The 72,089-nt window shown below is 41.7% G+C and overlaps 1 protein-coding gene across 1 annotated transcript; it reads left to right on the top strand.

Moving 5' to 3' along the window:
• The first annotated feature begins 36,554 nt into the window (after window positions 1-36,554).
• Window positions 36,555-67,380, top strand: LOC139327493 (acyl-CoA (8-3)-desaturase-like). Its single transcript, XM_070957331.1, has 12 exons — window positions 36,555-36,797; window positions 47,087-47,197; window positions 48,930-49,127; window positions 49,814-49,915; window positions 53,820-53,948; window positions 55,237-55,297; window positions 57,660-57,733; window positions 61,845-61,942; window positions 64,940-65,036; window positions 65,942-66,021; window positions 66,146-66,271; window positions 67,174-67,380. Exons 1-12 carry the CDS (start codon window positions 36,555-36,557, stop codon window positions 67,283-67,285), a joined length of 1,431 nt encoding a protein of 476 aa, XP_070813432.1. The 3' UTR covers window positions 67,286-67,380.
• Window positions 67,381-72,089: the final 4,709 nt, after the last annotated feature.

The raw sequence follows: 72,089 nt of genomic DNA, 5'->3' as shown, positions 1-72,089 counted from the left end.
TTTTTACTTTCTGCCAAATTTAAGCCAAATGTTATCAAAATTCCAATAAGATGAAAAAAGAAATTCTTCCAAACCTTTCAGACCACCATACTACATAGAGGCTTTATGGGTGCTGCAGTTCCATTTCTGGTCTTTATACCATACTGAATATTAATTACTGAACAGCAATTGTGGGAGATATTCACCTATTTTTCACATTTGTTGCAATTTGCTAAATCTGCCTAGTACAGCTGCTCCTCTTTTTAAAAATAAGTTTCAAGTGATATTGAGTTTGTCCTCCTATGCAATGTCAGGTGGGCCAGCACTAACCATTCGAAGGTTTTCATAACTACAGATGTCAGAGCAACTGGAGATGTCAGCTCCAGTTCATAACTACAGATGTCAGAGCAAGGAGATGTCAGCTCCTTGATGGAGGGTTTCTTAGGTACTGGATAATAGTAGAGTGTTTTAAACAAAAAACATAACACATCTCTAGTGATGTATTAAAGATGCAGGTGAAGATGGGGGCCAGTTGGTCAGCACAGACTTTCAAGCAAGGAGTTACCCTGTCTGGGCCTGGTGTTTTTCCAGGCTTTTGTCTGTGAAATAGACCTTGCACATCTTTTTCTGTGATCACCAGAGGTGGGGGGCCCAGAGGGATGGAGTCAGTTGTAAGAGATATGGCTGTTGTTGGTGTATCTGAAATGGAGAGGATAGTGATAGTTGACAGTGGTTTCCTCTCAAACCTACAGTAAAACACATTTAATTTAATTTTAATTTAATTAATTCAATTTTTATGCTGCCCCTTTCCGAAGACTCAGGGCGGCTCACAATACATTCTAAAAAATCATTATAAAAAACATTTAAAAATTAAAAACATTAAAAACATTAAAAACTCATTCATGCCATTCATGGCCAGAACTTGCCAGATTAGAAGAGCGAGATCAATGGCCCCAGGCCTGCCGGAAAAGCCAGGTCTTCACCACTTTTCGGAAGTCCAATAGGGTGGGGATGGTCCGGACCTCAGGAGGTAACTGGTTCCAGAAAGCTGGGGCAGCCACAGAGAAGGCCCTCCCCCGTGGACCCGCCAGCCGGCATTGTTTAGCTGATGGGACCTGGAGGAGACCAACTCTGTGGGATCTTACCGGTCGCTGGGAGCTATGCGGCAGAAGGCAGTCTCAAAGATAACCTGGCCCTAAGCCATGTAGGGCTTTAAAGGTAATAACCAAAACCTTAAATTGTGACCAGAGACCAATAGGGAGCCAGTGCAGCTTGCGGAAAATTGGTGTAATGTGGGTGTACCTAGGTGCACCCACGACATCTCGCACAGCTGCGTTCTGGACCAACTGTAATATCCGAACCCTTTTCAAGGGTAGCCCCATGTAGAGTGTGTTGCAATAATCTAACCATGAGGTGACAAGGGCATGAGTGACTGTGAGGAGAGCCTCCTGATCCAAGTAGGGTCAAATTGGTGCACCAGGCAAACCTGTGCAAAGGTCCCCCTAGCCACAAATGTCAGATGTTGCTCTAATCTTAGCTGTGAGTCTAGGAGGACACCCAATTTGCGAGCCTGTTCTGAGGGGGACAATTTCTCCCCCCCCCAGAATCAAGGATGGACAATCAACATAGTCTTTAGGAGGCAATACCCACAGCCACTCGGTCTTGTCTGGGTTAAGTCTGAGCTTGTTGACTCCCATCCAGACCCTCACAGCCTCCAGGCACTGGCACATCACATCCACCGCATCACTGAATTGACGCGGGGTATCATCCGCATATTGCTGATATCTCAGCAAGCCGGGAAACCTGAAGCTGCCCTCACCGACGATAGCTGCTGAGGCGGTAATGACTACCTCTTCGAGAGGCCTTAGCTAAGGCCAGTGACAGCTTACAACGTCATCAGAGGGAATCTAAAAACTATTAACCCCTGGAGTGCCTTGAGTGCCCTGAATCACGCAAGGTGTTTAGACCCTTGCTGGAATTGAGAGACATCATTATAATCTAAAGTCTGGAGCCTGGCAATATATGCAGAGGACTATTCAATATACCGAGAGTAGGAGAGGCCAGAGGTTGACAAAAGACTATCTACCTGGTCACCTTGGAGGCCTCCCCCATCTTTCTCAATTCTCTGCCTCAGCCAGTCCCTAACCCAGCCGCCTCCAGTTTATACATTACCACCTTGATTTGACACTGACCTAGCTGCCTCCAGACTATACTTTCACCATCTAGTCTACCTTCCCTCTTTATATACATCTACCCCGCCCCCCCATGGAGTTATTATCATTCTACCTTCACTGTTTGGCTTTATTTCCAACTGAGCCACCCTCTTGTCATACGTTGTCTGGGCAGCTATTAATGTGGATGCTGAGGGAGTTTCGAATTACTGACATCATTTGACCAGACAGAACAACAAATTTATTACGACCATCTCATTCAAAACGAGCCGCCGTGAGAGGATGACTAGACTTTTATCCTCTGTCCATCCTGAGATAGCACTAAACTCGTTCCCCCTGCCATGAGAGGGCAAGGGAGACCAGTTTCTTACCCACACTGAATTTATTACTCGTCTGCCTCAAGACTCTTACATCAGACTGTTGGACCAGGCCCAAATGCTATACTCATCTGACTTACTAGATGTATTTGGCGACCGAACTCTTGGCATTGCGAGATTCCCCCCTCTTGCAAATTTGGCCCTCCACATTATCGAGGGCCTACCTTGATGATGGATTTTGGAATCCCGAGAGATGGCATGGTGCTAAAAGGGGATTAAGGGCTTTCTTATCTAATTTTCTAACCAAAATTTTAATGGCTTCTGAAAGGGGAGTGGGTATAAACAGGGTGGATCATGTGGATTTGGGGGGCAGTCCACAGAGGGAGGGATTAGCAAATAATTTTCCGAAAGTGAAGCCAAAGTCAACACAAAATTACATCATAGGAAACTCGGAACTGGGAATAGGCAGACTTAATACTGGCATGGAAATGGGCTGTTCCATCAAGGTTATGGTTGGGAGGGGCAGATATGGTGGGAGCGGGAGGCCACATCATGTCAGGGGGGTACACACCCAGTATCTTCAAGCAGTGGCATGCTCCGACCTCCAAAGCTCTTCTTGTTCCCTGGGTTGCTCAAGGTCTCAGAGCCCAAGTCTTAGGCTGATGTTATGCAACGCCAGGTCTGCAACTAACAAAGCCCCCCTCATTTGTGACCTAATTCAGGAGGGGAAAGCGGACCTGGCAGGTATTACGGAGACCTGGTTGGCCAATGAAGGGGGGGTCCCCCTCGTAGAAATGTGCCCACCAGGTTTCCGCGCATTCCATCAGCCAAAGACTCGGGGCAGGGGTGAAGGTGTGGCGGTCATTATAAAGGAAGGTCTTGACCCTAGGGAAGTCACTGTCCCACAGACAACTGGATGTGAGTCCCTCCTCGTGAAGTGGGGTTATGGGTTACAGATGGGCCTGTTGATTGTGTACCTGGCTCCCTGCCACGTATCAGCAGCCCTGCCTGAGCTCCTCAACATAATAGCTGAGGTGGCAGTTGAGACTCCTAAGCTACTGGTTATGGGAGATTTCAATCTGCCATCCATTGGTGAAACGTCTGAAGGGGCTCAGGAGTTTATGGCTTCCATGACAGCCATGGACCTGACCCAATTAGTTCATGGCCCTACTCACATGGGGGGACACACTCTGGATTTGATCTTTATCTCTGACCAGTGGCTGAATGGTCTAGATATAGGGGATATAGTCATCGAACCCTTGTCATGGTCAGACCATTTTCTCCTTAAGCTTGACCTTCTGACCACTACAACCCACCGCAGGGAGGCAGAATCAATTAAATGGTTCCGCCCCAGGCACCTGATGGATCCTGATAGGTTCCGGATGGAGCTTGGGCCATTTCCTGAGACCTTGGCTCATGACTCAGCTGAAGACCTAGTGGCGTTCTGGGATAGGATGGCCGCTGGTGCTTTAGAATGGGTCGTGCCTTTGCGGCCTCTGACCCGGCATCGAACCTACCCAGCTCCTTGGTTCTCTGATGAGCTGAGGGGGATGAAACATCAGAAAAGACGCCTAGAGAGCAGTTGGAGGACCAGCCATTCCAAATCCGACCGAACACTAGTGAGATCTTATATTACGACCTACTTAGTGGCGATAAAAGCGGCAAAATGTAACAATTTTTCCACTCTTATTACATCGGCAGATAATCGCCCAGCCACCTTGTTTAGGGTTACTCGTTCTCTACTCCAGCTGAGAGCCCGGGAAGACCCTCTGCAAGGACGAGCTGAGGATTTTACACAATATCTGCATGATAAAATCACTCAGATTCGGGAAGGCTTGGACTCTAACTGGGTTAATTCAGATGAAATGACGAGGGCAGATCTTGAGGACATTATCTGGGATGAGTTTGATACTGTGACTCCTGAGGACGTGGACAGGTTACTGGGGAGGCTGAATGCGACCACATGTTTATTGGACCTGTGCCCTTCCTAGCTAGTGCTGGCTACCCGGGAGGTTATACGTAGCTGGCTCCAGAGAATTATTAATGCTTCTCTGAGCGAGGGATTCTTACCTCCCGCCTTGAAAGAGGTGGTGGTGAGACCCCTCCTTAAGAAGCCCTCTCTGGATCTGGCTGTTTTAGCAAACTACCGTCCAGTCTCCAACCTTCGCTTTTTAGCGAAGGTTGTCGAAAGTGTGGTGGCACAACAGCTCCCACAGTACCTGGATGAAGCTGTCTATCTAGACTTGTTCCAGTCCGGCTTCAGGCCTGGATACAGCACAGAAACAGCATTGGTCGCGTTGGTTGATGATCTCTGGAGGGCTCAGGATAAGGGATGTTCCTCTATCCTGGTCCTATTAGATCTCTCAGCGGCTTTTGATACCATTGATCATGGTATCATGCTGCACCGGTTGGAGGGGCTGGGAGTGGGAGGCACCATATTATGGTGGTTCTTGTCCTACCTCTCTGACAGGTTGCATTCAGTGTTGACAAGTGGACAGAGATCGACCTCGAGGCCCCTTACTTGCGGGGTGCCACAGGGGTTGGTCTTTTCGCCTCTCCTGTTCAACATTTATGTGAAGCCGTTGGGGGAGATCATCCGTGGTTTTGGGGTGCGATGTCATCTGTAAGCTGATGACACTCAGCTTTACATCTCCACCACAAACTACGCCAATGATGCCCTTGAAGTGATGTCCCGGTGCCTTGAGGCCATTCGGGTCTGGATGGGGAGAAACAGGCTTCGACTCAACCCTTCCAAGACTGAGTGTCTGTGGCTGCCAGCGTCCCGGTAAAGCCAGTTAGTCCCATCACTAACTATTGGGGATGAGTCATTGACCCCTGCAGAGAAAGCTTGCAATTTAGGCATCCTCCTGGATGCACGACTGTCTTTAGAAGATCATATAACAGCCATGGCCAGAGGAGCTTTCTATCGGGTTCACCTGATTCGCCAATTGCATCCCTTTCTAGACCGGGACTCATTACGCACAGTTATTCAAGCCCTCGTCATTTCCCGACTTGACTACTGCAATGCTCTCTACATGGGGCTCCCCTTGAAGTGCACCTGGAAGCTACAACTGGTCCAGAATGTGGCCGTGCGAGTAATTATGGGAGCAACATGGCGCTCACATGTAACACCTCTTCTACGCGAGCTGCACTGGCTTCCGGTGGCCTTCCGAGTGCGCTTCAAGGTGTTGGTTCTTACCTTTAAAGTGCTCCATAGCTTAGGACCTGAGTACTTACGAGACCATGTGCTGCAAGCGATAACCTCCCACCAACCAATACGCTCTCACAGAATAGGCCTATTCATAGTACCATCATTAAAACAATGTCGTCTAGTAGTTCCAAGGGAGAGAGCCTTCTCTGTGGGGGCACCTACTCTTTGGAACAAAATACCCCCTGGAATACGAATAATCCCAGATCTTCGCACTTTCCGATGTGCCCTGAAGACCTTTCTGTTTCAACAAGCAGGGCTAGCATAAACATTTAAATTCTATGCCAAGGACTTAGCAGATACACTAAGTTGACTCAATTTATTATTTACTGTTTATTAAAAAAAAATTATATGTATATGAAATCTTATTCTGTTCACCCCCCTGAGTCCTTCGGGAGAAGGGCGGTATAGAAATTCAATCAATCAATCAATCAATCAATCAATAAATAAATAAGAGGGGAGAGAGGACCAAGCCTTGAGGCACCCCACAAACGAGGGGCCTAGGGGTCGACCTCTGTCCTCCTACCAACACCGACTGTGACTGACCAGAAAGATAGGAGGAGAACCACCGTAACACGGTGCCTCCCACTCCCAGCTCCCTTAGTCGTCCCAGAAGGATGCCATGGTCAATGGTATCAAAAGCTGCTGAGACGTCAAGTAGCACCAAGATGAAGGAATGACCCCCATCTCAGGCTCTCCAGAGATCATCCATCAGCATGACCAAAACAGTTTCCATGCTATAGCCAGGCCTGAAGCCAGACTGAAAAGGGTCTAGATAATCCATTTCCTCCAATGACCGCAGGAGCTGAAGTGCCACCACTTTCTCTACAACCTTTCCCACAAAGGGTAGGTTGGAGACTGGACGAAAGTTCTTTAATTCTGCTGGATCCAGGGAAGGCTTCTTGAGGAGGGGCCTTACAACCACTTCCTTTAATGGTTGCGGGAAGGCCCCTTCCCTCAAGGATGCATTAACTAAAGCCTGGAGCCAGCCTCGTGTCACCTCCCTGCTGGCCAAAACCAAGGGGCATGGGTCCAACAAACAAGTGGAGGAATTCATCGCTCCTACAACCTTGTCCACTTCCTCAGGAGTCACCGGCTCAAACTCATCCCACACAATAGGACTAAGACCTGCCCCCATCATCTTGGACGGAATTGCCCAATCAGAGTCCAGGTCCATCCGAATCTGAGAGACTTTATCTGACAGAAACTGTACAAACTCCTCAGCTCTACCCTGCAAGGGCTCCTCCACTCCCCCTACATTAAGGAGGGAGCGAGTCACCCTAAATAGGGTGGCTGGGCGTGAATCAGTGGATGCAATAATTGTGGAAAAATGTGAACATTCCCCCCCCCCGTATTGCCATTCAGGTCATCTGCCAGTTGTTGATTCCCTTCAACATGGGAAGGAGGCTAGCTGTAACCAGCGATATTTTTAAGGGTTTTCCACACATTTGCTGGTTCATTTGTTGAGAGGTGATTCCTCAGCTTTTGAGTGACAACACATTGACACTCTAGAGCATTGGTTCCCAACATGAGGCCACTGCCCCACTGGGGGGCAATTTGATTTTTAATGGGGGCAATTAAAAAATGAGGTAGTAACTGAATTTTTGAAAGCCCGCTAATTGTTCTTATATATCTGTGGTGAAACAGCTGTGTTTCATTTACCTATTGTTGTCTTTGTTAAAGTGCATTTCCTAGGGTCTGGTCTGAAAAGGATATCCCAGCTGGGGGGAGAAGGGAGCAACTACCAGCCAATCAGATATGTTCCCACTAAGGATCATGGGACTGGCAGAGTCTCTCTCTCCCTCTCTTTCCTGTGGGCTTTGCTGCTGGGAAAGCCGCTCTGTGGGGAGACAGAGTGGATGGCTGCTGGGGGAAGCTCAGCAGTGAGGATACAGAAGCAGGACCCAAGTTTAAGTAAGAAATTGTTAGATTTACAGTTATTTTTAGTCTGTGTTTTCCCAGGCCGTGTTTTAAAAGACTTTTCGTCTCAGAGCAATCTGGGGCTGGGACACGCAAGCGTAGGCTTTGCCAGACCTGTGTGATTCACCTCCACCTACTGAACTACCAAAGCATTTCCCCACTAAACTGTGGCTCTCAAAGGGAAATTGTTTGAAAAGATTCATGGAACTATTTGATGTTCTTAGTGACTTTTTAAGTGAGAAGCCTGAAATGAAGCACCTGCTAACCATTGATGGTAAAGCATTTGTGAGTTATTTAGCAGATATCTTTGAAAAACTGAATATGTTGAATAAACAACTTCAAGGAAGAAATAAAACTCTTGTTGATGCAAAGGCAAAGATATTTGGCTTCATTACATTTATAGAGTTATGTCAAAAACATATTTCTGACAAAAAATTTGACATGTTTCATTGACTAAAACAATGTGAGGTGACTGATGCTGCTGTACTTGTCATTGTGGATCATCTGAAAATATTGGCCTCTGATTTGAAAGAAAATTTTCTGATTTAAAACAAATTGATTTTCCAATGTGGGTAGTGCAGCCAGTGCTAGTGTTGTGGCTCCATTACCGGAGCCTGTGTCATCGTCAGGAGAGGATTCTGAGAATGAAGGGGAGGAGTTGGCAAGGCCTCCCTCTCCAGGACCCTCCTCTCTGGCAATGCTTTCGGTGTCCGCTGAAGGGCAAGAGATAGGGCCAGGGCCAAGCACGTCCACGCAGCCACAGATGGACAGTGATGAGGGTAATGAGTCTTGGCTGGACCCACGCCAGCGTCGCAGAGATAAGCACGTGCAACAGAAGAAAGGGCATGCCCAAGATTAGGCTGAGTCACTGGACCACACCCCACAGGATATAAAAGGGAGTGTGGTGGCCAGTGAAACCTTGTGGCGAACAAAGCTGAAAGCTTCCACGCCATTCTGCATTGCCGGACTTTTGCTTTAGGACTTTGCTGGAATATCTCTGGACTTGGTTTAATTCCGTAATTATTGAGCTGCTTTCCTTTGATGTATCAGAAGTGGGGAGAAGTTATCTCTCCTCTTTGTAAATAATAAACTCTTGGCAGGCAGCCACTAGGTTGTTGCCAAGTTCCGTTATCATAAGGAAAAGGATTTTGCCGGCTGGTTTGGTCTTTAACTCCTGAACGTCTGTTGGTGTGTGTGCGTGGGGTTGGGGACAGAATAGCTAGTGGATCTATCTGATGTTTCAATGCAGTACCAAGAAGAACTCTCGGAATTGCAAAATGATGAGTCACTTAAAATTGTATTCAATATAAAAGGAGCGATGGCTACGGAAGAAGAGATATCCCAAGAGCAAATTACTAGGGAAGACATAGAAGAGGAGAAGAAAAAGGAGGATACTGAGGAAAGAGGGAAAAAATCAAGACCAGTGAGAGCAGTAACTTTAAAAGGTAAATAAGAACAAGAGACTAGAAACTAATTTCAGGAATGAACGATACCAAGATCATATCGGTAAATGTGAATGGATTAAACGATTACAAAAAAAGAAGGATAATATTGTCGAAATTGGTGAAACAAAATCCCGATATTATCTGCATCCAAGAGGTCCATATAAAAAAAGATGAAGCTGAATATTTAAATTACTGTAAATTTGGTAAAGTATTCTCCTCACTAGCTGAGAAAAGGAAAAGGGGGGTTGCTATCTATGTTAAGAAAGGAATAATGGCAGAATGTAAATATAAAGATGAAAAAGGGAGAATACTCATAGTTGAAATAATGAGAGGTAATTCTAGACTGCTATTAGTAGGGGTTTATGCACCGAATAAAAAACAAGGGAAATTCTATAGGAAACTGCAGGAGCAGTTGGCAAATTGGGCACATCTTGAAATATGTATGCTAGGGGATTTTAATGGAATTGTAGATCCAAAGCTTGATTATAAGTGCGATATAACCAAAAAGAATAAAAGATCCCCCTTACCAAAGGCTTTTTTTGATTTGGTGGATGAGATAAATTTAATTGACATGTGGCGTACCTTACACCCCCAGGACAGACAATATACATTTTACTCCATCCCACAGAACTCCTGGTCCAGAATTGATATGGTTTGGGTTACTAGAAAATTGGCATTAGAAATTAAGAAAGTTAACATGGGCATCAATACTTGGGCAGATCATAAGCTCCTTGAAATCAGTTGGTCCCATGGTATGAAGAAAATACAACAGAGATGGAGCTTAAGGACCAATCTCCTAAATGAAAAAGAGTTCACACTCAAATTGAATGAAGAAATCAAACGTTTCTTCTTAGAAAATGGAAATCGAGGGACAGCCAAAGAAATTGTGTGGGACACTATGAAGGCCTATGTCAGAGGAGTAGTCATCTCATATACTGCCTTTAAAAATAAGGAAAAAAGAAAGAGTAGAGAAGAACTTACTCAAAAATTATTACAAACCGAGGCTGAATTACAGCAACGACCGGGAGATGAGGTGACGAAACAACAGTGGTTGATGATGAGGCATAGATTGAATCTATTGGACCAGGAGGAGATAGCTCAAAAAATAAGAAGATCTAAGCACTATTGTTTCGAGAACGCTAACAAGTCGGGGAGATGGCTGGCATATAAATTAAAAAAAGAGAAGGAAAAAAACCAAATACTAGCTTTAGAAGATCCTCAGGGCATCCTGTTGACGAAAGAAGAAGACAAATTAGAAAGCATAAGAAAATTTTATGAATGTCTGTACAAAAATGAAGGAATTGAGATAAACAAGGTAGAACAGTATTTGTTGGAAGCCAACCTTCCCCAAATTCCGGAAGAAGAAAAGGAAATGTTAAATGAAAAGATCACCATAGGGGAGTTAAGAACCGCCTTATCCAAAATAAAGAAGAATAAAACCCCAGGCCCGGATGGTCTCCCCGGAGAATTATATCAAAAATTTGATGATGCTCTGAAACTGGAATTGCTAGAAATTCTAAATGATGCTATTGCTGGCATAACAATCCCAGACTCCTGGAGGGAAGCGTACCTGACGATCATTCTGAAAGAAGGTGCCGACCCGAAACAGATCTCCAACTATAGACCTATCTCACTGCTTAACGCAGACTACAAAATATTTATGACTATAATAGCGGAGAGATTCAAGAAAATTTTAAACTGATGGATACATAAGGATCAAAATGGTTTTCTCCCAGGGAGACAGATTAGAGACAATTTGAGAACAGTCTTAAATACCATTGAATATTATGAACAACACCCTGGAAAACAGATGGCTTTAATGTTTGTCGATGCCCAAAAGGCATTCGACAATCTGAATTGGACCTTCATGATAAACCAAATAGATCTAATGGGATTCGGGACTAACTTTAGGAGGATGATAGAGAATATTTACCAAAATCAGAGGGCAAATATATTAGTTAACGGAGGCAGAACCCAGACATTTCAGATCCAAAGAGGAGTCAGGCAGGGATGTCCCCTATCCCCCTTACTTTACATCCTAGCATTAGAGGTCTTACTCAGAAGGATTAGAACTAATGAAAGTATCAAAGGCTTGAAGATTAGGAAGGAAATATATAAAACGCAGGCTTTCGCGGACGATGTTGCCTTCATATTAGAAGACCCATTAGATACCGGCTCAAAATTAATGCAGGAAGTTCAGAACTATGGAGAAGTCGCGGGCCTTAAACTTAATAAGAACAAAACCAAAATAATTGTGAAAAATATGACAAACCTACAAACGAAAGAATTAGAAGATATATTAGGCCTCCAGGTAGTTAAGAAGATAAAATATCTGGGAATATGGATTACGGCGAGACTCTCTTCATTAAAAGATGATAACTATATCCCTTTATTGCAGAAAACTAATCAAGACCTTGATAGGTGGAGGAGGCTTAAATTGTCCCTGACCGGTAAAATTGCGGCGATCAAAATGAATATTCTACTGAAATTTTTATTTCTATTTCAAAATATACCGATATCACTAGATAAAAATTTTTTTTCGGATCTGAATAAACATATCAGGAATTTTTTGTGGGAGGGTAAGAAATCGAGGATTTCTCTCAAGACACTTCAAGGGAAAAGAAATTTGGGAGGGTTCGGGTTCCCTGACTGGGAATTATATCAAAAGGCGGCAAAAATAATTTGGATAAAGGAGTGGATCAAATTACAAGAAGGTAGACTTTTGACACTAGAAGGACACGATCTCCTTGAAGGATGGCACGCCTACCTCTGGGACATAAAGGATAGGAAGAAAACTCATTTCCATAAACATAAAATTAGAGAGACATTGATTCGTACGTGGCTGGAAATTAGACAGAAGATATATACCAAGGTTCCTAGCTGGTTGTCGATTATGGATGCTCTAGTGGCCCCAAATAGAAGAGGGAATTATAAAATGGGCACATATAAGGATATCTTGGATGAAGAAGGGAAGCTCAAACCCTTGGAAGTACTGAAGGACCAGGGGTATATTCTGGATTGGTGGAAATATCTTCAGATTAAGTCTAGATTTCAAGAAGATAGAGATAAATGTGGTATTGAAATGAAATATGGATATTTTGACAAAATTATTTGGGGACCAGATAAGAAAATGCTATCGAAAATCTATAACTTTATATTAGATGAGGATAGAGCCGAGAAGATAGCTAAAAATCAGCTAAGCATATGGGAGAAAAATTTAGGATATGGCCTTAATTTCAATGATTGGGAGATAGCTTGGAACAGAAATCTCAAAATAACGAAATCCGTAACATTCAGGGAAAATCACTACAAAATGTTGCATAGGTGGTACCTAGCCCCGGACAGGCTGGCCAAAATATTTCCAAATTCTTCTGCTTTATGTTGGAAATGTGGAAAGACGGTCGGCACCTTTTATCATCTGTGGTGGACCTGCCCTGAGACCAAAAAGTTTTGGTTAAAGATCCGACTCTGGCTCTCGGAAATAATGGGACAAGAGATAGCCCTGGCCCCGGAATACTTCCTCTTAGGTATGATTGAAGATGGTCTCGACAACAACAAAACCCAACTGGCAATTCAAATTATTACTGCGGCTAGATTAGCCTTTGCGAAACTCTGGAAATCCAACTCTACCCCCTCTGAAGAAACATTAATAAATAAAATTCTAGAGTGCGCAGAGATGGCCAAATTGACGAGCGAGCTAAAAAACGAAGAGAACTTTAAGTACTACGAAGTATGGGGAATTTGGTATAACTGGTTAAAGAATAGAATAAAAATATGATAATAGGCTACGATCTGTTAGACACCCGAAATGGACTTAATTGTATGGAAACGTAGAGAACTGTATAGAACTGTATATTGTATAGCTATGGATGAATTTCATTTAATGTTTGATCTAATGAAATGTGTAACATTGCACCTTGGATCAAGATTGTGATTGTATATTGTCTTTTTAAAAATTGGAAAATTCAATAAAGTATTTAAAAAAAAAAAAAAAAAAGGAGCGATGGCATGGCTTTGTGATGAGACAGAAACTAAATACCCAAATTCAACCTACTTTACAAGAAAACTGCTGTTCCTGTTCCCCTCTTCATATTTAGCTGAATGTGACTTTTTTTTTTTTTTTTAATTTTGATTTATATGCCGCCCTTCTCCGGAGACTCAGGGCGGCTTACAATGTGCTCAGCAATAGCCTTCATACTTTTGTATATTTTATACAAAGTCAGCTTATTGCCCCCACAAACTGGGTCCTCATTTAACCTACCTTAGAAAGGATGGAAGGCTGAGTCAACCTTGAGCCTTGGAGAGATTCGAACCAGCAGTAAATTGCAGGCAGCTGTGTTAATAACAGGGTGCTTTAAACCACTGTAGTACCAAGGCTCTACAGACTTTAGTGCTGTAAATGATTTCCTACTGAAGAAAAGAAATCGACTGGATATCACTGAACGAGAAGATGTGAGAATGAAGCTGACTAAATTGGAGCCTAATATAAAATCTCTCTGCAGCAGGCATCAAGCACTAGGATCTCACTAACTTAAGTAGACTAAAGCTGCAATCCTACAACATTTTCCTGGGAGGAAACCCCATTGAAGACAATGGTACTTACTTCTGAGTAGACATGAATAGGATTGCATTGTAAATATGATCTTGAGGTGAGCTCAAATTGTATTTTTAATTTGTTAGGTACCTTTATTTTAATATGTATAGTAATTAATATGATTAAAGTATTACAGAAAAAGCTTTCATTAAAATTATTTTATATTTATGTATTTCAGTTCTCTATTATATGTTTTGAAACTTTATTTGCTGTTTTTTCATATCCCTTCATACTATTATTTTTTAAGTTCCTCAGTACTTCTACTGTCTTTCGTTCTTTTATTTTTCTCTTTCATGGATGCCATGTTCTTTGGAACCTTGTTTAAACCAAGTTAATGGCCTTTTAGGCTTCCTCCACAGGGTAGTTCACTTTTTGATAGTAAGAATTATATGTCACGGGGGGGGGGGGGGGGCGGGCATCAGAATTTTAGAGATGCTTAGATGGGGCATGGCCAATAAAAAGTTGGGAAACACTGCTCTAGAGAATTCCTGGAAGCCTGGCATTCAGAGAAATCAGCTAACAATAGGAACACTGAGATAAACATCATCTACATACCATTCAAAAGAGATAAGCAAAAAGCAAAAAGATCCTAGAACTTCCTTGCCAGCAATCATCATGCCTATAAGCAGAGATTAACATAAATTAATACCATATCAAAAGATAATAGCATTTCCTTGCCAGCAATCAACATTCAGATAGGAACTTCCGGTTTGTCTGCCTCCGACGAAAGACGGTCCCTTCTTTGGACCGCCAGCCCCGCTGCCTGTAGAGCCGCTTCGATTTGAAGAAGCGGCTTGAAAATTCCCAAATCTTTAAGATTTGAGGAGGAGAGTGGGCAAGGAGCAGGTTGAGCCCCTGTGAGCCCCCAGAAAATCGCTACTGGGGAGGAAACAGGCACGGCTCCCTTTCAACTTGCTGAGACTCCGGACGGTGTGGGACGACTCTGCCTAGCGCAGAGCAAGTCGGCTGCAGCAACCTTTCAATTTAAATGAAATTAACTCCAATAATCATCGGAAGATAATAACTTGAACCTCTAAACCTCTAAACTGCAAGTACTGTTATTTCTGTGACTTTCTGACTTAAAGTGCAAGCGTGACTGAGCGGAAGCGGCTTGAAAAATGGCGCTCGGCTTCAGCATTACAGGCTGAAAGTGAGAGTGGATTTCTAATGTTATTTTAACCAGCTACAAAGTTGCGCTGTCTGTAACAAGGAGGAAAAAGAAAAGAGAATTTTTTTTTTAAAGTAAACCTGAGATTGCTTCAATCTAAATTCTATTTCCAACCTGATTAATCCTGGGGGATTTTTTTAGAGGACTTTGTGGTGGTGGAAAAGGAAAAAGGATATCCTTTTTCAGAAAAGCTAGTCTACATGGCAGAATGGCTTCCAAGCCTAAACAGGAAGGAAAGGCAGCGGGGGGGGGGATCCCCCACACGTAAACCTGAGCAGCAGCCTCCTCCCAGCCAGCAGAGTCAAAAAAAAGATTTTGATGTTGAAAGTTTAAAAGATTTTATTACTCAGGCTTTGGATGATAAATTTCAAAAATCACAACAGGAAATTAAGCAGGAAATTAATGAAATTAAAAAGGTGGTGCAAGAGAAATATGACAAGGTGACTAATAAATTAATGAATGTGGTCTCTGGCCTGTCAGAAGCTATTATTAGAACGGATTCTAAGTTGGAAGAATTTAAATCAGAAATGAATGTTAAAATGAAGGATACTGATTACAAAATTTCTGATGCTGATAATAAAATGCAGAGAGTTGAAAACGAAATTACGATGATGCAGTTCAGGTCCATGGAATTCGCCATAAGGCTTAGAGGTATTAAAGAGAATGATCGACAAGACCTGAGACAGATTTGTGCTGATGCTCTGGCTGTGTTGTTAAAAATTAATCCTGAAGAGATTTTTTACAAAATAGACAAAATTTACAGAGTGAATTCGTGGGTGGCCAGACAAAGACAACTGCCTAGAGACGTGGTGATATATTTTATAGACAGAAGAATGAGAAATGATATTCTGCAAAAGTCTTTTCTCTCTGCTGTGCAAGTGGAGGGAGCTCAGATTGGAGTCTATAAAGAATTACCACCCAAGATGTTAAAAGATAGAAAAGATTTTGGCTTTTTAGTGAATGAATTAAAAAAACAACAAATACCATTTCGGTGCGATACCCCAACTGGTATAATTTTGAGGTACAATGGAGAAAGACATCGATTAAACACTGTTGAGAAGGCGGAACACTTCTATTCTACTGTTCTTAAAGAGAGATCACCATCCCCACGTACATCCACTGTGTTGGAGATAAAGGAGAGTGACAAGGATAAGCAACTTCAGCAAGAGATGGAAGAGCAGCTTAAGCAGGTGGAACCAGAGGCAGCGGAAATGCAGGGTGCTACAGGAGGTTTTCTGGAGGAGCCCCTGTTAGAATCTTCTCCAATTTTGTCTACAAGAGATGTGGCTTTGGACCTAGCCCAGATGGTTGAAGCTAAAGACCAGCGTGTAACTCGAGCAATTTCTAAGCAACTTAAAGAAAAGCAACAACAGGAAAGACTTAAGGTACAACAATATAAAAAGGGAGTCAAGAGTACTACACAAGAAAGTGAAGCCATGGGGGGAGCAAAGCTGAAGACTTCGGAAGATATTCGGCAATTCTGCTCGTCGCTTCAAAAAAGTCTACATGACGCTTAAGTTTCTATCCTGGAATGTGAATGGATTGAATTCACCACAGAAAAGGAAGAAGTTATTCACATATTTGAGACAATTTAATAATGATATAATTTGCTTACAAGAAACTCATGTCAGAACACAAGATCAAAAATACTTGATAAATTCAAAACTAGGGACACATTTCATAGCTTCAAACTTGGAAAAAAAGAATGGTGTGGTCATTTATATAAATAAAAGACTGTCAGCTAAAATTATAGAAGCAGATGAAGGCGGCAGGTTCATAGCAATTGAACTGCATACAGTAAATGGCCAAATTCTAGTGATTGGAATTTACGCTCCTAACCAACAACAGGATCACTTTTACAAAACTTTGCACACCAAAATACTGCAATGGGATTATAGATCTATTTTAATCATGGGAGATTGGAATGGAGTAATTGATTCCAAACTAGATAAAAAGAGTTTGGCGAAATCAAGGATTAGACTACCACAGACTTTTTTTGACATGAAAGAAGATTTGGAATTAAAAGATATTTGGAGAATACATAATCCAAAAGAATTGGACTTTACTTTTTTCTCTGATAGACATAGATCTTTTTCTAGGATTGATTTTATTTTATTATCAGATGATTTACTTGTCAAGACAAAAAGAACAAAGATTTTTCCAAGAACTCTAACCGACCATAGCCCAGTATGGATAGAAATTGAGATTGGAAAGATTGAGAGAAGATCATGGAGATTAAATGAAAATCTGTTTAGATATGAAAAAAATATAATAGAACTTAAAAAGCAGATGAAAGAATTTTTTGAAATGAACTTGAATAAGGGTACCCCAATTGAAATTGTGTGGGATGCGAGTAAAGCGTATATGAGAGGGGTACTCATTCATATGAATTCTAAACACAAACTGAATCGACAAAAGAAAAGATCTGAAATGGAAGTAGAAATAAAGAATAAAGAACAGTTACTTATTAAAAATCCAACAGATGAAAGAATACGTGGTGCTATAAAACTTCTGAAAGATCAATTTCAAATGCTTATGGCGGAACAAGCTGCAACAAATTTACAATATGCGAAGCATAATACATTTTGTAATGCTAATAAACTGGGCAGATGGTTGGCTTATACATTAAGGAAGAAGCAGAGTATACGGACTATTGATAGCATCGATATTGGAGGGAAAGAAATCTTTCAACAAAAATTAATTAAAGAAGTCTTTGTAGATTATTACACTAAATTATATGCTAAAGATGATATGCAGAATGGACTTGTAGAAAAATATTTAGAAAATAAAAGAGTCACAAAAATTACCAACCAACAAAAAGAGAGAATGAATCATCCTATAACAGTTGAGGAGATAATTGCAGCAATTAAACAACTGAAAACAGCTAAAGCTCCTGGAACGGATGGCTTGACTGCGGTGTATTATAAAACTTTGCAAGCAGAAATGGTAGAACAACTTAGAGACTTATTTTGTAACATACAACAAGGGGGTAAAATACCCCCATCATGGAAAACAGCTTACATTTCTTTGATACCAAAAGAGCAAGCAGTCCTAGAGAATTATAGACCAATATCTCTTCTGAATAATGATTATAAAATATACGCAAAAGTACTAGCCAACAGGTTGATGCCAGTTATTCAAGAGGTGATTCACGATGATCAAGCGGGATTTATAGAGGGCAGATATATGAAGGACAATGTAAGGCAAGTTATAGATTTATTGGAATATCTTGAGAAGAATAAACAGATCCCTGCAGTGCTGGTTTTTTTGGATGCGGAGAAGGCCTTTGATAGAGTGGACTGGAATTTTCTATTAAAGACTTTAAAAAAGATGGGCTTTGGGGATCAATTTATACAGGCGGTTTCAGCAATTTACCAAGAGCAAAAGGCACAGATTATTATTAATGGAAGTTTGACAACAGACTTTAATATTGAAAAAGGAACAAGACAAGGTTGTCCGTTATCCCCATTGTTATTTATTTTAACACTAGAAGTCTTGTTGAATACAATATGGGACTCGAATATCTTGAAAGGTATAGTGATAAGGCAAGAGGACTACAGAATAAGGGCATTTGCAGATGATCTGGTTGTTTCCCTAACACAGCCGATGGAATCAATAATCCAGATGAAAGACATTATAAAAGACTATGGCATAGTATCAGGATTTAGACTGAACCAGAAAAAAACTAAGATGATAGTTAAAAATATGACACAAGATCGAAAACACGAACTTGAAAGGAGGGCAGGTTTTGAGATTGTACCAAAGGTTAAATATCTAGGAGTTCAGGTTGCAGAATCAAATATGAAATTGTTTCAAAATAATTATGAGGTGTTGTGGCGAGATATACAGAAAGATATGAAGACTTGGAAAAAACTGCAGCTGTCTCTACTTGGAAGAATAGCAGCAGTTAAGATGAACATTTTGCCAAGATTTCTTTTTTTGTTTCAAATGATTCCGGTGCTTAAAAGTGATAAACAATTGAAAGAATGGCAAAGTGGACTGAATAAGTTTATCTGGAACGAGAAAAAACCAAGAGTGAAATTGAAAATTATGCAAGATGTTCCAGAAAGGGGAGGTCTTAAACTTCCAAACCTACAGTTATATTATGAAGCAGCAGCTTTGACTCAAGCAAGCGATTGGTTTGGAAGGAAAAAGACTGGAATATTGAATATAGAAAGTTTTGATCTTGAATTTGGTTGGCATGCTTACTTATTTTATGAAAACAAAGTGGATAAAGTATTTAAAAGCTCAATGGCGAGACGATGGCGGCGGCGGCCTGGTGCTTAGCAGTGAAGAAGGGGGGGGAGATATGGCCGCTTTGTTTCTGGCCTTACCATCTATACCTGGAATAGACCATCTGACCTGGGGGCTGGAGTCTGGAGGCGGGAGATACAATCAGGGGGATTTATGAAGTTCTGGGGGTCGGAGAGGCTGGAGTGCGGCCAAAAAACTGGTCATCTGGTCGCCTCGATTGATCTCTCCCCCCCCCATGCCTTTGCCATGCCTTTGACTTGATCTTCGGCTCCCCGCCTCCAGATTGTGTCCAGCTGTATGTTATCCCTCCCTTTTGAACATCTTCTCTCCCTCGGGTTTAATATCATCATGCCTCTATGGTTTGGCTCCTTTTTCATCTTGAGCCCCAAGCTGGAGGGTGTCTGGGCAATTGTCATGCGGGAGCTGAGGGAGTTGCTGCCTTTCACCAATGGAGGAATAGACCATCTAACTTTCCTAAGCCCTTTCCATCCGGGCTAGCCACCGTGAGAGGGTGGCTTGGATTCTTACCTCCAATTTTGATGAACTGACATGGGACTCCTCCCACTGCAGTGAGAGGGCAGTGGAGTCCAGCCTACCGGCTTTGAGATCCATCTTGCTCCAATACCTTAGACTATTTATCAAACTCCTGACCAGACTTTCTACCTCTCATCTACGTATGGCTTATACCTCGGTAGACCTGCTTGCGCTGCGAGATGCCCCCCTCTCGCGGCGATGGCCTTCCACGTTATCAAAGGCCTACCTTAAGGATGGGCTTTGGAGCCCTGAGAGGTGGCATGTTTCAAAGCGGGGATTAAGGGTTTTTTTAATTAGGGTTTTTAATAATTTTTTAAGGGGAACCGGGAGGACGACCAAAGGGGATGGGGGGGGTAATCCACCAAGGTCAGAGCCGAGCCCAGCACGGGGTAACGGTTTGGAGGACATTGAACGAGGGAATGGGGAGGGGGCGGAGGGCTATCCCAATGAGGGAAATACCATCAGCACGGTGGTTGGGAGGGGCAGATATGGCGAGAGCAGGGGGCCAAATCATGTGTTGGGGACGCGCACTCGCTGTTTGAGAGCAATTGCGCACCCCGGCCCCCAAGGCTCCCCTCGGATACTAGGTGGCTTAGATACTCAGGACCTGGGCCTGCGGCTGATGTTGTGCAACGCTAGGTCCGTGGTAAATAAGGCCCCCCTCATTCATGATCTTATCCAGGAGGGGGGAGCGGACCTGGCAGGTATTACGGAGACCTGGTTGGGACCGGAGGGAGGAGTCCCTCTGGTCGAGATGTGCCCACCAGGTTTCAGAGCATACCATCAACCGAGAGCCCAGGGGAGGGGCGGGGGGGGTGGCGGTTATTATTAAAGAAGGTCTTGGTTTGAGGGAGACCACTGTGCCTCAGATTGCCGGATGTGAGTCCCTCTTCGTGAGATGGGGTCATGGGGTTCAGATGGGCTTGCTGCTTGCGTACCTGGCTCCCTGCCGCGTGGCAGCAGCACTGCCTGAGCTACTCGACGTGATAGCCACGGTGGCAGTTGATACACCCAGGCTTATGGTCATGGGTGATTTCAACTTGCCATCCGTTGGTGAAATGTCTGGGATGGCTCTGGAGTTCATGGCTTCCATGACGGCCATGGACCTGACCCAGTTAGTTCATGGCCCCACTCACGGGGGGGACACACTCTAGACTTGATTTTTGTCTCTGGCCAGTGGTTGAGTGATCTTGTTATAGGGGATATAGACATGGAACCCTTGTCATGGTCAGATCACTCACTCCTTCGTCTGGACCTTCATACCGCTACACCCTGCCGCAGGGAGGCGGACCCAATTAGATGGGTCTGCCCCAGGCGCCTGATGGATCCTGATAGGTTCCAGATGGAGCTTGGGCCAATTCCTGATGATCTGGCACACGACTCGGCCGAGGACCTGGTAGCTGCCTGGGATCGGGCGGCTGGTGGGGCCTTGGATTGAGTCGTGCCTTTGCGGCCTCTGACCCGGTGTCGATCCCTCGCGGCTCCTTGGTTCACCGAGGAGCTGAGGGAGATGAAATGCCGGAAAAGACACCTAGAGAGCGGTTGGAGGGCCAGTCGCGCTGAATCTGACCGAACACTGGTAAGGTCGCATATTAAGACCTACCTAGTGGCGATAAATACGGCAAAGTTTAATTACTTTTCCGCCTCTATTGCGTCATCAGGGAATCGTCCGGCCGCCCTGTTCAGGGTAACCCGCTCCCTGCTTCACCTGGGAGCGCGGGAGGATCCCTTGGAAGGCAGGGCGGAAGATTTCGGACAATACCTGCATGACAAAATCGCTCAGATCCGGGGGGATCTGGACTCTGACTGGGTAGATCAGGGCAGGGTGACGAGGAATAGTCTTGAGAATGTTATCTGGGAGGAGTTTGATGCTGTGACTCCCGATGATGTGGACAGGATTTTGGGGAGACTTAGTGCGGCCACATGTTTACTGGACCCGTATCCCTCCTGGTTGGTACTGGCCTCCTGGGAGGTTACACGAGGCTGGCACCAGGGTGTTATCAATGCTTCGTTGAGTGAGGGTCACTTCCCCGCGGCCTTGAAAGAGGCGGTGGTGAGGCGTCTCCTCAAGAAGCCGTCCCTGGATCCGGCAATATTGGCCAACTACCATCCTGTCTCCAACCTTCGCTTTCTGGCGAAGGTTGTTGAGAGTGTGGTCGCGCGACAGTTTCCGCAATTCCTGGAGGAAACATCCTATCTGGATCCGTTCCAGTCTGGTTTCAGGCCTGGACACAGCACGGAAACGGCATTGGTCGCATTGGTTGATAATCTCTGGAGGGCTCGGGACAGGGGTTGCTCCTCTGTTCTGGTCCTGTTAGACCTCTCAGCGGCTTTTGATACCATCGACCATGGTATCATGCTGCACCGGTTGGAAGAGTTGGGGATGGGGGGCACTACGGTGGTTCTCCTCCTTTCTCTCTGACCGGTCGCAGTTCGTGTTGGCAGGGGGGCAGAGGTCGACCTCGAGGCCTCTTATATGTGGAGTGCCTCAGGGGTCGGTCCTCTCGCCCCTCCTGTTCAACATTTATGTGAAGCCGCTGGGCGAGATCATCCGTGGCTTTGGGGTGAGATACCATCAGTACGCTGATGACACTCAGCTGTACATCTCCACCCCAGGCCACCCCAACGATGCCCTTGAAGTGATGTCCCAGTGCCTGGAGGCTCTCTACATGGGGCTCCCCTTGAAGAGCACCCGGAGGCTCCAACTGGTCCAGAACGCAGCAGCGCGGGTAGTGACGGGAGCAGTGTGGCGCTCCCATGTAACACCGCTCCTGCGTGAACTGCACTGGCTCCCGGTGGTCTTCCGGGTGCGCTTCAAGGTGTTGGTTATCACCTTTAAAGCGCTCCATGGCATAGGGCCTAGCTATCTTCGAGACCGCCTACTGCCACCGACGACCTCCCATCGACCTGTGCGCTCCCACAGAGAGGGCCTCCTCAGGGTGCCATCAACCAAACAATGTAGGCTGGTGGCCCCCAGGGGGAGGGCCTTCTCTGTGGGGGCTCCCACCCTCTGGAATCAGTTGCCACCGACGACCTCCCATCGACCTGTGCGCTCCCACAGACAATGCGCTCCCAAACAATGCAGGCTGGTGACCCCCAGGGGGAGGGCCTTCTCTGTGGGGGCACCTACCCTCTGGAATCAGTTGCCCCCAGAGATAAGGAGAATCCATGACCTCAGTGCCTTCCGCCGAGCCCTTAAAACCTTCTTTTTCCAATAAGCCGGGCTGGCCTAATTCTTTTTAAGTGTTTTTAATTGTTTTGTTTATCCTTTCAATTAATGGGGCCAAATCTATATATATTTTTAACTGTATTTTAATATTTGTATTTGATGTTTTTATTTGGCTGTTCACCGCCCTGAGTCCTCAGGGAGAAGGGCGGTATATAAATTCAAAATAAAATAAAATAAAAAATAAAAAATATACTTAGAGACTCTTTGATGAGAGTTTGGAAGAAGCACCGATCCAAATGGGATTACAAAATACGGCTATGGCTGGATCTTGGTCATATCATGTGGAATACAAATATAATGTCACTTGGGGGGTTTTTATATAAAGAAGTTCTTTTTGCAGATGCGGGCAGATGGCAACTGAAGACATTAGAAACACTGTTGGATGAAGGGATTAATCTAACTTGGTTACAGTATAATCAACTTCAATTGAGATGGAAAGAGGACCAAAAAATTGGTATAATGTTGCATGAGGAAGAATTGGTTAGACATATAAAAGAGAAAGGTCCAATGCATATTAAAAGGCTTTATAATGTTTTGTTAGAAAGGGATTCAGAAACTGAATTGGTTAAAGATTGTATGATTAAGTGGGCACAACATTTTGCAGAGCCAGTGATGTTGGAAACATGGGAAAAAATTTGGGTTCAGAATGTTAAATTTACACAGTCGCAGAATTTGAGGGAAAATTTTTATAAAATGTTTTATAGATGGCATTTAGATCCTAAGAAATTGTCGTGTATGTACCCTAATGTTCAGCCAAAATGTTGGAGATGTGACTGCTTAGATGCTACATATTATCATGTTTGGTGGACTTGTAAGAAAGTTAAGGCTTTTTGGATAAAAATTTGGTGGGTCATGCAGAATGTTTTGAAGAAAAAAATTCAATTTTCTCCACAATTGTTTTTACTGGGTATAGTTAAGGGTTTTACATTGGGTGAAACAAAGTTGATATTGTATATGATAACAGCAGCGAGATTATTGATAGGTAAATACTGGAAAAATGAAGCTTTGCCCACTATCGAGGAATGGACTTTGAAGATGGCCAGCTTTGCAGAGATGGCGAAGATTTCAGCATATCTAAAAGATCGCTCACAAGAGACTTATGAATGGGAGTGGAAAAAGTGGATAGATTATATGCAGAACAAATATCAAACTAGGAAGTATCAAATAGCTTTTCACTGAAAGTATTATATAATGATAGACATATTTGAATTTTGTGAAGATGAAAAATTATATTGGGGATGGAGAGGTTCAAGTTTTATCTGCCACCAATAGCCTCCCACCGACCAGTCCGTTCCCACAGAGAGGGTCTCCTCAGGGTGCCATCAGCCAAGTTATATCGGCTGGCGACACCCAGGGGGAGGGCCTTCTCTGTGGGAGCCCCAGCCCTGTGGAATGAACTGCCCCCGGAAATACGCAAGATCTCCGACCTCCGTGTGTTCCGCTGCGCATTGAAGACCTTGTTGTTCCGCCAGGCAGGGCTGTCAATATAATAATTTTAAATTGGGTTATTTTAATTTTTAGAGTTTTTAAATCAGCCAAATCTATTTAATTATTTTAATTTTTAATTATTGTTGTGTCTTGTGTTTTTAAACTGGCTGTACACCGCCCTGAGTCCTTCGGGAGAAGGGCGGTATAGAAATAAAATTATTATTATTATTATTATTATTATTATTATTATTATTATTATTATTATTATTATTATTATTATTTATAAAAAGGGGATTTTGATTGGATTATACTCTGTGGAAGTCCGGGGGGAGGGGTGGGTTAGGGGGGGTTGGGGAGGGCTAGGGGGGGTTGGGAGGGTTAGGGAGGTTGGGGAGGTTGGGGCGGGTTGGGGGGGGAAATGGGGTGAAAATGTAATTGTAAAACTTTTGCAATAAAAAAAAAACATTCAGATAAACAGATTAATACTATTATCAAACAGCAAACAATGCCCCAATCAATGAACTATCGACTCAGACAAATAGTAAATAACAGCCTAGTCAAGGAACTACCAACATCACTGCCACCAACTCTGAAAGGGCAAACCGCCTGTATATAAACAAAGAGAACATTAATTCCCTTCTAGCACTGATGATGTTACCTAATTGAGTAATGAAATGTCTGCAAAAAAACCCAACCAAGTTAGAGAGGACGAAGGACCCCATAGTTCAACTCTGAGCTACAAATATTCTCTTCTATTGGTGCTTAAAACTATCTCAGTCCTGGGCTACAGCTGGGGAATAAAGAGAAAAATATCCGTAGTCAAGTCATAATTGCATGGTGGTCAAGTTCTAATTCTTCTGGGTGATGTGTAGAATCACAAGGATAAAGATGATGTGTGGTTGGAGATTTCTTCTCTGTTCTTTGCTTTGAAATAGTTATAGTTATATTGTAAGGAATAAAAGGAAGAAAAAGTATCCATGTGCTTGGTGGTGGGGGACTTCTAATGGTGAGGGAGAATAAAATAAAATGAAGAGACCAAGGTAAACATAAATGGGGGGAACCAATGTTGCTATAGGGGATCTATAGATAGGAATACTGGGTTGGCAGGTGGAGAGTGCATTCAAACATTTTTTCAAAGGCCAAGAGAGTACTGTGTGACAGCAGTGATGTGAAGATATTCTAATTTATTAAACATTTTTCAATTGTATTTGAGGCAGTGGGCAGTAGCTTATGCTTGGTTAAGCCTATCCAATGTTGTTGTTTTCTCCCCAAAAAGCAATAAATAGTGCAGTTATTGTTAGGTGGGTTACAATCAAATTTCTGCTGCATAATATCAGAGACATATAAGACAGGTTGAGAGAATGCACATTGACTTTACCTGCATTAAGGCTTTCTATAGAGTGCTATTTGGGGGAGAAGATTGGGCAAGGATCTAGGTATGTCTGTTTACAAAAGAAATGTCAGTATATAAGAACATTAGAGAGCAGCCTGGAAGTAAACTTGAAAAAATGAAAAATATAGTGATTTCATAGGATCAGAAATGCTTTGGTACTTCATTCCAAAATGCCTTATATTCAGTTTCTTGCCGTATTGTTCATCTTTACTATAATATTTGCTTTGTGATGCTGCTCATGACACTTTGAAAGTGTTCACATGTGTTCACTGACCTTGAAAATTTGGAAGAACGCCCACTATTAAGCTTATTATGGCTTACTTTGCAATAGGCTTGTACAAGATTGTTATGTGAGAGATGGAGTTTGTGATACAATTGAATGAATGTGTATGAACATGTATGAATTATGCAACAGGCCAGGCAACTAAATAACAGGCCAAGTAAATATTAGCAGGAGTGGGGTATATTTTCCCACATTCTTTGAAGCATATGTCTTGCTTTGAATTCTTTATTTATTACTTATACCTTCTTTCCTATTGTTCAGATTTGAAAGTGCCTCTCTAGTGGACACCTTCCATTATTTTTCATGTATACACTTATAAGCTTGTTATCGCGCAACAGTTTCCACAATTCCTGGAGGAAACATCCTATCTAGATCCGTTCCAGTCAGGTTTCAGGTCTGGGCACAGCACGGAAACGGCATTGGTCGCGTTGGTTGATGATCTCTGGAGGGCTCGGGACAGGGGTTATTCCTCTGTTCTGGTCCTATTAGATCTCTCAGCGGCTTTTGATACCATCGACCACGGTATCATGCTGCACCGGCTGGAAGAGTTGGGGGTGGGAGGCACTGTGTTGCGGTGGTTCTCCTCCTTTCTCTCCGACCGGTCGCAGTTTGTGTTGGCAGGGGGGCAGAGGTCGACCTCGAGGTCTCTCATTTGTGGAGTGCCGCAGGGATCGGTCCTCTCGCCCCTTCTGTTCAACATTTATGTGAAGCTGCTGGGCGAGATCATCCGTGGCTTTGGGGTGAGATACCACCAGTACGCTGATGACACTCAGCTGTACATCTCCACCCCAGGCCACCCCAACGATGCCCTTGAAGTGATGTCCCAGTGCCTGGAGGCTGTGCGGATCTGGATGGGGAGGAACAGGCTCAGGCTCAACCCTTCCAAGACTGAGTGGCTGTGGCTCCCGGCATCCCGATATAGTCAGTTGACTCCATCACTGACTATTGGGGGCGAGTCTTTGGCCCCCACAGAGAGGGCTCGCAATCTGGGAGTCCTCCTGGATAGGCAGCTGTCTTTGGAGGAACATCTGACGGCTGTTACCAGGGGGACCTTTTATCAGGTTCGCCTGATTCGCCAGTTGCGGCCCTTTCTTGATCGGGATTCCTTGTGCACAGTCACTCACGCCCTCGTCACCTCTCGCCTTGACTACTGCAACGCTCTCTACATGGGGCTCCCCTTGAAGAGCACCCGGAGGCTCCAGCTGGTCCAGAATGCAGCAGCGCGGGTAGTGATGGGAGCAACATGGCGCTCCCATGTAACACCGCTCCTGCGCGAGCTGCACTGGCTCCCGGTGGTCTTCCGGGTGCGCTTCAAGGTGTTGGTTATCACCTTTAAAGCGCTCCATGGCATAGGGCCTAGCTATCTCCGAGATCGCCTGCTGCTACCGATGACCTCCCATCGACCTGTGCGCTCCCACAGAGAGGGCCTCCTCAGGGTGCCATCAGCCAAACAATGTAGGCTGGTGGCCCCCAGGGGGAGGGCCTTCTCTGTGGGGGCTCCCACCCTCTGGAATCAGTTGCCCCCGGAGATAAGAAGAATCCAGGACCTCAATGCCTTCCATCGTTCCCTGAAAACCTATCTTTTTCAGCAAGCCGGGTTGGCTTAAGAAGAAATTTTTAAAATTTTTAAATTCTTTTAATTAGTCTGTGATTCTTAACTTTCGGGCCAAAATTTATATATATTTTTAAATGTTTTAATATTTGTATTCTATGTTTTTTATCTTGGCTGTACACCGCCCTGAGTCCTCAGGGAGAAGGGCGGTATATAAATTGGAAATTAAATTAAATTAAATTAAATTTTAATATTTTAAGTACACAGCAATCTTTTGATTGCATCTTTAAAATCTTAATGGATTAGATGTGCTAAATCCACTGTTTCATATTTATAAATGATCTTGCAGATTATTTTTAACTCTTGCTAACTGCTGATATATAATTACCGTATTTTTCGGAGTATAAGACGCACCGGAGTATAAGACACACCTACTTTTTTGAGTGAGGAAAAGAAGAAAAAGAAATCTCCCTCTGCCTCTGAGCAATTTTGCCTTGTGGCAGCAAACAGCAAACAGCCTGCTTTACTTTCAGTTTCGCTTTCAACATAGTTTGATTAGCACAAGGAGAAAAAAAATCTGCTCCAGCAATTTACCTCTTTGCAGCAAGCAGCAGAGCCCTGCAAAACAGCTGAGAGCAAATCAGCTGAGAGTCTGGAGGCTGATCCAATCACCTTGTGCTAATTAGGCTGTGCTGAAGCTGAAAGAAGCTGATTTTTCTTGCTGTTTGCTTGCAAGGAGGTAACTGCTACGAGACAGAGGCCAAAGGGTGGGGGCCAGTGGGTGGGCAGGGCTACATTCGGTGTATAAGATGCACCTAAATTTTCACCCCCTTTTAGGGGGGGAAAAGGTGAGTCTTATACTCTGAAAAGTATGGTAACTTTGTTAATGTTGTTCTGTGTTGTTATTTTAATGAAAAGGCAAATAATTTCTTAAGGATAGTTGCATGGTAAACAGAAAATTCAAATAAATATAAAATATAAATATAAAGGCATGGGCAGGCAAATTGTATTTTAAATAATATAACTCTGGTGTTGACATATTATTAAAATGTCTTCCTCCTTGCCCTCTTGTTTAAAAAACTGTAATTTACTGTAAATGTTGACAAAGAAATATATCAACCATCCAGTTTTGAAAATTAACCAATCTTTATGTCCTGCAAATCCACAATTCTTGATAGATTCCATATAATGGAGGTGTACTTAAAAACTATGTATGAATCATTAACATGCAGCAATTGAACCAAATTCATGTTAACAGTCTTTCTGATGTCAGCCCAAAATGTGATGAAAATAGAACAAGTCCAAACCAGGTGGTTCCGTCCCAGGCGCCTGATGGACCCTGAGAGGTTCCTGACGGAGCTTGGGCCATTTCCTGAGACTCTGGCACACGACTCGACTGAAGAGCTGGTGGCCGCCTGGGATAGTGCGGCCACTGGAGCTTTAGACTGCGTTGTGCCTTTGTGGCCTCTGACCTGATGCCGATCTCAATTGGCACCTTGGTTCTCCGAGTAGCTGAGAGAGATGAAGCATTGGAAAAGATGCCTAGAGAGCATTTGGAGGACTAGTCAATCCGATTCTGACCGAACACTGGTGAGGTCTTATATCAAGACCTACCTAGTGGCGATAAAAGCGGCAAAATTTAATTATTTTTCCGCTCTTATTGCATCTGCAGAAAACCGCCCAGCTGCTCTGTTCAGGGTGACCCACTCCCTTCTTCAGGGGGGAGTGCGGGAAGATCCCTTGCAGGGTCGAGCTGAGGATTTTGTGCAATTCCTGCATGATAAAGTCGCTCAGATTTGGGAAGGCTTGGACTCCGACTGGGTAAGTACAGGGGAGGAGATGGGGGTAGGTCTTGAGAATATTATCTGGGAAGAGTTTGATCCTGTGGCTCCCGAGGACGTGGACAGGATTCTGGGGAGGATTAGTGCTGCCACATGTTTATTGGACCTGTGTCCCTCCTGGTTGGTACTGGCCTCCCGGGAGGTCACACGAGGCTGGCTCCAGGGGTTATAAATGCTTCTCTGAGTGAGGGCACCTTTCCTGCCACCTTGAAAGAGGCAGTGGTGAGGCCCCTCCTCAAGAAGCCATCCCTGGACCTGGCTATATTAGCTAACTACCGTCCGGTCTCCAACCTTCGCTTTGTGGCAAAGGTTGTTGAGAGTGTGGTGCACGACAACTTCCCCGGTACCTGGATGAAGCTATCTATCTGGACCAGTACCAGTCGGGCTTCAGGCAGGGGTACAGCACGGAAACGGCATTGGTCGCATTGGTGGATGATCTCTGGAGGGCTCAGGATAGGGGTTGCTCCTCTGTCTTGGTCCTATTAGATCTCTCAGCGGCTTTTGATACCATCGATCATGGTATCATGTTGCAGCGGTTGAGGGGGTTAGGAATAGGAGGCATCATGTTACGGTGGTTCTCCTCCTTCCTCTCCAACCATTCACAGTTTGTGTTGGCAGGGGGGGCAGAGGTTGACCTCGAGGTGCCTCGCGTGGGGGGTGCCGCAAGGGTTGGTCCTCTTGCCCCTTCTGTTCAACATTTATGTGAAGTCGCTGGGTGAGATCATCCGTGGTTTTGGGGTGAGAGTCCATCAGTACGCTGATGACACTCAGCTGTACATCTCCACCCCAGACCATCCCAATGATGCCCTTGATGTGATGTCCCGCTGCCTGGAGGCCGTGCGGGTCTGGATGGGGAGAAATAGGCTCAGACTCAACCCTTCCAAGACCGAGTGGCTGTGGCTTCCGGCATCCCGATATAGTCAGCTGGTGCCATCGCTGACTATTGGGGGTGAATCTTTACCCCCCCACAGAGAGGGCTCGCAATCTGGGTGTCCTCCTGGATGCACGGCTGTCTTTAAAAGAACATATCTTTTTTAAAGATTTTAAGGGGTTCTGGGGGGGGGTTGTAATTATTCTTTTAAAGACACTGGGAAGACGACTATGGCGGATGGGGGGGGAAATCCACCAGGGTCAGAGCCGTGCCCGGCACAGGGTAACGATCCAGGGGGCACTGGACGAGGGATTGGGAAAGGGATGGGGGACGATATCTATGAGGGCTGTACCATCGGCACGGTGAATGGGAGGGGCAGATATGGCGGGAGCAGGGGACCACATCAGGTGTTGGGGGCTCGCACTTGCTGTCTGAGAGCAATTGCTTGCCCCGGTCCCCAAGGCTCTGCTCGGATACTAGGTGGCTTAGATACTCAGGAGCTGGGCCTTCGGCTGATGCTGTGCAATGCCAGGTCCGTGGTCAATAAGGCCTCCCTCATTCACGATCTTATACAAGAGGGAGGAGCGGACCTGGCGGGTATTACGGAGACCTGGTTGGGCCCGGAGGGTGGCGTCCCTCTGGTTGAAATGTGCCCACCAGGCTTCAGAGCATTCCATCAGCCGAGGGCCCAGGGGAGGGGCGGGGGGGTGGCGGTTATTATTAACGAGGATCTGGGTCCGAGGGAGACCACTGTGCCTCAGATAGCCGGATGTGAGTCCCTCCTTGTGAGGTGGGGCCGTGGGGTTCAGATGGGCTTGTTGCTTACGTACCTGGCTCCCTGCCGCGTGGCAACAGCCCTACCTGAGCTACTCGACGTGATAGCCACGGTGGCAGTAGATACACCCAGGCTTTTAGTCATGGGTGATTTCAACTTGCCATCCGTTGGTGAAACATCCGAGGTGGCTCGGGAGTTCATGGCTTCCATGACGGCCATGGACCTGACCCAGTTAGTTCATGACCCTACTCACAGAGGAGGTCACACTCTGGATTTGATTTTTGTCTCTGGCCAGTGGTTGAGTGGCCTTGTTATAGGGGATATAGACATGGAACCCTTGTCATGGACGGACCACTCACTCCTTCGCCTAGATCTTCGAACCGCGACCCCTCGCCGCAGGGAGGCAGACCCAATTAGATGGATCCGCCCCAGGCGCCTGATGGATCCTGATAGGTTCCAGACGGAGCTTGGGCCATTTCCTCAGGATCTAGCACATGACTCGGCCGAGGACCTGGTAGCCGCCTGGGATCGGGCGGCTGGTGGGGCCTTGGACCGAGTTGTGCCTTTGCGGCCTCTGACCCAATGCCGATCCCATGCGGCTCCTTGGTTTACTGAGGAGCTGAGGGAAATGAAGCGCCGGAAAAGACGCCTGGAGAGCAGTTGGAGGGCCAGTCTCGCTGAATCTGATCGAACACTGGTAAGGTCGCATATTAAGGCCTACCTAGTGGCGATAAAGACGGCAAAGTCTAACTACTTTTCCGCCTCTATTGCATCATCAGGGAATCGTCCGGCCACCCTGTTTAGGGTGACCCGCACCCTGCTCCGTCAGGGAGTGCGGGAGGATCCCTTAGAAGGCAGGGCGGAGGATTTCGGACAATACCTGTATGACAAAATCGCTCAGATCCGGGGGGATCTGGACTCTGACTGGGTAGATCAGGGCAGGGTGACGAGGAACAGTCTTGAGAATGTTATCTGGGAAGAGTTTGATGCTGTGACTCCCGATGATGTGGACAGGATTTTGGGGAGACTTAGTGCGGCCACATGTTTACTGGACCCGTGTCCCTCCTGGTTGGTACTGGCTTCCCGGGAGGTTACACGAGGCTGGCTCCAGGGCGTCATTAATGCTTCGTTGAGTGAGGGTCACTTCCCCGCTGCCCTGAAAGAGGCGGTGGTGAGGCCTCTCCTCAAGAAGCCGTCCCTGGATCCAGCAATATTGGCCAACTATCATCCTGTTTCCAACCTTCGCTTCATTGCGAAGGTTGTTGAGAGTGTGGTCGCGCAACAGTTTCCGCAATTCCTGGAGGAAACATCCTATCTAGATCCGTTCCAGTCGGGTTTCAGGTCTGGGCACAGCACGGAAACGGCATTGGTCGCGTTGGTCGATGATCTCTGGAGGGCTCGGGACAGGGGTTATTCCTCTGTTCTGGTCCTATTAGATCTCTCAGCGGCTTTTGATACCATTGACCATGGTATCATGCTGCACCGGCTGGAAGAGTTGGGGGTGGGAGGCACTGTGTTGCGGTGGTTCTCCTCCTTTCTCTCCGACCGGTCACAGTTTGTGTTGGCAGGGGGGCAGAGGTCGACCTCGAGGCCTCTCATCTGTGGAGTGCCGCAGGGATTGGTCCTCTCGCCCCTTCTGTTCAACATTTATGTGAAGCCGCTGGGCGAGATCATCCGTGGCTTTGGGATGAGATACCACCAGTACGCTGATGACACCCAGCTGTACATCTCCACCCCAGGCCACCCCAACGATGCCCTTGAAGTGATGTCCCAGTGCCTGGAGGCTGTGCGGATCTGGATGGGGAGGAACAGGCTCAGGCTCAACCCTTCCAAGACTGAGTGGCTGTGGCTCCCGGCATCCCGATATAGTCAGTTGACTCCATCGCTGACTATTGGGGGCGAGTCTTTGGCCCCCACAGAGAGGGCTCGCAATCTGGGAGTCCTCCTGGATAGGCAGCTGTCTTTGGAGGAACATCTAACGGCTGTTACCAGGGGGACCTTTTATCAGGTTCGCCTGATTCGCCAGTTGCGGCCCTTTCTTGATCGGGATTCCCTGTGCACAGTCACTCATGCCCTCGTCACCTCTCGCCTTGACTACTGCAACACTCTCTACATGGGGCTCCCCTTGAAGAGCACCCGGAGGCTCCAGCTGGTCCAGAATGCAGCAGCGCAGGTAGTGACGGGAGCAGTGTGGCGCTCCCATGTAACACCGCTCCTGCGTGAACTGCACTGGCTCCCGGTGGTCTTCTGGGTGCGCTTCAAGGTGTTGGTTATCACCTTTAAAGGGCTCCATGGCATAGGGCCTAGCTATCTCCGAGACCGCCTGCTGCTACCGATGACCTCCCATCGACCCGTGCGCTCCCACAGAGAGGGCCTCCTCAGGGTGCCATCAGCCAAACAATGTAGGCTGGTGGCCCCCAGGGGGAGGGCCTTCTCTGTGGGGGCTCCCACCCTCTGGAATCAGTTGCCCCCGGAGATAAGAAGAATCCATGACCTCAATGCCTTCCGTCGTTCCCTGAAAACCTATCTTTTTCAGCAAGCCGGGTTGGCTTAGAAAAAATTTTTAAATTCTTTTAATTAGTTTGTGATTCTTAACTTCGGGCCAAAATTTATATATATTTTAAATGTTTTAATATTTGTATTCTATGTTTTTTATCTTGGCTGTACACCGCCCTGAGTCCTCAGGGAGAAGGGCGGTATATAAATTGGAAATTAAATTAAATTAAATTGGAAATTAAATATGACAGCCATGGCCAGGGGGGCTTTCTATCAGGTTCGCCTGATCCACCAGTTGCGACCCTTTTTGGACCGGGACGCCTTATGCATGGTCACTCACGCCCTTGTCACCTCCCGGCTGGACTACTGTAATGCTCTCTACATAGGGCTCCCCTTGAAGAGCACTCGGAAGCTCCAGCTGGTCCAGAATGCGGCCGCGCGGGTGGTTATGGGCGTGACTTGTTGCGCCCATGTGACACCTCTCCTTCATGAGCTGTACTGGCTCCCAGTAGTCTTCCGGGTGCGATTCAAGGTGTTGGTTACCACCTTTAAAGCGCTCCATGGCTCAGGACCTGGATACCTTCGAGACCGACTTCTGCCACCAGTAGCCTCACACCGGCAATTTGCTCCCACAGAGAGGGACTCCTCAGGGTGCCATCGGCCAAGTTATGCCAGCTGGCAACACCCAGGGGAAGGGCCTTCTCTGTGGGAACTCCTGCCCTGTGGAACGAACTGCCCCCGGAAATGCGCAAGATCTCCGACCTCCGTATGTTTCGCTGTGCCCTTAAGACCCTGCCAGGCAGGACTGTCTATGTAAATGATTTTTAAATTGGTGTTTTAAATTTTGGGTTTTAAATTCTGGCTGAAATTATGTAATACTTTTAATTTATTTTAAAACTGTTGTTGTATTTTGTGTTTTTAATTGGCTGTACACTGCCCCAAGTCCTTCGGGAGGAGGGCGGTATATAAATTAAATTATAAATAAATAAATAAATAAATAAATAAATAAATAAATAAATAAATAAATAAACCATATGGGATAATCTTTTAACTTCTTAGTTGCATCTCCAACTGCAGGACAATTATAACCTTCTATATAAAGTATTTTCTAAGATGTCCAGCATACATGAAACATTGAAAAATTTAATTGTATTGATTTCATTTGACGAACACAGGGAACAAATTTCACATATTTAAGTGACTTTCCTTTGATTTACCAAGATAAAATATTCAAGCTTATTATTCCAGACATTCTGTACATAACTAATTGAATCAACATTCTTCAATATCCTATACATCAAATATTTAATTCTCAAGTAGAATAACCAAAACAAAAAAAAACAAAAAAACCACTCCACTCTAAGGCATTTTTGCACTTCTGCGAATGTTTTTAAAAGTGTTTTCTCCAAACTGAATTGATCCAAACTAATAATGCTATAGATAGCCTACTTTATCCTTTTCAAATAACTAACAAATGCTATTTTTTTTTCAACTGAGATTATTTCATAGTGTAAGCAATTCACTATGAATAGTTTGGTGTAAATTTGGTGTAATAGTTAAGGCACCTTTTGGTGTAGAGCCAGTTTGGTATAACAGTTAAGACACCAGACTAGAAATCAGGAGAGTTTCAGTTCTATTTCTGCCTTAGATGCAAAGCCAGCTGAGTAACCTTGGGACAGTCACTCTATCCCAGTGCTGAGAAAAAAGCAATGGGAAATCATTTCTGAAATATAGCCAATAAAATTTGTCCAGTCAGTCACCAAGATCCAACACTGAATGGCACAAAAAAAAGCATTATATCTTCTTTGTACAATGTAATTAAAAATCTGTTTGGAATGTATAAAGCTATTAAATTCAATCCATTTATTAGTGATCCATTCCTGTCAATCCCCCATGACAGGCAAACAATACCAGTAGTGAGATTTGTCGCTGTAATGCTTTGACAAATGAAAAGCTGTTTCGGATTGTGCCGGTCTCCTTTTTGTGTAGCAGGTAGAAATTCTCAACCGGTGGCATTCCAGGGATGGAGAGGAGGATTAAAGAGAAAAACCAACTCCGAATCTTTTGAATCACAAGTCAGCCTATTTGCCAAAATGAACAAATACTGGCAAAACTGATTTCGGTCCCATCACTATCATTTGGGGAACTCAAGCTTTACAGACACACACGCACACTGGATCTGGATCACGGGATTATTTCTTTCACTCTTCTCCGTCCCAGACTTTTCACTTTTCTAGGAAGTAGTGCGCGCATCGTCCGTCTGTGGCGATAACATGAAAAATAAATAACATTTTTTTTTAATTTGATTTATATGCCGCCCTTCTCCGGAGACTCAGGGCGGCTTACAATGCGTTAAGCAATAGCCTTCATTCTTTTGTATATTTTTATACAAAGTCAGCTTATTGCCCCCACAAACTGGGTCCTCATTTCACCTACCTTAGAAAGGATGGAAGGCTGAGTCAATCTTGAGCCTTGGAGAAATTCGAACCAGCAGAAATTGCAGGCAGCTGTGTTAATAACAGGGTACACTAAACCACTGTACTATCAAGGCTCTTTATGTCCTGATGACATTCAGGAAGAGCTTAACTTCAGACAGGATCGCAGATCGGTATGTGATCGAACTGCCTCCCGTGACTGCGGGGCTGAAGAAGTGGGGAGATGTTGCTTCTTAGTGAAACCAGTCAGAATAGAGCCTCCACAGAGAGACTCCGAAACTTGTTTGCCAATTTACTTGCCCTGCACGAAATCAACCTCAGGGTCCTTCATTCTTATCGTTTTGCTTGCGAAGAAATAGGATTTTTATGGAACCAAGAAAAGGAGTTTGCTCCGCTTACTGCAAAAACGCTGCCAGCCTCCAACTCCTCTTTCGTACTTGAAAAGCTGAACATCCCAGGCTCAGCCGAGTTGGCGTTTTCGGTACTTCCCTCCCCGCGTTTGTTCTCCATGGGAAGAACATCATGTCAATGACGCTCTTGGCCAATCGGAGATAGAAAAGGGGGTGGGGGGGAACTCCCTCGCCAGGACCCGCCCAGTCCGCCCTCCCGATGGTGCTGAAAAGGACAGTGCCAAGTTCCCCGAAGCCTCAGTCTGGGGGAGATGGCTTCCCAGCAAGGAGAAACTGGGATCAGGCGGAGGAGGGAAACTGATCCCGCGACCGATCAGTCCGGTCCTTCGCGGTGGTTTACCTGGGAAGAGATCGGGCTGCGCTCTGGCCAGGGAGACTTGCCACGGGAGCGCTGGCTGGTGATTGACAGGAAAGTCTATGACATCAGCCGGTTCCACAAGAGGCACCCGGGGGGCTCTCGGACCATGTGCTGCTACGCAGGGCAGGACGCCACGGTAAGGCGCGCGGCAGGTGGAGAGACGAAGACTCCGCTGTTTCCAGTTCCTTGCAACCACGAATCTTTCACTCTTCGTGTCAAAGCTGGATTCCTTTTTCTTGCTGTTGCCACCTCTTCTGTTTTTAGCTTATTTTATTTAGGTTGCACTAAGATATGTGTAAGGGTAAATCCATCTATGATGCCAGACATGGATTTCTTCCTTTCTTTTTGGAAACAAACTTCCCCCCCTCGCCCAATTCCTTTTTTTCTAACATACTCTAATTCAATCTAATCTAATCACAGATTTTCTCGGTGACATTCTGTCCCTAACCTGATGCTTCGGATCTTCCAACGTAACTAGAAGATTGCTGCTGGTCATATTTTTGTCTTCCACCTTTCCCAGCATTAGAACTTTCTCCAGAGAGCAGGATCTGCACAATGTGTTCAGAGTAGGATAACTTTAGCCTGGTTATTTGTCCTGAAGTGAGAACTCTGGGTTTAGTTGTCCAATGATCCATTGGTTTGTTTTCTTGGCTGGCCATGGTATTCTCAGGAGTCTTCTCCAACACCAACGTTCAAAACCATCAATACTCTTCTGCTTCTTCAACTTTCATTTCCATAAAGTACCACAGGGAGTACCATGGCCGGTATTGCACAATTCTGCTATTTATAGATATAGACATATCATAGCATTTGAGTATCTTTTCCAAGACCTTCATGGCTACTTTACTAAGTGTTGTGTGGTATATTTCTTGATCACTTGTTCCTGTACTGTTGATGGTTGTTCCTAAAAGGCAGAAAGTGTCTAACACTTCACTATCTTCATTATCAGTTCTAAGGCTGGCTCTTCTATCTGTTGTCCTTCATTTGGTCTTCTTTATATTGTATTTTAGTCTCATTTTTTCCCATTGTACTCCTTGGCTTTTTTTATTAGAGCTTGCAGATCCTCTGCATTTTCAGCTATTAGGACAGAATCATCAGCTTAGCCCAGATTATTGATGTTTGTGCCTCCAATTTCTACAACCACACACAACTTCGTCCAAATCAGCTTCTCTTAATATATATTCAGCATACAGGTTGTATAAATAAGGGGAGAGTATATAGCCTTGTTGCACTCCCTTGGAGCCAGCCTGTTCTGTTCATGTTGAGCCTTACCTTGACCAGTATGCAAGCTTCTCTCATAAGAACAGTAAAATGCTCTGGGATTCCCATTTTTGTAAGCTTATTCAACCTTGATCTGATTGACAAAATTAAAAGTCATTCTATGATAAATGAAACACATGTTAACTTTTTAGTATTTCTCAATTATCTATTATGCATCAGTTATATTTCATATTCCTCAGCCTTTTCTAAAGCCAGCTTGAATATTTGGCATCTCTTTTTCTATGTAGGGTTTTCATCTGCATTGGATGATCCCTATAATAATATCTAACCTGAAAGGAGTGACCAGTGGATATGACCAAAGCATATCAATTAGTTCTAAAATAATATATTCCAGGGGGGAAAACCCTGTATATTAATTGTTCAATAAAGGTGGTAAAGAGATAACAAGTATGAAAAAAGATAAAGGAAAAACATTTTCTCAACTCCTCTTTTGGCTCAGGGTTTTCAGAGAAGAGGATATTTACTTCAATTCAGAAGATCAGGTTAAAGAATCTAGTTTCACTGAAAGGAACAGACAGAAACTGAACTTCCAGGCCAAACAGATTGATTGATTCCAATTGTATCATGTCACTATCCAAGTAAAATTCTTGAGAGTTTACATGTATAAACCGTAAACCCTTCTCTCTCTCTCTCTCTCTCTCTCTCTCTCTCTCTCTCTCTCTCTCTCTCTCTCTCTCTCTCTCTCTCTCTTTCTCTCTCTCTCTCTCTCTCTCTCTCACACACACACACACACACACACACCAGATAAGCCAAACTTTTATTAAAAAAAAAAACAAATAAAATATGGTTAAGTCAGAATAGAATGCTCTCTGGAACAATTCCGTTTTCTTCATCCTTCCAAATATGACCATTCTGATCTCTACTGGAAAACTGGTGCTGCTGCTTCCAGTGGAGAAGCAGAAGGAACTTCTTCAGGGATGATTTGGTGGCCCCAAAATATTATGAAATAAGGATGAACCTTCTGTGTAACTGGAGAACCAGCACCTTGGATTCTCTCTTTTAAACTCTTCCCGGTCACCCTTTTGTTCTCTGCTTCGGCACTAGGAGTTGCAACTAACCCCCATCCCACCTCATCCCTGGCTGGGGGGGGGGGGGTGCTCGGGAGAACTTCGGCAAGGCTGGCCGGGCGACCCTCAGGGCAGAGACCCTCACCCCGGCCCCCTTAGCTGCTTTGAGAGCGGCCATGCCAGCCCAACCCAGCCCAGTCCAGCCAGGCTCCTTGGTTGGCAGCCGGGGAGGGGGAGGAAAGGGGGGCAGGAGAAGAAGCGCTGGCTTGGATCGCAAAAGCCACAGACTGGCTCGATCGCCTTCCTCTTGAAGAGCCTGCAGGGCAAACAGGAGATCTGGAGTTTGGGCGAGCGACAGAATTCTCGCTTCTCCGCCTCCCCACCTGCCACTCCCCCTCGCAGGCCGAGATCGGCAAACCTGGTTCGGGGAGCTGAACATGCTGCTGTCGCGCAGGAGGAGAAGAACGTCAGAAATGGGCTCTCTCGCAGCGCCTCCTCTCTCTCCTCTCCCCAGTGGCAGCAGCGCGTCCGGCTCACCGAATCTGGCCTGCTGATCTCGGGCGGCAGCGGCTCTGACCTGATCCTCGCTGACAATGCTGCGGGCAAGAAGCGGCCACGCCGATCCCACTTCATGGCTGCGCGGATAGCCCGCACCGGCCACTGCTCGGAGCTCTGGTGCCTGTACCCCTCCCCCCAGGTCGACAGGGCGAGGGCTGGCAGGAGTTTGTTTGCGGCTGCCGCTAAGAGAAGAGCGCACAAGGCCGTTCCTGGTGGATGGCAGGTGCGCCTGGGGCATGTTCCCCCACCGTTCGCCCCCCCCCCACCTGTGTCGCCTCTTCTCCTCATGCTCTTTGCACAGCAGCTGCGCATGTGTATAAGTATTTGGGAGGGGGCTTATTTTCGAGGGGGCTTATTGTAGCACGTGCGCTCAAAAGTCCAATTGGGCTTATTATCCCGGACATGTATTATTTTCGGGAAAACACGGTATTCTAACTCATATTACTACCAATAATAACAATGACCCCTTGGATAATTTCATCAATACTTGTGGATCAGAACTGATCACTTTGGGGAGCTCTGAGTTAAATTGTGTCTCTGACCAGCACGTGCCCTTTTTCCCCATCTTAGAGCAAATAAAGTTGTTGAAGTGCTGTAATGAAGTTAAAGGGTTTTTTTTTGCTTATTTATACATTTTTATTCATTGAAATAATAGAAAATACTTGTAGCTCAGGTTTTAGATTTTGGCAGTGATTTGCTCTCTGAGATTGCCATTTAGCTCCTGAACGTTTCACGAACAGGCGAGGTAACTTCATTTATTCATTTTTTAAACAAAATACTCTGACTAAGGCACTCTCAAGGATTTATTCCTGACAAAACAAAGACTGGACAAGCTGGTTCGCAAATGTCAGCATGCGCCACCTCTGTGCATGCGCATGGCCTTCTGTGCATGAACAACAGTCATGCATTACGTCCAGGCAGGTGGGCGGAGCCTTCCGCAGTTGCAGCTACTGGTTCCTGTGATCCGGACAGAACTGGATGAATACCACTACTGAATCGCACCCTCTGCGCATGGCGCGGCTTTTGTGTGGCTCTCCCCATGTACTGCATGTGCAATTGCACCATATGTGCATGCTCATGGCTTTTGTGTGGCTCCCCATGCACTGCATGCACAAGAGAGCTCTGAAGACCAACTGGGTCTCTGGAATTGGGCACATGTGCACCAGAGACCCAAGCACCATCTGGGACACGCGCACATGCGCGGCTTCAGGTGAGTTGGGCGACAGCTCACGTGCCTGGAAAGATGGCTCTGCATGCTACCTCGGCCACGGGTACCATAGGTTCGCCATCACAGGTATAGACAATGACTTGTTATTATTTTAACCATTCCGTCATGTCCGACTCTTAGCAAATGCTCTCCATGCTACCCTATCAAGCACAGCTTCTTTCAATTATTGAATGTTCTTCTTTGTATCAGCTTTGATGGTATCAAACCAGCTTGTTTTTTGCTTGCCCCTTTCTTCTTGTTCCACTAACTATTCCTAACATCATTGACTTTTCAAATAAATTTGCATGCATGACATGACCAAAGTAAATCAGACATAGTCTTGTGATTTTGGCTTCTAATGATGTGTCTGGTTTTATACGATTCACAATCTCTTTGTTGGTTGCTCTGGCTGCCCATGATATACGCAATTATTTATGCCAGCACCACAGTTCAAAGGCATCAATTCTTCTATGAGCCATTTTTAGTGTCCAACTCTCAGACTCATACATCATTATAGGGAAAACTATTGCTCTAACTAGCCTGCTTTTTGTATTTATATCAATTTTTATGCTTTTCTAGATCTTATTCATGTTAACCATTGCAGTGTGGTCTAAGGTTAGTCTGTGTTTGATTTCTGGAGTACAACTGCCAACGTGAACAATTTTTGATCTAAGAAGCATATAATTCTTGAATTAATTCAATTTCCTCCTTGTTGATTTTAAACATCTCATATCCATCTGTAGCTGTTGTCATTATCTTTGTTTTCCTGATGTTAAGATCCAATCCTACCTGTTTTACCTTTATCCTGATTTTCCAGATGATTCTTTCCAGATCTTCCTTATTTTCAGCCAATAGTGTTGTATCATCTGTGTATCTCTAATTATTTATGGTTCTTCCCCCAATCTTCACTCCAACATCAGGCAATTCCAGGTCTAATTTTCACATGATTACTTCAGATTGAACAAAAATTTGTCATAAAATGCTTCTCTGTCTAACTCCCTTACTGATGCTGAACCAATCTGTGGCACTAGACTTCTCATTGTTGCGTCCTGATCAGTGTACAATGATCTGATAAATCAGATCAGGTGGGTTGGGACACCAAGGTCACACAAAGCCTCTCATAGCTTATTGTGTGCTACACAGTCCAATTTCCTTAATAAAACACATATATAGATCCTTTTGACAGTCATGTGCTTTTTCCATAATCCATCTAATATTGATCTGCAATGTGATCTCGAGTGACGCGCCCCTTTCTGAAGCCAGCTTGTACATCAGGTAATCTTGATTGATGATATTCTGTAGCCTCTGTTTAATGATCTTTAACAGAAGCTTGCTTGCATGAGAAATCAATGCAATCTTGCAATAGTTGGAGCAGTTGCTGGCATCACTTTTCTTTACCAGTGGGATTAAAAACATATTTTTCCAGTCCCGAGGCCATTAACAAATAGTCTATATCTCTTGACCCAAGGCAGTGAAGATGTTAACTGGCACTGGTCTTGGTAATTCCACAGATTCATCAATAACCAAGACTTTCCAGTTTGGCAATTTCTCCATGGGCCATTCTACTTCTTTTTTCAAGATGCTTCATTAATTATTAATTAGGCTGTCATCATTATCATCTTGATGGTAAGTCAAACTTCTGTAGAGTCATTCTTTATATTATTTCCATCTGTTCTTGATCTTCTGCTGGTTACTTAGTACATTCCTGTTGTGATCCTTGCTGTGCTGAAAAGCTGGATCACATCATTTTCACTATGGCAAACATGACCTTGCTATGTCCCTTCCTGTTACCTTCTTCCAGATATTGACACTAATCCTCCCGCTGTCTACTTTTGTCTCTCCTGGCTTCATGTTGGAAAATTGAATTCAGCTTTTTAATTTTGCCCTTATTACCTTTGTCTTTGGCTGCCCTTCTCTGACCAGCTATTTTGATGGTGTCATCAGGCACTTGTTGTTCTCTTTGGATTTTGGCGTGACACATACTTTCCATCAATTTCAATGATCTCTCACCACTGTTCATTTGGATCTTTCCCTTCTATATTCAGTGATTCAAAACTATTCTTTTTTTTTGTAAATATTTTTTATTTATTTTTTCAAATTTAAACATAAAAACATAACTTTCAAGAGCAAAAATCTCGATCCTGTCATAGATGGTTACCACGCTTACATTCCTTTCACAAGCTCAATTCACAATTTCCATTACATCTTTTATAAATAAACAAAAAAAGAAAAAAAAGAAGATAAAAAAGAAATTCAAAACTTAAGAAAAAACCAATTTTACCTCAAATTTAACATTTTCATCTATATAAATCCATTATATCTATCCAAAATTAGTTTCAAATTCACTTTCACTCATTTTTACATCTGCATAACAATTCTAAACATATCTTTATTCTTCTTTACCTTATATTTTATACAAGTCATATCAAAATAATTTTTACAATATTCTAACCTCTTGTTAAGTGTTTACCTTACGATTTTATCACCATTTATTCTTAGTTTCAATTCAATACCACTCCATTTTTATTATATTTTATAAAACAACATTTTATCTAATTTTAATCCTTTGACCCTTATCCTCAAATCAGTTTACCTTAGTTTCTTTTTTCCTCCCAGTTTACATATTACACAGATTTCTCTCAAAGGCATATTTTATTTACTCCAATTTCTAATATATTTTCCACTATATCTCCCTCTAATATTTAACTATCTTCCAGCTTGTTCTATTTGATTAATTCTCAGCTTGATCCCCTCCAAAACACCAACTATTTAGTTGATTTTAGAATAGTTCCTCAATCTCCTCCAACTCTCCTCCTATTTGTTTGGCTGTTTCCAGCATTTTATGGGCTGATTTCCAGCATAGTCTCCTCCTTGACTCCCTCCATTGTTTGGCTGATTACCAGCATAGTCTCCTCCAACTCTCCTCCTATTTGTTTGGCTGTTTCCAGCATTTTGAATTAATTTCCAACGTATTTCCACCGAGTCTCAAACTCTTATCTAGTTGGTATCTATCCCACACATTTTAATTGTAATATAATTATCTGATTTATATCATTTTTCCATCCTGCTCTTTCAATTTAAATCTCAGTATATTTCATAATAGTCATCATTTACAACTTGTATTACCTTAATTCAAGACTAATCACTAGCATCTGCGTATCTTGTATTTTGTTCAATCAATCCTTATTCATCGGTTTAACATTTGTTTGCAAATTAAAATTAAAACATATTACATCAAACAGTACATTTTCTTAAAATTTTCCTGCCTCAAAATATATTCTTCTTTATTATTTTTATCCCCTTGATATCATCCACTATTTTAATAGCCACCTCTTATTTTCTATTTTTATTATTTCACAACCCTTCCTGTTTTTATCCAAAAATCATATATACCTAGGCTTTTAAACTTTATCATATATACATAGGCTTTTAAACTTTACATTTCAGTTAGTCACATTTAAATTTATCCACTTTAATTCTTCCTTTTCTTCCTTTTCCTCTCTGTCCAAAGTGCTCTATTTCAAGGTTCATCAGTTCAAAGTAAAGAATTTCTGTATGTCCCTTTAAAACTTTTAAAATGTCTGATCCAAGCATAGTGCATCAGCTTCCTGTCTTTGTTAACTACGCCACACCTAGTTTTGTCAGTCTCCATTGTTAAAATCCAAAATGTTCTTTCTTTCTTTTTTCTTTCTTCTTTCTTAAAATCATCTGGGACAGAGTAGGAATCTCCATAATTCTTATATCCAATATTAATTTCAAGTAATCCAAGGTAAAAAGCCAATTAACATGTTTCTTTTCCACCCAGAAAGGGAAATCTCTTCAATCCACTTCCCTGCTTAATCACTGCAGACTCCATGGCTATTTTGTAGCCATCCATCTGTCTATCTTCATTAGCTTCATTTTCTTTTAGAGGCATTAATTCTCAGGAATATCCATTTCTCCTCTCCACTCCAGTTAAAGGCACAGTCAAATTTCAGAAATTTATTAATACCAAATCATCCAGTTTAAGTTTACTGCAACAAAATTCAATTTGGGTCTTTTACCCATTTTTTTTTCTTTTCAATCTTTAAGCCCCGCAGTCCAGCAGCCGCTTTTAATTGTGGGGTCTTATTTTCCAATAATTCCAAATAGGTATGTTATATTGCCTGGGTTGGTGTCACTCACCCAGCTTCTTGATTTTTGCTCTTTCTTCATCTTCTTCCTCCAGCACAATCCATGTTCCCAGTTGCCACGGTTTCAGGGCAGCCGCCATGGCTGCTGTTCCGCTGCCGCCGGCGTGAAGGAGAAGCCTCCGGCCCCGAGGAACCTGCCCGTTCCTCTTGGCCGCCCAAGGCGTTCCTTCTTGTCCCCCTGTCCCTGCAAGACAGGGGAGGTCCGCAGACCTATCGGCGGCAGCTTAGCAGAGGGGATTTGGCAGGGCTCAGCGGAGCTTGCCATTTCCCCGTCTGTGTTCCCGCAGCACCAACCGGAAGTCTGCTCAAAAACTATTCTTAACATCTATGGCATGCATAGATGAGGTGTTGTTCAGATTGATTTTTGGGAGGGGGGAATACCTTTTCTCATTTTGCAAAATTTGAGCTTCAGTTTAGCCACTAATTGCTGATGGTCTGAGCTACAATCAGTACCAGGAAGTGTTTTAACAGATGCAGCTGAACTTTTCCAATGTTGTTGGCATAAAATTAAATCTATCTGATTTTTAATGTTGTCCATTTGGTGCTGTCCATCTACCATATTTTTCGGAGTATAAGATGCACTTTTCCCCCCTAAAAGAGGGTGAAAATTTGGGTAGTCTTATACACCGAATGTAGCCCCGCCCACAAGGCCAAAAAAATGAGGTACGGAAGCGGTGATGGTCTGTGGCAATCCCTGCAGCCTGGAACAGCTGATTGGGGGTATTCCGGGAAGCCGATCCACCCGCCAATCAGCTCCTCGTGCTGAATCAGGCTACAATAATGTGCTGAAGCTGACCTGGCTGCTCACTATTTGCTGCAAAGACGTGTCAGAGTTTGCAACAGCAATCACATCCTGAAAGCACACACAAGTAATTGATTCAGCAGGATTCAATAATTTCTCTTTATATATAATATAAAACATGAAGTAAATATACAATACCAAAAGCAAGTTTTCCAACGTGGTAGTAAATACAAGCAAAACACAAGCAGAGGAGAGGATTTTCAGTTTCAGTTTAGTTTCAGAGCTCAGCACAGTATGCAGCTTTAGTACAGAACAGTTGAGCTAAGCCATGCCCAGGCTCCTTGCTGTCTCCTTGTTGTTCACACAGCAAATACTGTTTCAGTTTCCAAACAGACCTCAATTCTCTCACACACTGACAGGACGCTAGCCAGATGAATACTGATGTATGCTGGTAGGCAGAGGCAGACTTTTTTTTTCTTATTTTCCTCCCCAAAAACTAAGGTGCATCTTATATTCCGAAAAATACAGTATATAAATGTTGCTTGTGTTGAATAAACCATGTGCTGAGATGTTTTTCCTGGCAAAATTGCACTAGGCAATCAACAGCTTAATTGCATTCCACTAACCCAAATTTGCCTACTATTCTTGAAACTTCTCCTTGGCCTATTTTTGCACTGAAATCGCCCATAATATATTTGCTTGAGCACATTGAAGCTCACGGTAAAAAAGTTCAATTTCATCATTTGAGTCTATAGTTGGAGCATAGATTTGTAGTATGGTGATATTGAGTGGCTTGACTCGAATTAGTATGCAATCGCTTATGCTATGTAATTCTCAACACATTTAGCTGCTTGTTGGCTTACACAGAATGCAAATCCTTTACATTTGATATTGTTTCCAGAAAAAAAACCCCATAAACTTGTCTGATTTGAACTGACCATTCCCTGTGCAGTGTAACTCACTGATACCAAGGATGTCTATATTCACCCTAATCATTTCTCTTTTTACAATTTTGAGTTTCCCAAGGGATATGCCTTTAACATACTATGATCCAATTCGATATAACATTGAACAGTTGTGGGTAACTCTTTCATCATGGGCCAAATGGACTTCCTGAAGGCTTTCCTCCAACAACATCATAAAAACTCTGACTACTAAAAGCTAGTTCTTGCCCTTCTCCAGTAGCTTGTAGGCTATCATCCAGCCTGGTATTCAATCCGAGTCATGTTGACTTATTGCCATAAAGTGTTTTAGTGATAATTTTTGCAGGATAGTTCACCACTGCCTTCTCTAACACTTCCCATTTTGGAGGGCTTGGGACTGGCATATGGCTGATAAATCATCTGAGAAGAAAGGTAAGAATCAAATATAATCACTCAGCCTAAACATGTTTCTTCCAGGTTGCCGTTAAATTGGTTCTTTATTATAATATTTTTTTTCTTTATGTTTTGCCTTTAGGATCCTTTTACAGCCTTTCACCTTGACAAGACTCTAGTAAGGAAGCACATGGCATCTCTTTTGATTGGGGAATTGGCACCTGATCAGCCCAGCTTTGAACCCAGTAAAAATGTAAGTTTGGAGACAGAAAATTGAGATAGTGGCTTATGGTGCCAAACTGCATACCCTTAAATATTATAGGGCTTGAGTCAAAGATCACTTTTGACATTAAAACTGATCTGCTATTTAGGCCAGGAAAATATTTTTACAAAGGTATTCCTCAGTCTTTCTGCATTGTCCTTGTATTTCACTACAATCTCTTGGCAATTATAAAAACAGTAAAAGTCCATTTCCTTCAGCAGACTTTTAATTATGAAGTGATCTTAGTATCGGCCACTCCATTCCCATCCACTCTCCACCTCATTGCTCTGAAGCTGCACTTGATTCTTCCCAAAGATATCCAAAGGATATCTTCACTATCACTCACATTCAGCCTCCTCTCATCTTTCTGTCTGCTTCCACTAAGCAAGCAGGACTTGGATCCACAGGTGAGAATAACATGGAGACAACCCTGTTTGTTTCTTTAGGCTCCACAGATTCAAACTGAACCCAAATAACCCCACAAAATGAGGCTTCTGTCATCTCAACAAGACATATCCAGGTAGTGTCCAATGTAGAGTGAATATATACAGTTTTATTCTTTTCATCCTCCGGATGTAGAGCAAACTCATTTTATGTCCCATCAGATGATTTTCTATCTGATTTTGCCAGACAAGATCCATGGTACTTTTAAAAATGCAGCTGGGCAATAAGATTGGGCAAGTAAGCTCAGTTCTTTCTGGCTGCCTTCCTCAGCCTCCACTTAATCAATCCCAGCCTGTCTTCTCAAGATTATTAAGCAGGTGGTTGCAATGCAGCCTCAGAGAGTCTGGAGAAAATGGTTTATCTGGATCCTTTTCAGTCAGGTTTCAGACCTGGGCACGGCACTGAAACAGAATTGATCTGGGAATGACCTGTGGTGGGACTTCTGGCCAATGGGTATCTAATGATGTAACCTGATGGAAGTCATTGAATGGGCAGCTGTATAAAGTGATTAAAGTAGGTAAATAGATACCAATAGCAGTTTCATTAATATTTAATCAGAATAATAATTAACATTAATTCATAATATTAATTACATATTTTATAACAGTAATAAAATACTACATTTAAGTAAATATTAATGAAGTTGGAATATAGTACAAATGTGTTCTATAAATGAATTTAATGTGCAAATATATTACAATAAATATATAAATAAAAATAGTACTGAATAACACAACACTCAGTGGTTTTGTTTAAACTAATAACTCTCCAACCATAGATTAGTATGTGCATTGGAGGAGTATATAAAGTGGTGCCACTTTGTGGACACTCAATAAAGCTATACCAAACTATACCAAGCTATACCATAAAATCATCTTTAGCTTTACCAATTATTTCTCTCCCTCTCTCCCTCTCCCTCTCTCTCTCTCTCTGTCAGTTTCCCCATTAGTGCTTTTTGCCAAGATTATTAAATCCAGATAGACATTGATTTCTAGTGTCCCAAACATGAGCTGTAAGTTGTCTAGCAGTCACTAAGAAGAAAAATAGTTTATTTATGCAACAATTTTTCATTTGTTTTTTTCCACATTTACTATTTTTAAAAGAATATTTGTCAAATTTTGGGGTCACATGCTTTCCTCTTCATTCCCCTATAAAAATTTGGAAAGAAAAGGATAGTTTGGAGGGCAATTCCACCAAGACTTCTTGATGTTAACTGTCTAGCTATGCTGTATCCATAAAATCCAAACGTCTGCAAATTTTCTGAATTTTTTCCCCGTAGAAATTATTAGTAGAAGATTTTCGGGAACTGCTGTCCACTGTTAAAATGATGGGACTCTTCAAGCCAAACCAATTCTTCTTTTTCCTGATCTTGCTCCATATTTTACTGCTGGATGCTGCTGGCTGGTTTGTGTTGTGGTATTTTGGGATATCTACAACGTCATTTCTTATTGCCACAGTGTTGCTGACCGTTTCTCAGGTAATTTTCTTGCCTTTATTTTGAGGCAAAATTGCATTTTTCATTAGATTGGCTTCCTACAGCAGAATGTCTTTCAGCCAAATTAAAATAATTTCTTTATAAGGATAATAACACAGATTCAATTGTCACGGGCCTTCAGAAGATGGCATTCAATTGTTTGGAGGAATAAGGGTTGAAGAAGGCTAAACAATTCAGTTACATAAAAAGCCACTTCTGTTTTGCCTAACAAATGATTCTGTAGAAAAGAAGGATATTGGAGGCTATTAGGAAGAGACTGGGCAGCCATTTATCTTAGAAGACCTGCAAGATCCCTTCCAACTCTGTTATTCTATGTTCTCTGATGCCATGTCATCCTATATCTCAAACCTTCCATTCTGAAGCAATGGAACAAAATTAGAGCATTAAAAAGCAACTATGTCTTCTCACTATCTATCACACAATATCAGATACGGTCGTGGAAGATATCTGTGGTTATATTGTAGAATTGCTTTCTTGTGCCTATCCAGTTTGGAATGTTTCTCTGAGTGGCTGAACCTTTGATTGAAAAAAAAAATCTTAGAATGAATGAGCCTTTATTCTATCTATCCTAGCAGTTCTTGCATAGCTATTACAAATACTATTGGATATAAATTGCAGGAGTGACACAAAAAGTGGTCCTTCTGTTGTGAACCATCCTTTTCTTTTAGTCTCAAGCAGGCTGGCTCCAACATGATTTGGGACATCTTTCAGTCTTCAGTAATCCAAAATGGAACCATCTTTTTCAGGAATTTGTGATGTGCCATTTAAAGGTAAGTAAGGTGTATTATTCTTAAAATATTCCACAGAATTGAAGGGAAAGAATATGGAATGTTGCAAATATACATGAAAACGTTTCATCAGTAAATATCAAATGTGTTGTGTTATTTATAACAGAGGTGTCAAATGGGATTCTCATTTTCCCATTCCCACTCAAAGAACACAGAGAGTTCTCTTATGTTAAATCAAACTATTTGTTTGTCTATCTCATTACTAACTGCAGACCAAGAATGGAATTTCACTTGTAATAAACAAGATGAATGTGCAAATTAACCAAAAGCCAATCCCAATTTCAGATCTGAAGGTGGTGAGATCCAATTCTTACAGATCAAGATCATGTTAAATAAATTCAAGAAAGTTATGACTTGAATGGGAAAGCATCAAAGTGCCTATAACTGTTTCATTTGGGGGTATAGAATAAAATGAGAATAACATAGCAGATACCTTTGAGGGTATCAACTCTGCAAAGTTTGAATGAATAGGCTGAAAGAGTTCTACAGAATTCTGATGGCTGACGCCATCACTGACTATTGGGGGCGAATCATTGGCCCCCACGGAGAGGGCTCGCAACTTGGGCGTCCTCCTGGATTCACGGCTGTCTTTAGAAGAGCACTTGACGGCCGTGACTGGGAGGATTTTTCATCAGGTTCGCCTGATTCGCCAGTTGCGTCCCTTTCTGGATCGGGACTCGTTACGCACGGTCACTCATGCCCTCGTCACCTCCCGCCTGGACTATTGTAATGCTCTCTACATGGGGCTCCCCTTGAGGAGTACCCGGAGGTTCCAACTGGCGCAGAGTGCGGCCGCGCGGGTGGTAACGGGAGCGACATGGCGCTCCCATGTAACACCTCTCCTGCGCGAGCTGCACTGGCTCCCGGTGGTCTTCCGGGTGCGCTTCAAGGTTTTGGTTACCACCTTTAAAGCGCTCCATGGCTTAGGACCTGGTTATCTACGGGACCGCCTACTACCACCAATAGCCTCCCACCGGCCAGTACGCTCTCATAGAGAGGGACTCCTCCGGGTGCCGTCAGCCAAACAGTGTTGACTGGCGGCCCCTAGGGGGAGAGCCTTCTCTGTGGGGGCACCTACCATCTGGAATGAGCTCCCCCCGGAGATACAGAGGATCCCGGATCTGCGCACCTTCCACCGCGCTGTGAAGACCTTTTTATTCCATCAGGCGGGCTTGGCCTAATCTCTTCCCCTTTTTAAATATGTAAATTTTAATCTGTTTTTAAATTATTGGGGTGTTTTAATTTGTCTGGGCCAAAATGATTTAATTTGATTTTATCTGGTTTTTAAATTTTTTGTATCTATGTATTTTATTGTTGGCTGTTCACCGCCCTGAGTCCTTCAGGAGTAGGGCGGTATACAAATCAAATAAACTAAACTAAACTAACTAAACTAAATTTTGACACATTCCTCTTCTACTGTTTTAAGACAGAAATAATAAGAATGAAAAAAAAGAGCAGCACAGTCTCTTGGTTGTCCAACAAGGAGTCTATAGATCAACCATACTGAAGTAAAACAGAAAACACTCTAGTCAAATTTAATTAGAAAAAGCAGGTTATATGCTATTGTGACTACTTAAAAAAAAAAGACCGAAGAATGTTTCTGTATAAGAAGGAGAGTCAGAGTTGGGGGGTAGAGTCAAGAGAGGAATCATCCTGGAGTCGTTATGTTCCCACAAGCAGTCCAAGTCCAGCCATCCTTGAATTCCATTAACTCTTATCCAGTGCCAACTTAGTGTAGACCATAAGGTCAATATGGCATGTAAAAAATAGTGTTTTAAAAGTAGACATTCCATTCCATAAGTTTCTAAATAATGTAATTGTTTTCAGAGGTACCAGAATGTTATATATTTACAGTATATCCTAATACTGTCCATCCAAACAAAGGTGCTGTATATGTATATTCCAAGGTTGCCCAAATTGGAAAATTGAACCCAATTATTAGCTTTCACTATTTAATACTTGACAATAGGTAAGCATGATAGTTCTAAAAACTGAATCCTCATTAATTTGAAATTGGATTTCCTGTAAAGATATTCTCAGAATCAAAGAACTCCATCAAAATGTTGTAAATATTTTTTCTGAAAATATTTTCCAGTGTTTTAAACTGGAATTCCTCTCAGAATATAAATTTATCTGGCAATAACATACATTTTGAGACCATTCACCTTTTCCCCAAAGAGTAAGTTTTAATGATCCCCATCTATTGATATCTGAAGAAACATCCCTCCCACAATTTTATTTATATTACATGTTGTATCCTTTAGTATATATATTTAATGGATTCGGTGCAAATATGGAATTGATATTTAGTGAATGGGTGAGCCAATTTTTACCTATTAGCATCAGTTCTGATTTGGACAATAGAATATTCTGTTATTTTGCATCAATACTAAAATAACAGAATGAGGTTTAGAAATAAACAAAAAAATGTGGGCATTTGTATTCAACTGAGTTATGTAGTACTCCATAGATATTTCTATGTTGTCTAATAGCAGAAACCAAAAAGTATTAAATATTGATTGAAGTATTAATTAATGTAGATATTAAAAAGCAAAGGTGAAACTGGACATCTGTGTCTAGTTTCTCTAAATAGAAGTGGGAGAAAACATCATTAAAATTTACTTTAGATGTAGATATAACATTCTTAATCCATTTAATGAATTCCAAGGGATTTTCAGATCTATTTAATATAATAAACATGTATTGTTTGTGTATTTTATCAAACGTTTTTCAGCATCTAATAATGAGATTACAAGTTGACCTTTATTTTAAGTCTGCTATATCTACAATGAATCCTATATTATCTGTTGCATGCCTAGTTTTTTTTCACCCTGCTTGATCTTTCTTAATAACAAATGGTATCACTTTGCTATAATCTATTTCCTAACACTGCTATTAAAATCTTTGTGTCAACATTATCAGTGAAATTAGATGAGCATACCAGGTGTTAAATGCTAGTGATAAAATTTCCTTATCAATAAGTCTGATTAAATACCAGTGACAAAGGTGTCAACCTCCGCTTTTTGCTGCTTTGGCTGCCATGGTAACGGGGGGAGGGAGGAGCTAGCATTGAGTTATAAGCAGGCTGGAGAGAGAAACGAAAGTGAATCCTAAGATATAGTGGTGCATCTTTGAAGCTGCTATTGGGTCAACGGCCACTGCATTCCTGATGAATGACACCGCCAGATGTGTGCTTCCACCTGACCCCTGGGAGACCTTTGGATTGGATGGTTTAGTTGGACAGTGGGAGGGGATGCTTTCTATCTGTAATTTTCGCGCTCTTGCCTCAGATTCTGCTTTTCCTTGGTTGCAATTACTTCATTTTGGGTCATACTGGACCCAAAGCTAACAGGGACTGTACTACAGGTGAGGCAAAGAAAAATAAGAATAAAATGGTATGGAGGCAAGAAAAAGCAAGACTCATTTAAAGTGAGACAGAGCAGAATAAATGTAGGTCTCTATTTTGTTTTCTGTTTCTCCACACAGGTGAAAATCTCTAAATACACAAATAACAGAGCAGCACCTCTTCCAGTGCTTTGACAGGCAGGGTTTTTGAAAGGTGATAAAATTCATTTGCCACCTACTCATGTTAATATCAGAGAACTCATTACAATACTCACATTTCCCCCAGTTTTGTCCATATAGGCAATGAATGTTTGAGATTCTTCAAAGCTAGAAAGCGCAATTAATCTTCAAACTGTTTTGAACCTCTCCAAGATAATTCAGAGTCAGCTGATTCAACACCTCAAACCTATTTGAAAAGCTGATTCAAAGGTTCAATGGAAGCTCCTCTATATTGCCTCTTCAAAGCAGAATTCTGTGGTAGTAAATAGTCAAGTAATCTTTTAAAAGAGCCTGAATGTTTTCTTTCATTCTTCCTCTACAGGGATTTTCAGCTAATTGGTGGACTTTGCACCATTCCCAGCATCATGCTAAGCCCAACTGTTTCCAGAAGGACCCAGACATTTCATTTCATCCCGTTGTTTTCTCATTAGGGGAACCTCTTTCTCTGGAGGTAAGAAGCAACTGCTTAGATGACAACAGATTTTACTGAACCCTGACTACTCTCCTTTCAGATCAGAAACTGTTAAGCCATTTCATTGTCAAAGGTTAGAGCTGAACACAATATAATTCTCCTGGATTTATTATTTGTATTTATTAGCAGCATTTGATAAAACAAATCTCACAGAGATAGTAGATTAGTAGGGCTGGACAAAATGTTCACCCAAGGTAGCCACAACAAAAGTGTATTTCCCTTTCTAAGGCTGAGGTCAGGGTGGCTTTGTCCAAGGAGAGACTAGAACTCACTATCTTGCAGTTTCTAGCCTGATGCCTTAACTGGCAACTCCTGTTGTAGCTCATAACTATAGATAAATATTATAGATTGGATTACTTGGTGAATTATCTCACTGGATTGATTTAACAATCCTGTACAAAAGGATTCTGAGGAAAGCAGCAAGTTTTTATGGCCATGAGTGCAATCCTAAGAAGGTGTTTAGGGAAGCAAAGTAACAGATTCTCTCCCTGTCCAAAAATCTGGTAGCTCAGGTAGGATAGAAGATGGAGGGTGGTATGGGGCTTAAGCATCTGTGGATTGTTTTAGATTTGATAAGTATATTCGGCCTTGGCTCTTTCTTAAAACAAAGAAACTATAGAATTACTTATGCCTCACAAGCATACATACTGGAAGAAAATGTTTTATCTCTGATGGTTGTGAGGTTCTGAGACTGTGGCAGTCAGTATAAATCTCAAAATGAAGAAGCTGCCCCGTTTAGCTGAGATTCTGGATTCCCCTTTTGTTGTTAATTCACCCCTACTGAAACCAGTCAGGATATTAATTGTGACAGCTATAGGATGGTGTGGCTGAAGAGCTGATATTGGGACAATGGAGCACTTTGAACCCATCAGATCCAGGTCCATCAGTAACGGTTTCCTTTGGGGCCTTCTACTAATGAAAAGGTTAGTAAAAGTTTATCTAGTGTTTCTGCTACCAAAAGGGACAGCTTCCTTTCCTGGCTAAAAAAAACTGCTGTTTCCGTATTTGTATTGCAGGGCTTAGTTCAAACACTATCTCACTCTGCCATGTGTTTCTGCATCTGAAAATAAAGACTGCAGTCTATTCTATCTACCACAATTACAATCTATTATTGTGACAGCTGTGTGCATCTCACTTTTTTCCTTTTTTCCTGCCTAAGTATTTATTTCACAGAGCAGCTGAAAAGGATGTTAAAGAAATGGAGCCTTAAGTTATAATTACCTAGTGAAAGTTATTTGTTTTTTTCATGACTTACTTTCTTTTACAGTTGGGTTTGCAGAAAAAGAAATACATGCCTTATAACTATCAGCACAAGTATTTTTTCTTCAGTGAGTATCTGATTTTTTCCCTACCTCCTGCTAAGTGAAAATGAACTTTTTCAACTTTCGCAAAAAAGCTCTGGATCATCTTCAGACTCTATCTTTTCCACCATGAGCTCATGGACAGATGACATATGCATTCTATATAATCCCCAACACAGTGCAGATTAATAACAACTCTTTGTTATTAATGATAAGATAAAGAGGAGGAGGGAAGACAGAGAGCAGAGGCAGCAACTGCAGAACATTGCAGAGAATGAGGAGGAATTCTTTCCTTTCTCAGAACACAGTTTCCCATGAGTTTAACATACATATTTAAGGTGGAGGGAGGCATCCTGATTCTAAGCCCACATCTTCAAAAACAGACTATGTCTAAACAGTGCAAAGAGAGAAATGGCAAACAGGAGAGGGTACTGCACTTTCTCATGCAACTACTCAATTATTTGATGTTCTATAGCCGCGATGGCAAACCTATGGCATGCATGCCCGAAGTGGCAGGCAGAGCCATGTCGCCTGGCATGCACGGCATCGCCCGTTCCTCTTCTAGGTTTCTGGTGTACATACACACTCAATGATCAGATGGCCTTTTTGCATGTGGCAGTGCTGGTAACTAGAAGAGCTGGTCTTCTGTTTTCCTGTATGAGCATGTATGCTGCCCGGCTGATCGTCGTGTGTGCATGCGCATCAGAAACCCAGAAGAGTAGCTGGCTGAAACCGGAAGTTCAGTAGCTGAAACCGGAAGTTCATTTTCAGGTGTGCGCATGCGCCCTGGGCAACTCCTCTTCCGGGTTGTAGCCCTGACAAGTGTGCCGAAAAGGTTTGCAATCACTGCTCTATGGGCACGACTGAAGACCATCCATAAATCAAATTAGAGTGGAAGAAAATTGCCATGGAAGGAAAACAGGACAATAATGGAAAGGATATTCCATTCTCTTCACCAGCAGATACTTTTCTTTTTGAAACTATTTTATTCTTAAGAGCATAAATGGTGCCTGCTGGATTGAACCCCTGGCCCATCAAGCTCAGCAGTCCATTCTCACAATAACCAACCAAGGAAATCCACTGGTTTTCCTTCAGATGGCCTTCAGAGGCTACCACACTGCCGTCCAAGCTAATAGCCATTGAATCTCATGAATTCCATGACTTGGCCCATCCTTTCTTGAAGCCAGCAAAGCTAATGCCCACCATCACTAACTGCTTACAGCAGTTCAGAGGGGACCCCTGTCATAAGATTTTTTTTAAAACTGTCTCCAATTAGATTGAGTGTTGAGTCTGAGACTCAAGAACCACAAAAGCGTTGAACTCTGAACAAGTGGTTTTTTTTAAAGTATCTTCCTATAAGGGTTAGGTAGTTATTTTATTTTGGAAGAAACCCAAGATATAAAAGCAAAATGTGAAACTTACAAGTTTATACTATATTTGTTTTCTATTGCCTCTACTTTACATTGTATTCTATTGCTATTTCTATATTGCTACATTAATTACAATTATTATAATGATTACAATTATTATAGACTATTACAATACCATATTCTGTGGTACTATTATATAATAATGTTTTCTTCTTACAAACACTGTTCTCCCTTAATTCCTCTCTCTGGAATTTCTTCTCCTTTTCCTCTCTGCTATTGGCCAGCAAGTAGAGTACTACTTGCAACTTTCCTTGTTGTGCCTCTATGCTTCTTTTCCTCTGGACTATTAACCCCTTCCCCCCTTTGAAGGAAAAATGCCTTTTATTTGGGTGATTCCAATAGAAGAGAATATTTGTAGCTCAGGGTAGAACTGTGGAGTCCTTGGTGCTCCCCGAGGTCAATAGTTTACTTGCAGACATTTCATTACCCAATTAGGTAACATCATCGATCCTAGAAGGTAGTGGGGTTTGTTCTCTTTATATTTACTAGTAGCTTGCCCTGTCTCTAGTTTTAGGTTTTATATTGTTGTAAGTTACCCGGAGTTGTATTTTACAAGATGGGGAGTTTTACAAGATGTCTCTTATAAATGAATACATAAACACTTGAAAGCTGCTCTCACTGGTTTTACCAGGACTTTCTTCTAAATAAACCTGAATAGATTAAGATAGTATTGTCCACTTATCATGAGGAATAATAGAGCTTCTTTTAGCTCATTCAAGTGTATTTTAGTCAGTTGGTTCTAATGGAGCAAACACAAATAGTTTGAGTGGCACAATTCAGGCAGTGTCTGCCATGTACATGTTTTGGGGTTGATTTATTTTTGATGACAAGATTCTCAAGTACAATTATGATTGTTAAATAAAATGTTAAATACAAAACATTTGAGGAGTGTGGTTGATGCTTCCTTTATGTTTAGAAAGGACAGTTAATGGCTATATGCATCTTGTTTCCTTCTGCAGCATTGCCACTGATTGTAGGGCCAACTTTTCAACTTCACTCATTGTACTTTATACTCCAACGCAAACTCTGGAGGGTGAGTACACAAATAATCCATACCAAATATTAAATACTGAGATCCCCCCCCCCAATGGTATGTTTCTAGGTTTAGAATTTTATTTCCTTAAGAAAGGAACCGTTTTTAGGTGGGTAGAAAAATTGGCATGGGGATATTGTTAATGAGAAAGTCAAAGCCACCCGACTTCCGGTCTGCTGCTTGTCCCCGCTGGACACTCCTCCGGGATCGTTGAACCCACTGCCTGTAAGAGCCGCCTTTTTCAGCGGAATGGCGGCTCGAAAAAACTCCGTTTCCATTAGGAAACGGAGATAGAGCCGGCTGGGGTGGGTAGAGTCCTCTGCCTAATCCCAAAAGTTTTTTATTTACTTTTGGGAGGGAGCGGAAGAGACTCCCCGTATCCCCAGCCGATGCTCCGGGCTCTGGGAAATCTCTGCTACACGCAGAGCTAGGGGGCAAAAGCAAGCCTGTAAATCTGTCAAATAAATTAATTAAAGAAGATATGAGCTGGACCTCTGATCCTGAAGCGCAAGTATTCTTTTTATTCTATTTTGCCTAAGAAGTGAAGTGAAGGGAAAAAAGTTTTTTTTTAAATGGCGATTGCTGCTGCGGCTTGAAGAGAGGCTGAAAGGGAAACTCCTTCCGTTTTCAATTACAAAGTAGCGGAATGAATACTTTTGGCTGTAACTGAAGGCAAAATTTCACTCTCACTCCTGTTTTTTTTTTTTCTTTTTTCTTTTTTCTCTTTGAGGATCTGATATTGATCTTGGTTGGAAAAAAGTTTTTTTTTCTCTCTTTTCCAGTAAATTTTGTCTGCGTGGAAAAATGGCACTGAGACTTATAAAACTAGACAAACAGGCAGTGGGGGGGGATTCCCCCATTAATAAATTACATCAACAAGTTTTAACTCTCCAGTCTCAGAAACCTGACTTTAATATAATAGAATTTCTTCTTGAGGAGATTGTAAGAAGGGATGAGATTGTGAATCAGCAACTTGAAAAATTTAAGTTGGAAATCAAAGAAATTGGTGAATTGGTGAAATCTAAGTTTGGCTTTTTGGATTGAAAGATTTTAAAAGTAGCTAAGGGCTTAGCAGACTTTATGACTCAGTTGGAAGCAAACACTAACTCTAAAATGAAAGAAACTGAGGAGAATTTGGATGACAAGATCCAAAAAATTAAAAAGGATTTGGCAAACATTCAGGATAATAGTTCAGAAGACAAACTTAAAATGGAGGCTGATCAAAAGACTGTTAATGAAGAAAATGTACAACAGAGGATTGAAAGAGAAGTTTTAATGATCCAATACAATTTTACAGAATATGCAATTAGACTGAGAGGTTTGCAGGAAGATGACAGAGATTTAAGGAAGACATCTTCTGAAATTCTGGCTGGGATTTTAAAGGTTCAACCTGATGAAGTGTTTTGCAGGATTGACAGAATTTATAGAATAAACTCCTGGTTGGCAAAACAAAGGCAATTGCCTAGAGATGTGGTGATTTATTTTACAGACAAAGAAATTAGAAATAACATTGTCCAGAATTCTTATGATTCTGCTTTGCAATTTCGTGGAAGAAAGATTTGGATTTTTAAGGAACTCCCGCCCAAGATGTTAATGGAGAGGAAGAAATTTGGTTTTCTAGTGAATGAGTTAAAAAAAAGGAATATTCTATTTAGGTGGGACGTCCCAGTTGGTTTAATATTGAGACACCAAGGAGTAAGATACCAACTGAATACTGTCGAAAAAGCGGAAGAATTTTATCAAAAATTTTTAAAAATAAATCTAACATCTTTAGGCATAACACAGGACAAGCAAAAGGAGTTGGAAATAAAGGGAAAACATCAAATTACAGAGGCTGTGGTAGATAAACTGTCTTTGGACTCCTTGGATACCCCAGCTGGACTGTCTATAAATTTGAGAGCAGTGTCATCTGATTCTAATGTGATGAACTATCAACTTACAGACAAGTGCGTAAATCAACCAGTTGATATACAAGTGATCGAAAAGACATATGAGATAATAAAACAAAACCAACAAGATCAATTTACAAAGCAGAATGACAACCGATCAGCTGATACACAACTTGTAGGAAGGAAATCTGGATGGAAATGCAACCCGCAAAAGAAAAAGAAAAGAAACAGATCTCGTAGAAATAGTAGTTTCTAAACCAAGCAACAGTGAAGCCAGGGATTTTAAAAAAACAAATGAATATGTGAAAAGATATTGGAGGCGAATTATCGTTTAATACTATCTTGAGGAAAGTGGCAGATCTCTGCAATGCCATGATTTTGGGATGTGGAAAGAGCCTTACATTGTTGGATTTGAACTATCTATTTTGGATTTCTTTTACCGAGAAATATATTATATCTATTTTGAGTTACAAGGCAAGAGAGTCATGCTGGGGCATGCAGAAGATCTGGCTGTTACCCACTAAGATGATGGGGATTTATAATCCTGATGAAAACCACAATTACAACTATATGGAATATAATTATAATGTCACTCGGGTGGTTGTTTTTACTTTTATATATACATGAGGATATTCATTATTGATGGGGGCAGAAGATGACTGAAGATTTTGAATAAACTGTTGCACCAGGATGCTATGTTACCCTATTATGGATGACGGATTTAACAATCTAGTGGAAAGACATCAAAGAAGATACTAAATGAATTATAAATTTAAAGTTATTGTCTTTTCTCTTTTTATAAAATGGAATGTATATATAGACATATGTATATTTTAGCAGAGTGGGCAGTGGATTATATTTAGAATTGTAGTGCATGGTAATCTTGTAGGAAACTGGGTTGAAATAGGCTAGTTTAGTGATTGATTAGTTTAAGAAAAAGGATTTTTAAGTCATATATTTTGGGGAGTGGAAGAATTGGATAGAACTGAATAAATGTTAAATTTGGAGAAGGCTGCTTTGAAATGTTAAATTAATATATATAAAAGTAAAGGTTATGTTGTTGTAATAATAATAATATTTTATAAGTTTGGGGGAGGAGAAAAAGGGTAGATTGTGAAAAGCGGAGAAAAGCGGAGTTATAAGAATACTATGCTAAGGGTCAGTACTTTGAGGAGTGAGTAAGGGCATGGTAAAATATTATGTAATTAATTATGAATTAGCTTATTGTTGTGAAGAAGAAGTCACAGGGGGGGATGGGTGGTGAGGGGGGGTTGGGGAAGAAGGGAGGAAAAGGGGGAAAAACTTGTATTTGAAAAACTTTTTCAATAAAAAAAAAAAAGAGAGAAAGTCAAAGCCACCCAATTCCAAAGTGCTTCCAGATGACTATTGCTGGCTATCAAAAGGCTTTTTATGAAGAAGGCATTCATTTTTTATCTGGGAAATCAAACGTGTAGAAGGCATGAAGGGGAAACTTTAGAGGCAATTGGACAATGACATCGGTTGAACTAAGAATGTACAAGAATTACAATCAAGTTTTCTTAAGTCGTGATTTTGAGGGCTTTGATTCAGAAATGATTTATGGTGGCTTGAATAAAACTATAAAGTTATGGTTCATCTTTCTTTGTAAAAAAAGATCTAGAGGGATTGGAAATGGGGTTGGACTTATTTTTTTCTAGTAAAGAAGATGGCAGAAGAGACTTTCCCAGCCTTATTTAAAGTGGGAATTTGTCGTGCACTATTGTCAAGCTTTCTCACCTGATATCACATAAACATGTCAGTTGCTGAAAATAATGTTTTTATTTTATGTTACATACACAGCAACACTGGTGCTTACAACCACACCTGGTCTCTTGTATTGATAATCACTATATAAAAAGCTTGTCTTCCCTGATTAATTAAAAAAAACCTTATAACAACATGCAAAGAAACTTCTCTCCTTCTCCATCACTTTCTGGAATGATGTGAGCTCAAAATATTGGAGTTTTTTTTAAAAAAACAAGCATACTCAGTCTTGTCTAGTGAATTTTTCTATAGCTCTTTTCAATCAGTTAAATCTGTTTAAGCAGCCAGGGTAGAAAATGGTTCTGTAAAAGTGGACAGTAAACAGAGCAGAGTTTCCAGAAAATATACATCTGGATCTCAGTAAGATTCCATGTAGGGTGTCTACTTGGAGCAAGGAAAGATGCTATTCTAATGTCCGTTCCTTTTCTTCTCTTCTACAGGAAATGGCATGGACTCTGGCATATTTTATCCGATTCTTTATTTTCTTCAACCCCATATTGGGATTCAAGGGTGTTTTGGGATACTTCTTTCTTTTGAAGTACTGTTCATCTTATGTACTATTTTTTTTGTGTTTCACTATTCCTTCACAGACTCTGACTTTTCTCTAGATTATCCTTTCCCAAACTTGTCCACTTCCATATGTATGGGATTCAACTCTACCATTGGCAGTAATGGCTTTGTTGGCTGGGGAATTCTGGGAGTGCCCAGGCTGTGGAAGGCTGTTCTGAACTTACCCCCTCATTTTTAGGACACCCAAACCAATGGTGGGTTGCCCCCGGTTCTGACCGGTTCTACAGAACTGGTAGTAAAACTGGCGGGAGGCTCCGCCCACTGACCCGGATGTCATCAGAAGTGATCTGAGCATGTGCTTCTGAGCATACACAGAAAAGCATGCGCGTGAGGGAGTGAAGCGGGTGTGTGCGCGCAAGCACAATGTGAACCAGTAGTAAAAGTAGGTAGAATCCACTCCTGACCCAAACTCATTTTCTTTCTGTTGAGGACTGGTGCAACTGCATTCATCACTTACTGACTGCAGCAAAGATCATTTTACAATCTGAATATGTGAATCAACCACCACATATATGCAAAGCATCAAAGAGGTTCTTTATTTTGACTGAACATTAGATGAAGTGCCACTTGGGTGTAACTCCATAAAATGAAGCAGCCCTCAGTTCTAAGTGCCATATTGAATTGCCTGCTTCAAAGGGCAGTCATTTTCCAAGGATTTGAGCACAGGGAGACAATAGGGACTAGCCAACTTTCTCCCAATAGCAGCAGAGATTTTCAAAGGATACTAAATTTGCAAACAGTACTTTCTAATCGCTTTCAGAAATTGCTGATTAATTAATTCTAAGCTATTAGAATTACAAGTTTGAAAATGTTAGATAAATTTGCCTTTCATACGGAACAGAAGAAAGTTTTAATGATAAGCTTAAGAATTTAAAGAATTTAAAATAATCAACCAAAAGTTAAAAATGATTTTGATCTTAGAAAGTTACAGATGGACTAAAGGTCCAGATAAAATTGGAATATTATAACTTTTGCACTAATATTTTGGAATTAATTATAAAGTAAGTACAAACAGCTTGTCAGGGTTCCAAGTAACACCCCCAACGAAATCAAACTCCGAGGCTTGAAGTTCCTCAATGCTAACTTTTATTAGAAATGTCATATTGGCACATCTGGGAAAACCCGAATCTGAAAGCTTCCGGGTTTTCCTCACCCACAAGAGCATTCAAGACCTTGCCCACATCTCCCACATGTCCACACAGCTCCAATCAGTTCTTTCCTGAACAGAAGACATCCTCCAATTTCTCCCTTGCACAGCTGCCAGACACCATGGCCTTGAACTTCTCTTAGAGAAATTTGTTATGGCTATCTCTACTTCACTCATGCAACCCCCCCTCCCAACTCCCCACGATATGATTGTGGCAGGCCTGGATCCTCAAGGCACACAGGTAATATGGCTTCCAGGCATGACACAGCTTCTTTATGGGAAATAGATCCTGTTTTGGTTTTACAGAACATAACATAGATAAATAATTTCATGATTTCAAAAACTCGACAGAAGAGGGGAAGAAAGATTTTAAGTAGAGGAAAGATATACAGATCTGTATATGCAAGATAGTAAAAAATGTTATGAAAATAAAAACACTGAAGGAGAGTTTTGTAGAACTGAATTAGAAACTAGTAGCTATAATAAGTAATGATTATGCTTTAATGGAGAGACTATATTCAAAGGATGTTATCGAAGAAATGTCATTTTCAGAACAAATTTTGACAAGTTGGAGACATTATTGAAACTGGATTTATAACTGATAGGCTAAGAGAATAATTTAGAAAAGGAAGTTGCACTGGATCTTCAAAAGAAACTGGCTGAGGTTTTAAATTTTAAAAATGAAAAACAAATGACAACCAAGACAATGAACTGGATACACTTTTCCAGCTGGAATTTAAGATGAGCCTTGTTAAAACCTTGAATAATTTTGTCTGATAGGACAAAAAGAAATGAAGAGAAATAAAATATTATTTCAATATTTGAATGAGCTAAAGCAGGATTCCCCATCTGGGCCTTGAGCTGTTCGGAACTGGGCTGTGGAAGTGATAGACAAGTGTTCATGAGTGCATGCATCCCCACTTGTGTGAGCAGTGGATGAGTGTGTGCATGAGTTTGCTGGCCACTCACGCAGAACCATCTCCTCTCCTCTCCACTCCACCCCCCCACCCCCACCCCGCTGGTTCACAAAGCCAGAAAGGTTGGGGAATTCTGAGCTAAATATTAAGTAAAAGGAAGGAATATAAAGTTGGTTTATTTGATCAATGTTAAAATAAGATCAATTATAAGGTAAGCTATCCTTTTTGGACTTTCTGCTGACACTGAACTGAAAAGGATAATGTTTTATCGATTTGTTTATAGATAAGATATGGAATGAAGAGATAAATGTTTGTGATTTTACAAAAGATGAAGAGTTATTAAATTTGTTTATACTTTGTGTTGAAGGTTGGAAGTAACCTCTTTATGTATTTTTTTTCTTTATTATATTCTTACTTTTCTTGTACTTTTTATTCTTTCTATTCTCTTTTATTTCTTTAAGTTGAGTTTATACAATCTTTTAAAAATGATAAAGAGTATTGTAAAGGGCTGGAGGGAGTAGTAAGAACAACCTCACCAATTTGCCTTCCTCTAAGAGGGTCATATGTCACCATATGTCATTATATAGCTATCTGGGATATAGCCAAGCCACTCTGTAGGGATCAGTTTCCATGGTATCTGGTCAACCTTCGAAATTTGTCCATTAACTCAGAAAGATTGAGGGTCCTGATCTTTGGTTTGGATCTGACTCATTGTCATCAAGGGAGTGTTAGAAATGAATTGGTTTCCATAGAAAGGCATCATTAGGTCTAGTAAATGACTTGTATTCTAAGCCTAACAAACAAACCCATAAATTTGTCCCACTATTCTACTTAACAGCTTATTTGTGTATAGTTTCACTTTGCCTCATTTGCCTGACTGTGCCTCATTTCTGTCTCTTAGTGTTCTTGAGAGTATCCTATTTACATGGATAACACAGATGAGTCATCTTCCTATGCACATTGATCATGATAAAAACATGGATTGGTTCTCTACACAGGTAACAGAGCAGTGGTGGGATTTAATATTTTTTACCAGTGGTTCTGTGGGTGTGGCTTGATGGGCATGGCATGGCTTGGTGTGTGTGGCAGGGGAAGGATACTGTAAAATCTCCATTCCCTCCCCACTCCGGGTGAAGGTTACTGCAAAATCCTCATTTCCTCCCGATCAGCTGGGACTTGGGAAGCAGAGAATAAGGGGCGGGGCCAGTCAGAGGTGGTATTTACCAGTTCTCTGAACTACTCAAAATTTCCGCTACCAGTTCTCCAGAATGGGTCGGAACCTGCTGAAACCCACCTCTGTAACAGAGATCTCAAAGATAAAATTGTTTGCTGTACATGATTAAACTTTAGCTTGTCTGTGTAATTTTATTATATGACAATAATTCACCGATCCATAATAATCCAATTACCACAGGATCAACTATAATTTGCATATGTGAAAAGTATTGTTTCACAAAATGAAAAATAAATATATTACTAGAAGTACATTTTAATTCTCTGTGTTTTCAAAACTGTACACTGAAGACTATCAGATTTGATACCAAATGAATAGAATAGAATAGAATAATTTTTTTTTATTGACCAAGTGTGATTGGACACACAAGGAATTTGTCTTGGTGCATATGCTCTCAATGTACATAAAAGAAATGAGTATTTAAACTCTATTATTAAAGTAATATAATTTAAGATTCCCAAAATTCAATATATTTGTCTAGAAATACTAGCTATACACCAATAGCTAGGTAATATAATTTAAGATTTCCAAAATTCAATATATTTGTCTAGAAATACTAGCTATACACCAATAGATACATACAAATCAACATGAATCATGGACATTTGCTTGTTCTTCCTTTGTTCACAGTATGTCTGGATTAAAACTTGTCTTTCTCTCTTCTCCCAGCTTCAGGCAACATGCAATGTGAATCAATCTTTTTTCAATGACTGGGTAACGGGGCACCTGAATTTTCAAATTGAGCACCAGTGAGTACTGATTTAGGGCAATAAGAAAGATTTTAAACTATCAGTGAGAAATTGCTTCATAGTTCAAATAAGACAAAAAGATAGTAAAGGATCACAACTTCTTTGCCTTCCTTTGTGCCTATAGTCTCTTCCCTACAATGCCTCGGCACAACTTTTGGAAGGTGGCTCCTTTGGTGAAATCCATGTGTGCCAAACACGGTATTGAATATCAATCAAAACCCCTGTTCACTGGCTTTGCTGACATTGTGCAGTAAGTATCAGACTGCAAAGACTATCAGGTCAGAAGAGGAGTTGGGGATCTAGGAAACATTCAATTTATAAAGATTAGCCAAACAGCAAATCAAATGAAGGATCTGCCTGGTTTTGCTCTTAAGGACATGGGAAAGGTGAACATGCAATGATATAGACATACTTATATACATGTGAATATGTCAACTGAACATTGTCCATTGGGTAGAGGCTTCAAAAGCGATCTGGTATGCAAAGCATGAAATTGTTAATGAGAACAAAGGTTTTGGATGTAGATCCATTAAAAGAATAAAAATAAGCCTATTTTCAGAAAGAGAGAGATGCTAGTCATTAAGAATGTGTTCCCTCACATGCATTTTTCATAAAGCTAGTATTAAATAATTAGTTATCAGTTAACATCAAAGAGCCTTTCACAGGTGGCAGCACCCAGCTGTACTTGGGTGATCTTGAAAAAAGCTAAGCAGCATCTAAGTTGGTAATATTTTGATAGAAGCCATCAAGAAAAGGATGTAAGCTAGACTGTTAAGCTGCAAAAGTAACCTAGAAACAGGCAATGGCAAACTATTTCCATGTTGCTTGCATGGAACATGGAACACACCCAGGTGGCCTCCTCAAGATAGGCAGACTCTGCCCTCTCCAACATGACTATGAAATTTGGGTGCTTGGATAAAGTCCTACTTTATGATAACCCATATAAAGCATCAATGCAAGCTAGAGATAACTGTCAAGAAATATCAAATACCTAAAAGAATTTAACTCATTGAGAGATTTTTGGGCCACTCTCTCTGTCCTCAATTTACTGCGCTTGAATTCACTTCTCTGCTTGAATCTGAGGCATGCTTTTTCTAAGTAGGACTTAACTCTCATGGCAATGAAGAGAATCTTATTTTCTGTTATTTTCAGTTCCTTGAAGGTTGCAGGTGAAATCTGGTTCAAAGCATATCATCTTGAACAGAAAACACAAAATCCTAAAATCTGCCTTCCACAAGGGAAGAAGAGTGAAGAGACAAGATAGATCTGAGAGGGACCTGACAGGCTTCAAGCATAGAAAACTTAAAGTAATTTGTAAATGAAACAGAATGCTGGAGAGTCTCAGCTCAACTTTTGGCATGTTTCCTAATGAATATAAGCATTGCAAGCAACACTTTTTTTTTCCTTTTCTGCTTCTGGGTCTTGGATGTATCATAAATAAATAAAGTTTCTTAATACTTTTCTTTTTTTTTATTGCAAAAGTTTTACAATTACATTTTCACCCCACTTTTCCCCCCCACCCACCCCTCACTCCCGACCCTTACCCCCCCAAACCCCCACTAACCCTACCCCCCTGACTTCCACAGAATATAATCCCATCAAAAACCCCTTTTTTATATAAAACTTGAACCCCTCAAACCCCCTTATAATTTTTTTCTCTTCACAATTCATACATTTCTATTTTTATATAATACTTTCAGTGAAAAGCTATTTGATACTTCCTAACTTGGTATTTATTCTGCACATAATCTATCCATTTTTTCCATTCCCATTCATAAGTCTCTTGTGAGCGATCTTTTAAATATGCTGAAATCTTTGCCATCTCCGCAAAACTGGCCATCTTCAAAGTCCATTCTTCAATAGTGGGTAAAGCTTCATTTTTCCAATATTTACCTATCAATAATCTCGCTGCTGTTATCATGTACAATATCAACTTAGTTTCATCCAATGTAAAACCCTTTACTATACCCAATAAAAACAATTGTGGAGAAAATTGAATTTTTTTCTTCAAAACATTCTGCATAACCCACCATATTTTTATCCAAAAAGCCTTAACTTTCTTGCAATTCCACCAAACATGGTAATATGTAGCATCTAAACAATCACATCTCCAACATTTTGGCTGAACATTAGGATACATACAGGATAGTTTCTTGGGATCTAAATGCCATCTGTAAAACATTTTATAGAAATTTTCCCTCAAATTCTGCGATTTTGTAAATTTAACATTCTGAACCCATATTTTCTCCCATGTTTCCAACATTACTGGTTCTGCAAAATTCTGTGCCCATTTAATCATACAATTTTTAACCAATTCAGTTTCTGAATCTCTTTCTAACAAAACATTGTAAAGCCTTTTAATATGCATTGGACCTTTCTCTTTTATATGTCTAACCAATTCTTCCTCATGCAACATAATACCAGTTTTTTGGTCCTCTTTCCATCTCAGTTGAAGTTGATTGTACTGTAACCAAGTTAAGTTAATCCCTTCGTCCAACAGTGTCTCTAATGTCTTTAGTTGCCATCTGCCCGCATCTGTAAAAAGAACTTCTTTATATAAAAACCCCCCGAGTGACATTATATTTGTATTCCACATAATATGACCCAGATCCAGCCATAGCGGTATTTTGTAATCCCATTTGAGTCGGTGCTTCTTCCAAACTCTCATCAAAGAATCTCTAAGTATATGGCTTTTAAATACTTTATCCACTTTATTTTCATAAAATAAGTAAGCGTGCCAACCAAGTTCAAGATCAAAGCTTTCTATATTCAATATTCCAGCCTTTCTCCTTCCAAACCAATCACTTGCTTGAGTCAAAGCTGCTGCCTCATAATATAACTGTAGGTTTGGAAGATTAAGGCCTCCCCTTTCTGGAACATCTTGCATAATTTTCAGTTTCACTCTCGTTTTTTTCTCGTTCCAAACAAACTTATTCACTCCACTTTGCCATTCTTTCAGTTGTTTATCACTTTTAAGCACTGGAATCATTTGAAACAAAAAAAGGAATCTTGGCAAAATGTTCATCTTAACTGCTGCTATTCTTCCAAGTAACGAAAGCTGCAGTTTTTTCCAAGTCTCCATATCTTTTCGTACATCTCGCCATAACACCTCATAATTGTTTTGAAATAGTTTCATATTTGATTCTGCAACCTGAACTCCTAGATATTTAACCTTTGGTACAATCTCAAAGCCTGCCCTCCTTTCAAGTTCATGTTTTCAATCTTGTGTCATATTTTTAACTATCATCTTAGTTTTTTTCTGGTTCAGTCTAAATCCTGATACTGTACCATAATCTTTTATAATGTCTTTCATCTGGATTATTGATTCCATCGGCTGTGTAAGGGTAACAACCAGATCATCTGCAAATGCCCTTATTCTGTAATCCTCTTGCCTTATCACTATACCTTTCAAGCTGGTCGAATCCCGTATTGTATTCAACAAGACTTCTAGTGTTAAAATAAATAACAAAGGGGATAACGGACAACCTTGTCTTGTTCCTTTTTCAATATTAAAATCTGTTGTCAAATTTCCATTAATAATAATCTGTGCCTTTTGCTCTTGATAAATTGCTGAAACCGCCTGTATGAATTGATCCCCAAAGTCCATCTTTTTTAAAGTCTTTAATAGAAAATTCCAATCCACTCTATCAAAGGCTTTCTCCGCATCCAAGAAAGCCAGCACTGCAGGGATCTGTTTATTCTTCTCAAGATATTCCAGTAAATCTATAACTTGCCTTACATTGTCCTTCATATATCTACCCTCTATAAATCCCGCTTGATCATCATGAATCACCTCTTGAATTACTGGCATCAACCTGTTGGCTAATACTTTTGCATAAATTTTATAATCATTATTCAGAAGAGATATTGGTCTATAGTTCTCTGGTTTTTTAGGACCTGCTTGCTCTTTTGGTATTAAAGAAATATAAGCTGTTTTCCATGATGGGGTATTTTACCCCCTTGTTGTATGTTACAAAATAAGTCTCTAAGTTGTTCCACCATTTCTGCTTGCAAAGTTTTATAATACACTGCAGTCAAGCCATCTGTTCCCGGAGCTTTGGCAGTTTTCAGTTGTTTAATTGCTGCAATTATCTCCTCATCTGTTATAGGGTAATTCATTCTTTCCTTTTGTTGGTTAGTAACTTTTGTAACTCTTTTATTTTCTAAATATTTTTCTATAAGTCCATTCTGTATGTCATCTTTAGCATATAGTTTAGTATAATAATCTACAAAAGCTTCTTTAATTAATTTTTGTTGATAAATTTCTTTCCCTCCAATATCAATACAGTCGATAGTCCGCATACTCTGTTTCTTCCTTAATGTATAAGCCAGCCATCTGCCCGGTTTATTGGCATTACAGAATGTATTATGCTTTGCATATTGTAAATTTGTTGCAACTTGATCCGCCATAAGCATTTGGAATTGGTCTTTCAAAAGTTTTATAGCACCACGTATTCTTTCATCTGTTGGATTTTTGATAAGTAACTGTTAGACAAATTATATCATTATTAAATTGTTGCAAATATGTAAATATTTTCTTTCTTTTCTGTGGTGAATTCAGTCCATTCACATTCCAAGACAAAAACTTAACCATCATGTATACCTTTTTGAAGCGACGAGCAGAATTGCCGGATGTCTTCCGAGGCCACCGACTTTGCTCTCCCCATGGCTTCACTATATTCTGTAGTACTCTTAGCTCCTTTTTTATATTGTTGTGCCTTAGCTCTTTCTTGCAGTTGTTTTTCTTTGAGTTGTTTTGAAACTGCACGAGTTATTCGCTGGTCTTTAGCTTCAGCCATACGAGCTAGGTCCAAAGCCACATCTCTTGTAGTCAAAATTGGAGAGGATTCTAACAGGGGCTCCTCCAGAAAACCTCCTACAGCACCCTGCGCTTCTTTTGGATCTAATTCAACCTGCTTAAGCTGCACTTCCAACTCTTGCTGGGGTTGCTTCTCCTTATCACTCTCCTTTATCTCCAATACTGTAGATGAACGTGGAGATGGTGATCTCTCCTTAAAACAGTATGGTAAAAATGTTCCGCTTTTTCAACAGTATTCAGTCGATATCTTTCCCCATGGTACTTCAAGATTATACCCGTTGGGGCATCCCACCGAAATGGAATCTCTAATTTGTTTAATTCCTTTACTAAAAAAACCAAAATCTTTTCTATCTTTCAACATCTTTGGCGGTAATTCTTTATAAATTCCAATTTGAGTTCCCTCCACTTGCACAAAGGAAAGAAAAGATTTTTGCAAAATATCATTTCTCATTCTTCTATCTGTGAAGTATATCACCACATCTCTAGGTAATTGTCTTTGTCTGACCACCCACGAATTCACTCTGTAAATTTTGTCTATTTTGTAAAAAATATCATCAGAGTTGATTTTTAACAACACAGCCAAAGCATCAGCACAAACCTGTCTCAAATCTTGCCGGTCACTCTCCTTAATACCTCTAATTCTTATAGCAAATTCCATGGACCGGAATTGCATCATCGTGATTTCGTCTTCAACTCTCTGCATCTTATTATCCACATCAGCAATTTTAAAATCAGTATCCTTTATTTTGACATTCACTTCTGATTTAAATTCTTCCAATTTAGAATCCACTTTAATAATAATTTCTGACAGGCCAGAAACCACATTTGATAATTTATCAGTCACCTTGTCATAATTCTCTTTCACCAAGTTTTTCATTTCATAATTTCCTGCTTGATTTCTTGTTGAGATTTTTGAAATTTATCATCCATTTCCTGTTGAGATTTTTGAAAATTATCATCCAAAGCCTGAGTGATAAATTTTTTTAAATTTTCAAAATCAAACTGCTCTTCAGGCTTATGTGTGGGGGATCCCCCCCCCTGCTGCCTTGCTTTCCTGTTTTTTAGAAGCCATTTTGCCACGTAGGTTAGATTTTCTAAAAAGGGAAATCCTTTTTCCTCTTCCAGCACCACAAAGTCCTCTAAAAAAGTCCCCCAGTTTTAGTCAGATTAGAAGCAGAATTAGACTTGTGTAAGATCAGCTTGTTTTAAAAAGGGATTTTTTTCCCCCCTTCTTCTCCTGTGCTTGCTA

This window comes from Pituophis catenifer, unplaced genomic scaffold (assembly GCF_029215685.1).
Source record: "Pituophis catenifer annectens isolate HBS135680 unplaced genomic scaffold, rPitCat1.0.hap2 SCAF_1, whole genome shotgun sequence".
Taxonomy (NCBI): Eukaryota; Metazoa; Chordata; class Lepidosauria; order Squamata; family Colubridae; genus Pituophis; species Pituophis catenifer.
This window is presented reverse-complemented; position numbering and strand designations above follow the sequence as displayed.

Excerpts from the sequence above, each read along its gene's own strand:
- LOC139327493 (XM_070957331.1), top strand. The coding sequence starts at position 36,555 with ATGGCTTCCCAGCAAGGAGAAACTGGGATCAGGCGGAGGAGGGAAACT. Across the intron at positions 49,128-49,813 it reads TGTTGCTGACCGTTTCTCAG|TCTCAAGCAGGCTGGCTCCA; the intron begins GTAATTTTCTTG and ends CTTTTCTTTTAG. Across the intron at positions 57,734-61,844 it reads TCCAACGCAAACTCTGGAGG|GAAATGGCATGGACTCTGGC; the intron begins GTGAGTACACAA and ends TCTCTTCTACAG.